Source organism: Opisthocomus hoazin, chromosome 4 (assembly GCF_030867145.1).
Source record: "Opisthocomus hoazin isolate bOpiHoa1 chromosome 4, bOpiHoa1.hap1, whole genome shotgun sequence".
NCBI lineage: Eukaryota > Metazoa > Chordata > Aves > Opisthocomiformes > Opisthocomidae > Opisthocomus > Opisthocomus hoazin.
The window spans coordinates 74,109,433-74,181,521 of record NC_134417.1 but is presented as its reverse complement, the minus strand read 5'-3'; the positions used below and the strand labels follow the sequence as shown (position 1 = coordinate 74,181,521).

Below are 72,089 nucleotides of genomic sequence, written 5' to 3'. Positions count from 1 at the left end.
ATGCTGAGACTGCAGCTCGGTTGAAGGGAGGGACGTAGGTGAGGAGCCTCAAAGGAGCTTTCTGAGAGAACAAGTCCTGCCCCCCCCCCCCCGCAGATTTCCAGCCGACGAAGCACCCCGGTCCGCAGGACGAACAAGAGACCTCCGCAGCTTCTAAGTCTAATGCTGAGGATCTGTGGGATTAAAATAATTCACTGACTTTGTACCTGTCCCTCTACAGAGTATTTAGGATTAATTTTATCCATGGCTGATCCCATTGACTTCAAAGGGAACGCTTTGCATGAGTGAAGTGGTTGATGTTTATTTAAGTGAGATCTTAAATACGTTTTTAAAAATGAAACAGCTTTCCCATTTAGTTTCCAAGGTTAATGCTGCTTTGATTCTGTTTCTCAGAAAGTTCAATTTTTAACTCCTCTCTAATCTGAACAATTATCTCTCAACAGGTCCTAAATTTCTGGACAACAGACAAGCAGAAAGACTTCATATTGTTCACAATCCGCTAAAGTGAAATCTGGTGCGATCTAGTCCGGACTCAATCAGAGAGACCCGTGGACAAAACATATGTTGTTTGTTTGGGGTTTTTAAACGCACAACTTAAACACAGAGAAAACTGCATGGTGAGATTTTAATCAATGCCAGAGGGTTTGAAACTGTGGAAAGGGAAGATGTATAAACCTGTTCTCTGGTTTTCCTTGTCACTGTTAATTTCAATTAGCATCTCTAATTGTAACTTCATCCTCTACTTCTCAAAATGTTTCTGAAGACAGTTTCTTTTACAGTGATGGAGAGTCCCACTCCCAGTAGTTGGGTTAAGTCAAGCCTTTTATGTCTCTCCCTTTCTGATAAGTTCAATGTTTCCTGTTTTTACGAGATCCTCACATGTTAGCTGATGTGTTTATTATCGCTGTTTGATCGCAGCACCATTCTCATCATCCCCAGTCACAATCTTTTTCCAAAATAACTATGAACTCCAAAAAATCAGACCTGTCACCTTCTTCAAACCAAACAGCAACCAACTCTGTGGCCAAGAGGGCTGTTTGCTGGGTAAAACAGTCTCCAGGCTTGCCCACAGGTAAACAGGCTACGTCGAGATGTAACATCCTTTAGAATGTCCTGGAAACTCCGACCATTCCTAAGTGGTAGAGACACAAAGCTGTGCCACTACTTTACAATGCAGGTAAAGCGCAAAAAACTGCAGGTATAAAAAACCCCTTCCCCTCCAGAGAGGCACATCTTTCACCATCTATGGATTACCATTTTTTTAAGACAAGTGGGCAAGAAGATAAATCAAGCTGCAGAGTTTATCTGATGAATGCTGCCTTCATATGAGGTCCTGTTTGGTCTTTATCTCTTAAGCAGAGAGTGACTTCAATTGCAGTTAATATAAAGATTTATTAACCTGAGAAGTAAATATTGACCTAGGTGAAGCCAAGGTCAATGTTTACCTAAAGGACTAATAAATCTTTGCATTAACCTAAATATGGAAGCTGGTGGGCCATATTTTGCTCTCAAATCAGCATCTACCCTAAATTAGTCCCAGTAAGATCAAGGTATTTGCACCAAATGTGTTCAGTACACAAACTGTTGTAAAATCCATTCTGAGTGGGTTTATCAGAAATACAACAATTAGGTTTTGTTTTTTTAAAATGGATAACTGATTATTTCTTCACATATGAAAATGTAAAGAATAAATAACAGCAGATGGCTAGAACTGTTTTTTGCTTGAAGGTGAGCAGTGATTTAAGTGAATATAGGTGCAGATGAGGATTTTGGTTTCTTTTACAACCCGATTGATAAATACTGTAAACTAGTGTGAAGAATAAAGTCTAATGAATCCACATGACTGATTTCAAGAAATCAAAGCTTTTTACTTTCTTGTTTGTAGCAATACTAGTGCTGGCCCCTTCGTTAGGACATGAGACCCGCCTGTTCTAGGTAAAACAGCTAAAATATTCATCAAGTCTGCTGGCCTGCCTCTCTCCAGTCCCTTCTGAAACAATTTCACTGTTATAGAGGTTGAGTGCTTTTGTCTTTATAACATTTAGTTTCAAATCCAGACAGCTGTGCTGTTTTATTGGTCCTCATAGATTCAGCTGTTTAGCTTATTTCACAGGCATTACTGGGCCTTTAACTTATAAAAATGCCAAGAAATCACCAGTCCTTCGGACCTACCTCAAATGTTCTACTGCAGCCTAGTCTCTATGTGACTTAGAAGAATATCACCTTTATAAACCTCTTAGGATGCTTCGTGAGTTTTGACAGAATTAGTCTAAGTGCTTTTCTCTTTTGTTATCTCTTTAATAGATTTTCTTTTTTTTCCCTGGGTTCTCTGTCTCAGTTGTCTTGTTGAAATGCTGCTTTCTCTATTCTCGGGAACAAAGAAACGGCTCCTGTTTAACTAAATCAAATACTCTGGTCTCTTTCTGATAGAAGGAATAGTGGCCAATTTACCTCTAGCACTATTAAGTCCCCAACAGTTTTCCCGTGTTTGATTTCTGTATGTGCTTTCAGTACAGCCTTTCTTCCCCCACCCATTTTCCTTTGTCTCCCTCTCTTGAAGAAAACTGACACAAAAGAATATCTTACCCGTAACATATTTTTGTTGCAAAATTTAGTGGTGTTTCATTAATTTATTTCTTGACATTTATTTGCAATTAAATTAGTTGTAACTTCTGCGCGCATGAGGTCTCAGTAAATGAAAGTACTGCTGCTCCGAGTACCAGATCTTTCCATCTTTGCTTTTGTTAGCCTTTGTGCAGCAGAAATCCTGTTGGCTGTAATGGAAAAGCAAAGTATTACTGACTTTAACAGTCGTGTCTGTGTGAGAAATGAGTCTCGAGTTTTGTCTGTTAGCAAATGCGTTCTGGATCATATTTCACAATCAGACTTTCATACGCTCTCTGCTAACATTAGGTTTCTAGGCTCAATTTTTTAGTTGCACTTCCCATTCATCACACAGAATAACTGATCCTAGAAAACGAATCTGTGTTGGATGAAACAATAAAACGAGCATCCAGTCTCTGCTGCTCACTTTTCTCATGCAAGTGGACCCCCTGAAATCAATAGAATCATTCAGGGGAGTCAGACAAGCAAGAGCTAACTCAAAACAGGTACTCCGTGCTGCCCAGAAACAAAATGCTTCTGTCCTCTCTGGCTCTATGAAATATAGGTGCCTGCGCTTCTATCAAAATTGTGAAAGGAAACTAATTTTTAAAATAATTCTGTGGAAAAGTCTGTTTAAATACTGATGACTGGCTTTCGCATAGAAAGAGCACGGTTTGGCAGACAGGGAAAACTGCTATGGTCAGGCAATGTTAGGGGGCATGTTTTTAAGGAACTGCACGACTGTAAGTAACGCACAGTTCAAGCTTTTCTGACTTGTTTGGAATAGCAAACGCAACCTCTCAACTGCTCTTTTTTTGAATGGTGTTACGACATGAAGACTGGGAATGCCTTAGCAAGGTACTACAAAACGGTCTGCTGTTTAATTAATTCATTTTCACTCCTCATTCCTTTCGAATACAGTGTTTTCAAGTGTGTTTCAGAGGGATGAAATATTGTCCAGTTTTTGTGACACCACCACCGATGCAGTCATTTTTAAACAAAAATGGAAAAATGTGCAGAGAAAGGGAATCTGGAATTTACTGCAGTGCATGATGGAAACTCAGGTTTCCAGAGATGTGTTTCAGGGAAAGAAACATTCCTTGGGGTCCAGTCAAAATACCTCAGCTGTCTACATGTTCATCAGAAACTTCTTGTGAAAAAACTGTACACTAAGATTTACCTGTTTATATCATTTTAAATTACAAATATAATCAGATCTCAATGAGTATTCGCAGCTTACATTCAAATAGGAAAAGAGATTAATTTTTTTTGTCTAACTGATGGAATACAAATCATACTTACAGGATTGACGGCATACAAGTTGTACTACATACCACATTTCTGTGGCAATGAAAACCTGGCCAGACTGGTGGTGTTTTATCTCTCCAGACCCGGACCTGCAGTTATTTTTAGATAGTTCTCTTAAGTGTGGACTTCGCCCATCAGTAAAGCTACATACATGTTCAGGCTGCTCTAGTTTTAGTGTATTAATCATGCTGATCTAAACATTTACAAATTGCCTTCTAATTTCTACTATGTCATGATAATTAGAATCTTTACAAATACCACTGTGAAGTCAAAAGCCTGGCTAAAGCATCAATTAAAACCTTAAGTTATGTTACTGCCAATAAGTGGTCATTAAGGGCATGCGAGGGCAACCAGCGTTTTTGTAGAATCAAATTCTTAGGGATTGGTCTCTAAAGCAGATGGTTTTCATTTCTATTTCATTTTTAAATGACTTATGAAATACTGAGACCGCTGTAAGGATAGAGAAGATTTTTATTTTATATTAGCAATGCATTATGAATGCACAGCTAAGCTTTTCAACATTAAACTTTATTATTGACAATGGAGGAATAATCCCTGATATGCAGAGAAAGAAACACTGCAACAATATTGATGGTTTAGGAGAATGCTCCCTACATTTTAATGGGGAAAACAGGAATTAGTAACTTTCTCTAGTGTGACAATTTTCGTGCAGCATGAGAAAGGGATTTCATCATATGTAATAGAGGAGGATAATACAATTTCTTCATACTTATTGTGAGGATACTACTAATTTTCAATACATGCTATGAAAAGATAGAGTTTTTAAAGTCTGTTCAGTGTGGGAGTTTTTTTCCTTTTAGTATGTCATGCATACTCAAAATGGAAGTAACTCTTTCTGATGAGCTTTGTATTTTTGTTCGTGACCTGCAAAGTGTAATATTTGCTCAAAAAGAAGTATTACTGCTAAAATACAGTCCCAGAAGAACACTTCCAAATGGAAATAGTTAATTAAACAAACCTCAGAGTAGGTGAAAACTGTTAATTTCACTCGACTCCTTATTCCCATATCACATTGCCACCCTAATTAATTTAGTCCTCACTGAAAATGAAGTATAAACTCTTGTTTGGGAAGTAATAATCACAGCATGCAACAGGCTGAAATACTGTTCTTAGTCAACACCAGCTGTTTGGCTTGAGGTAGTTTGTGGTGTTGAAAAAGTATTTAAATTATACAGCAGCAGTGGACTTTTAATGGAATATCTGTTTCCACTCAGTAGAAACTTCTCTGTTGAATCTCAGTGTAAAGGAGAAAAAAAGACAGACTCTCACCTCTTTTTTTGTCAAATTTCAGCATGAAGTAGACAAAAGTATAGGGGTTTAGTTATAAAGCCCAATGATGTAAAGAAAAAATAGTATCCTTCCTGCACATGCCATAAACTAGGTTCTGAACACAATTAGTTTTTTAAGGCAAACCACAGAATAAACGGAAGTTAGTGGAAGTAGGTTTCTGTCCTGCAAAGTGACTGGACAATTTAGCGTGTTTTGTGATACCCTCGGTGTGCAGCACAGATTAGCGCTTTCTGTTTCCTTTCTCCACAACTATTTTCATCTAAACTCGAGAACTACGGAGTTAATGGAATGGAAAATTCAGGCAACCTCATGCTCCTGGTTTATGCATGACAAGAGAAACCGTTCCCACAGACGTCTATGATAAAACACGTTCCTTTTACTACGCTCAAGTTCTTTCGGTTTGTTTGCTTTTTGCGGGGGTGGATGTTACCTGTCACAAGTCAGACAGGACACAAGTGCTTATGAGCTACTACAGGGTTCTGCTGGCATAGGTATGTAGGTCACGATGGTTAATCCCGGAATACAGATGCAGTTTTACTTGCCTAATTTTGATTTTTTTTCTTACCAGTGCAGTCTGTGGAGAGCAATCCCACAGCTGTGTGCTGCACGTTCACAGCTACAGTGCTTTACCAGTACGTTATACCACTCTCCCTATTTTGGTAGTGTGTTCCTAGTATAGGCATGACAAAAATATCCACCAATAGCACTGCCAATGTAAGTGCAAACAGCTCAAGCAGGTAGAAGTCAGGCGTCGTAGAGAGCTATTTGTACATGCAAACCCTGACCTGCAGTGTGTTATTTGCAGCCCTCCGCCAGATATCTACATTTGACCCTTCAATGTCAACAGAAATGTCTGACTACAAGAACCTAGTTGTCATCTCCTTTCATTATCACAGGATTTTCTTGGGCCTTTTTCTATTCTTCATATTCACAATGCTAAGCTTCCATATTAATTAAATGTCAACATTCACTAGTCTGAGACTATGTTATCCAATAAATACCTGCCCGAAGCCAACTACATGAAGGGTGGAACTTGCATGATTTTTAATACAAACTATTTGTTCACAAGGTTTGATCAAATTAATCAGTGACAGAATAAATGGGAGCAGTAACCACGGCTGAAAAGGATTTGAAAAAAATATTAATGCTGCTGTTGTATCTCGTCTCTCCACTTTGCCTCTGACCGCTGTCACTTCGGGGGTCTTCACCTTCGTCGGGACCAGAGCTGGGTTGCTTGCCTGCACGCACAACAAGACAGTTACAGATGGTAGGAAGCTTCACACAAACAGAGTTTTATTAGACTGGGTGGTTTGCTTTTTCTCTCTTCCAGATGTCTTATTTTCAGCTGACTTTTAGTTTTTTATTGATAGAAGGTAGAAAAAGCAGAATCCTGATGGGAAATGTAACAATGTACGGCCCTTTTCTCTCCCTTGATTTGGCGATTTTAGCCACTGGCCGTCACTGACGACACTCCCACGGGCAGATATTATTATCCCAGTTCCCGAGATGAGGAAGCCGAGTCACGGGAGGGGAGAGGGGCTGCCTGGCCGCCCGACCCCGCGCAGAGAGGCCTACTCGCAGGGTAGCCCCGCGCTCAGCCTGGCGTTAATCTGCAGAGATAAAAAGCACCTTTCGGCACGTCAGAAGCAGCGCTCGCTCGACGCGGACCCGCTGGGAGCCCCGGGCCCGTCTCTCCCGCCGCCCGGGAGCCGGCACCACTTTCTCGGATTCTGCATCGCGCCCGATTGCTCTCCCGCAGCCGGGAATTAATGGCTCGGGGCTGGCTCCGGCGCAGCAGAAGTGATATTTCCCCCAGCAGTGCTGCAGATGGAGCTCCAAGCAACCGTCAAAAGCGCGGGGACTTCCACCGCCTTGTAACTGGAGGCTGCTCGAAGCGGGTGACCTACAAGCGGAGGGCTCGGCAGCGTTTGCCCCAGCCTCTGTGCAGGCCAGCATGGCTGAACCTCAGCAGCCATCTAGGTTGTCACCGGGATGGTGAGCCAAGGGTGTGCTGCAGCGCTGGAGGTCTCGTCTCCTCGTCAGGCCCCTCGGGATTTCTCACCTTCCACATGCTAGGTGCCTTCATTTCAGTGGGATTTGCTGGGTTTGCTGGGAGAAGCAGCCCCAGGAGCGCCCCAAAGCTCGAGGGAAGCGGCTTCTGCCATGTGTGGGACCCTGTGGTGTTCACCTACTCTGCATCCAGAGCAGGAGAAACTCGTTCAATTGCTTGTTGTCGCCTTTTCTTCAGGGGTGTTAGGGAAGGACGAGATAGCCCCAAGGAAGAACCGTGTGTATGAGCTCAGCGCTGACCGTGAGTCTGGCTGGCATCTTCTTGCTCCTGTCCACCACCACCATCCTGGCTTACCGCAGGCTGCTGCCTGCTGTCGCTCTCTCAGCTGCGGCAGGGGTGAAGGCGGGAGGGCAGTAGGATCTCATAAACGGTGGTTCAATAGCCCTCGGAAAGGACTCAGGATTTCAAAACAAAATACTGCCACTGCCAGCATCGCAGCGTTTTAATTACAATTCCACGCTATCTATATCACAAAACCTGGCAATTTTAATGACAAAGTACTGCGATGCCACAAAGTATTATTAGAACTAATAAAACCTCTGCAGAATATTTCCCTGGAACGTATTAAGATCCAATTTCTGCTTTCATTAGTAATGTCAAATAGCATGTGGTGGATGGTTATTTGGAAAAAATGCATTCAATGTAAATTGATTTTGTATTATCAGGAATAATGTGGAGAGAGGCTTTTCCAGCATCTTCAAGCTTCAGCCATTCCGCCGCCTGCTGCAGTTTATGCCCTAATCTTGTGAGATTTACATAGCATTTTAATTTTCAGTCTTGCCTCCATTTGCCAGCTGAGGGATTCTTATTATATTTTACATTAATTCCAAATTCACACCATAACAATAGCAAAAAATCGAGTCCTGACAACAGCGAGAGGCCAAACATGACTCAATTAAAATAATATGTACCACTATTAATCACCTCTGCCTGTCCATCTACATTCCCATGTCTGTGCCTCTCTCCGCAGCGGCAGCATCCGTGAATAAAGCCAGCTCTCATCCCTCCGCTCCTCCCTCCTCCCGCTGCCTTCCTGAGGGATGACGAGGAGCCGGGGAGAGCGGGAAGGAGCCCCGAAGCGCAGTGCTGGGAGAAGCCTGGGGATGAAGAGGAGCCGCTGCCAGGGCCGACCCCTGCACCAGCATGTGCTGGGCTGCCCTTCCCGCCTGCCCACCCACCACGTTGTCCTTGGATCTGCACGGAGCTCAGCTGGCAGCTGAAGCCAACGCTTCACATTATTGTTATTAAAAGTTAATCCACATGAATTTAAGGCAGGGCCAATGACAAAGAAGAAAAGCAGACCAGGAATAACCACTCTCTGCAGAGGAAACCCCCCTGGGTAAGCGAAACAAGGAGGACAGGGCTCCCACGCAACGTGCCACCACCGAGGCCAAGGCAGGAGGGGTGGCCCTGGCTGCCACCTCGCCGGTCCCTGCCATGGCCAAGGTGAGCTGGGGGCCCTTCCCCTGGAAAGCAGCCGGCAGACTGACAAGCCCCAGATCTGCTCGCTGTGAAGGCTCGCTGTCGCGGAGGCCAGGTTTAACGCAGACCGTTGGGGCAGGTCTCTCCCCTCTTCTGTGCTTTATGCAAATACTGGCGTCTGCTCAAGGTGGGAACAAGCCACTGCTGGATCCAGCCGACAGCAGCCCTGTGCCCACGTGGGTGGCGGGAGCACTGCTGCAAGAGAAAGTCCCCGCTCAGCGATGGAGAGCAGGGCTGGTGCACCTCTGCGCGACGGAGCAAGAACACAGCCCCACACACTGCAGACTTGCCCAAACGTGGTTCTGAAGGCCATAATATGAGGCTGGAATTGCAATGCCTGTCTATGAAATTATGAAGATTTTAAAGAACGAACTGACAGATTTCATGCATCTGTCTAGCCAAAGGCAGGTTCCCTTGCCCGCCAAATCATGTGAATACAATCCAGGGAGCTTCTCTTGAAAAGAGCTTTGATGAGGTCTCACCTTTAATAGAAAAGAACAGGACTGTGTGTGCAGGAAGCGATGTCTTCTGCTCCCCTCTCTTTTTCCAGCCAAGTCCTGTACGTGTCAGCGTTGCCTGGAGCCTACAGCACAGAGGCAGCAATCACCAGAAACCACAAGACAGCTTGGTTCAAAGGAGAGCGAGGCAAACCACGCGACGTTTACAGTAAGCACGCGTACTTGACCTGGCCGTGCTAGCTGCTTGCGAAGCGCTCCAGCCCAGTGCGGATGGGCTCCATTTCATTTGAATAAAAACACTTTGGGTAGCCAGGGAGGAAAAGAAACAACTTGCAAGAAGCACTTCTTAGTTTCACAGGAGTAATCACTCATCTGAAACTGGTAACAAAAAAATGGCCCTGTAGCCAAGCACATCAAACTTCGGCTTGACTAATATGTGACTGGTTATCTCTCTGTGAACAGTATGTTGAATCAAATCTGGGGACAAGTGAGTAATTAATGAATCAGTCAATGACATCAGCTCAGTTAGAGACAAAGCTCAGCATCTTTTTCAGCTTGGGACTGTCATTCATTGCAAATTATCAAACACCTAAAGAAAGAACATTTTTGCTGAGAAATGCACTGCACCGGGCAGACGCAGAAGCGTTTGCAGCAGAGCTGGGCTTTGGGTGCTTCCCTGGCTTCCTGCTGTACCACAGCTTTCCTTCACTAAGACAGCAACACAAAATGACACATCAGGCAGGTTAATAGCAAAAGAAGTTATTTTTCTCTCCGTTCCCATTGCTGAAACTGCTGGGAGAGGCATTTCCGATTTCTTTCTTCAGTAGCAACTCTGGCCATCATGTAGTTTATCTGACCTTTGGCTATGCCGCACCATGAAATCAGACACCGCTAGGAGGGGGGCCAGAACAAAGCCTGGAGAGATTAATAAGAGCATTATTTGCGATGTGGCACAGGGCCATGAGTCACCACGCAGCCAGGCTGCTTCACCTTCTGGCAACAGGCAGAGCCCAAGTTCTACATCAGGCTTTCTGCTTTTTTTTGTTGTGTTTTATTTTTTTAAAAAGTTATATTCTTCACTTCTGTTTTTCTTTTATACAAAATCCTGGTCAAATGAATGAGTGGGAGAAGGTAGAAAAAAACACATTCAACTGGAGTGGAAGCAAAATATAAGTGTAAAGTTAATGTGTGACTTTCATTCAAAAGAGTCTATTCTTTGCATGATTGTTTGGGGCTTTGGGGGATTAACCAATGAAGAAAAAAATTCTGCTTGTTCAGCCTAAAGTTAATGTTGGTGTGGTACTTTCATTAGTGAAAAAGTTTGCTCACATCCCCCTCTGATACCTTCCGTCTTCACAGCTGCAGCATGCTAGGGTGCAAATGCAGCTCTCTATGGCCAATATAACTTCATCTTCTGATATCATCATCTGTGAATGTCTTGACTTGGAGAACACTAAGTTCTGTACAGGTCAGGTTCAAAGAACTTGAGGATAAAGAAATATATGTAATTATTATTATTACAGGTCTATACCAAGCCTGGATAATAAGAAGAGGAGTTAGATTTCTTAGCTTCAACTGCATTTGACTGTAAGGTTAGAGATCAGCGACATCTTGATGAGGGAATAAGAATGATACAAATCAAGAGATTCAGAATGAATCAAGGTGATGCGAATCAAACATGAACTTTATGAATTGTGCTATGTGTCAAGGAGCTCCGTGACTGTGCCAGGTTCCCACAGGAAAGCCAAGACCGGGGGGTCTCTGGGTGAGGAGCAGAGGGGACGGTCCTGCTGGGGACTCTCACAGCATGCCCCACCAGGAGGAACCCGTGAGCAGGGCTTTCTACAGACAACTGGCAGAAGTGTCCTTCTTACCAGCCCTGATCCTTACGGAGGATTTCAACCATCCAGACATCTGCTGGAAGAGCAACACAGCATTGAGCAGGCATTCCAGGAACTTCTTGCTCTGTGCTAGTGATAACTTCATCATGTGAATGCTGGAGGGGCCAGCTGGGGTTTACACTCTCCCTGACTTGCCAGTGGTGAATGTGGTCACAGTATCAGCTTGGGCTTATCTTGTGTGACCATAATTGAATTCTGGATCTAGAAGAAGGCTGGGAAGGTAAGCTGCAGAGTTTTGACCCTGGATTTCAGAAGAAACTTTGGTTTACTCAGGGAGTTGCTAAATAAAATCTCCTGGGATGCAACCACGCAGTGGAAATGTGCCCAGAAGATCTGAGTGACTTCTGAAGAGATCTTACTGAGAGCTCATCGAAAAACAACCCTGTCATGCAGGAAGATGGAATTTTGGCGGAAGACCTGATTGGCTATGGGACCATCTTCTTCATAAAACCAAGTGCAAAAAGGGAACATACAAGAGGTGGATGCGAGAGATGGCACCCATTTCCTGAAAGAACTGGCCAATGTGATTCTGAGACTGCTGTGTACTGTCTGTGACAACTGCGGTGGCTGGGGAAGTCCCTGATGGCTGGAAAAAGTCTAACGCTTCATCTATCTTTAAAAAGGCGAGAAAGGAAACTGGGGAACTATCTGCTGATCAGCAGCATCTCGGTCACTAGAAAATCAGGGAGCGTTTCCCTCTTGGGATCCAATTCCAAGGCCATAAAAGACCAGAAGGTACTTGGGAACAGTTAGTATGGATTTACTGAGGGCAAACTGAACTTGACTGACCAGCCTGCTTTCTAAGACGAAAGCACTGAATGTGTGAAGAAGATGAAAGTGCTGAGTTTAATCTACCCTGACATTAGTGAGGCTTTGACATCATTTCACACAACATCACCACTGGAAGCTCAGAGGTTGCGGCCTAGAAAGACAGGCTATAAGAGGGGCTGAAAACTGGCAGGTCATGTCTGGCAGGTCACCAGCAACCAGAGGAGCACCCCAGGAGTCAGTACCAAGATCCACACTGTCCACTGTCTTCATCAGCAACACCGATGGTGACACAGTCAGATTTGTTGATGACTTAAACTGTCTGGACTGACAAACGGCAAAGCTTCAATGCAGAAGCCCCTTGATAAACTTGAGATCTGGGCCAACAGGCACCTCATGAGGTTCAATGAGGAAACATGGTCCATTACAGGCTGAGAAGCACTTCACTGAAGAGTCATCCTGGTGAAAAGGAACTAGGGAACACAGAGGGCACGAGGCTGAGTGTGAGTCACCGGCGTGCTCTCATCGGAACAGGGCATGTCACGTCCTGGGCCACATGAGAGGTACAGTGGCCAGAAAACTGTGGGAGGTTACGATCTCCCTCTGTTCAGCTTTGCACCCAGTTTTTGGCTCCCGCAGTCCAAGAGGAGTGAGGTGAAACTGGAAAGGGTCCAGTGGAAGGTTACTGACATGCTCAGAGGCCTGCAGCAACGTGAGAGGGGCTGAGGAACGTTAGTCTGATCAAGGGGAGGCTAAGGGCTGCTGGAACAGCTGCCCATGGCTCTTTCAAGGGTGGTTATGCAGAAAAGAGACAACCTTGTCTTCTTAGTGCTAGATGCTGTAAGATGAGCCAGTGGCCACAAGCTGAGGTCTGGACATGAGAAGACATGTTCCCCAGGAGGGCAGTGTAACCCTGAAACAGGTTGCCCAGAGAGGCTGTGGGAGATGCTTCAATATTTAGCTAGACCATGGCTGACCTTGTCCACTGTTGGTGACAGCCCCACTTCAGCAGCGTGTTGGTCTAGATGAACTCCAGAGGTCCCTTGATTCTATGATTAACTAAACTGAAATAATAACTTTATGAAATTATAACAAAATATGATTATAAATAAGTGGATTCATTTCCAATTTGTAAGAAGAAGGTAGCTCAATATTCACTATTTCATATCTTTGCACTGCACTAGAAGAAACTATACAGTGATTCCTGAGTTAAAAACTGCAGGATCAGGGGAACAGTAATCAACAAGGAGGAAAGACTGTAACCCAAAGAGTCAACTTCATCATTTGCACAGGCACAGTGAAATCAGAAGCTTTCTAAAGCAGCCAAAAGCAAGCTCAGACATTTACAAGGATGAAAGATTTACACCAGAAGAGATGCCATGCTGATCAGCAGAGGCTGGGAAGAAAGACTTGGAGAGCATAGTAAATGAATTTGAATTTGCAGAGCATTTGCTGTCACCAAAGGAGCTAATACATGAAGATCGGTGCACACCAACACGGATAAAAGGAAACGCCAAGTATGATGCAGTAGGTTACATCACCTCCGACATTGTCCCTCGTGGGCTGTTCTGCTGGCCGCCTCCTGAGCAGAATGCGAATGAACAGGAGAGACTCCCAGAGGGTACAAAACATCCTACGGTGAGAGACTGAAACATTGCATTACATATCTTTTCAAAGATGAATATAATGGCGATTTCCCCACTGGTTTGAAGAGACACGATTCCACGTTTCTCAGCGGCATGAGGGCAAAATTGAGTTTTGCTGCTTCCTAGCTGGAAAGAAAAGAGCTTTCATGGGCACTCTGGTGTGTCTTGCTCCAGCTCCCATGCAGAGGCACAGCCAGGGAGACCTGCAAGCCAACACTGAGCCCTGCGAGTGAGCCTCTGCTCCTGCCTCTGCCCCAGCGCTGAGGGAGCAAGGTCCATGTGGGACTGTGGGCATGGGCTGCAGGTCCATGGGTTTCCCTCCACAGATCTGTTTTGCTGCTTCCAGCCATTTGCCGCCTGGGGCATCTGCCTGTTATACCCACACGCAACGCAGGCTTTGGTCTCTGCATATTTAGATGAGGAACAGCATCTCTGAAAGCTTTCCCAAAGGCTGGAAGTTGAAGCTAGATCAGTTTAAACAGGAGACAAGCCACAGTTATTTGCACAACATATATACGAACTGAATAACGATCCTTCACTATTGAAATAAATTACTAGTAACTGGCGAGTGAACACTATTAAATTGAGTGTATGTTTGTCCCAAAAGCTGGTGTTTTCTGCAGCTATTAGGCTCGAAACATGACATCCCCAGGCTGGCGAGGTGGGAGGTCAGCTGGATGATCACGCTGGGTCTTTCCGGCCTTAAATTTTGTGGCTGTGTGGAAATTTTGTGTCAGAGGGTGTTTCTCATCGTAGCCAGACTGAGAGCTTGAAATCCACATGGTTACTGACAACTCCCAACTGTCAGTAAAGCTGTTTCACAGAAAGTGTTACATGACTGATGTCTTTACAACTGCACTTTTCCAAACAGATGGGAGGAAAAAAATGGCATTGGTCTCAAATCAAATTAGTCTTGATGGATTACGCAAAAGAAATTTAACACATGCTCCACATTTTAAGAAACTTCTAAATATAACATCCCCATTGAAAACAAAGTATATGATGGTGCTAAAAATATGTAAATACACAGCTATAAAACTACGTTCACACTACAGAATGAGGACCACTATTAGAGGCTGGACAGACAACATTTTCTTGATGCAGGAGAGCCATGTCAGGGTTGCCACACCTTGTTTAACCTCAGAGATAAGCTCATTTTTGAAAGCTTACTGTTTGACTTCTAGGAGGTTGTCTCCATAGAACACAGCACAAAGATAAAAATGCTCCCATTGTAACTGATGTCATCACTGCATTTAGAAATAATAAATCCATTACATTATGGAAATAAAATGAAAATAACCCAAAAGGGAAAATGTGATATTTAATTTCTGTTGCAGCTGGAAACATTCTGTAATAAAGAATTAACCAGTGAGTCTTGGTCTACACCTTGGTTTTATTTCATTATAATTGGGCAGGGGTATAATTTTATTTTACTAAAGTAGTTCTACCGGTAAAACATTTACTGCGTATGAAATTTTATTCATATAAAGGTTTGATGCATTAGTATATGTGATGCCCTCACCATTTCAGGCAGGAGATACAGCAATGTAGGAATAGCCCGCTAGTATACCTGCATATCCACCAAGCAATTGTACTGGTTTAAATGGAGCCATGCAGTGAAGGGCACACACTGTATATGTGCAGATAGCTTTTTGGAAAGTTAGAGAGTGACATTCTGAAGATACAAGCCTTTTACAATTACTTGCAGGAATTAATAATAGCAGAAAAAGCAGAGTTAAAGGTAGAAGTGAGATTTGCACATACCAAAAAGGCAGATATTTTTTCTGAATTATTTCAAATTACACAGGTAAAACAGGGCCTGAGCAGTATAGCAATTAGGGTCTGTATAACAGAGGAACTATTTTCTCAAGAAAATTACATTTGAATTAATTTATAGCCATTTTGGTGCTCTAAATGATAAAAAGCAAATCACATCTGTAGCTTCTTTATTCCATGTAGAACCTGCTTTGAAAAAAAGACTAATGACAGCTTCCTAATTATTATTTTTAAGGTAACTGTGAAAATAAGAAAAAGAATCTCTCATGTTTGTCAAAAGGGATTAATATCCTTTCAGGAACAGCAGCAAAAAATTGGACTGTAGCTTCCTACCTGGTACAGGGCCAGGGAGTTTTCTTTGGTAAGAGTGTGGCAGGCAGAAGGGGGAGAAAAACTATCGTAGCAGCAGACTGGCTGATGAACATTAGCACAGGGGACAGTTTTGTTCCACCTGCCAGTGAACACGTACAAGATCATCTTACTTGGCTCAGTAAAGACTGGTGTGGCTCTGCGTGAGTGGCAGGAGAACAACGTCCATTTCTCCACGAGAAACACCCAGAGCACCACCACAGGGAAAAGCACTTGCAGTTCTTGCAACAGCAGTTAGAATTATAGCTGGGGGTACCAAAAAAAATGTTAACTGGTGCCTAAGCATTGCTTTTTTATCTTCAGTATATTTTACAAATGTTAATTTTGATCCAGCCTTGGTTTACGCCAGCTTACGGCAGCAGCCAGATGGGGCTCGCTGCCCCACCAGGCACCGACACGACTTTGTGGGGACATTTACACGGCGGGAGGTGCTGCCTGGGAGAGGATCTTGCTCGGGTATGAGCTGAGTCCGTGTATTTCTCTGGCAGCTTGTACTGGCACAATAATTACAGTGGCCAAAGAGTTATTTATAACTGTCCTCCCACAACAAGATTCTTGAGGGAGGATGTTGGTACGAACACTGCTGTTCCACGCACACACATCTACGCACACGGCAGCCGCATCTCTAGTTCATGAATGCAGAATACTGTTCTGACAGAAGTCTTGGGGTTTTTTTCCTAAGGAGGTCACTTTTCGGGGGGGGGAAAAGAACGCAGCTCCAGCCGCAGTCTGTCCACACCTCATCCGAAAGCCTGGAGGCCTCCCCACAAATTGCCATAACTTCTTCATGAACTCCTCAGAACTGACAGCGTGGGTAAGCCTCCGACCGTACAAACAAACCCAAGTGCTAATGTGGCTGCACTTGCTTCGGTTTGCCTTATACTCACCTCCTCTCAGAAAGGAGCCACCACACAGCTTAGGAAGGCCATGTGAGAGTGGGGAAAAGAAAACTTCCCTCTCAGAAACTCAGGGCTCCCAGTTCACCCCCCCCGCAGGAAAGCCACCCCCGCCAGACACAGTCAAGCCTCATGCCCTGCTGGCTGCAGCCCCTTTGCTTGCTCCTGTGGAACCCATTACAAAATCAGATCACTGCCTACCCAGTCTAACCAGCAACCTACCGCAGGTGAAGAATGACCTTCACAGGCTTCTTTCGTTCTTGTGCTCTAGGAAATGGATGAACCAGGTAGAAAAATGGAATCATCTGAAAATGCAGTGGCAAGTGCCTAATCTGCACAACGCAGCAGTACTATGCGGCCTCCACACAGCAGTGTGCCTTCATCACTGTACTGGCTGCGAGCAGGCTGGGAAGGAACAGAAACAGTCCTTGGGCACTCAGGAACATGTGCCTGCTAGTTTATTTTCTTTGTTTTGCAGTTTCAAACACGAGCGTTCAGCCTGCCTGTCTGCTGCGAGAAGGCTCGGCAGCGGAGGAGACGCTGCTTCCCGCACTGAGGCTTTGTACATTTTCCTGTGCAGAGGGAAAAATATGCATTTTGCTCTTTGTGTACAGAAAATATAAAGAAACTGGGAAACAGGATGGGTTTGTTTACTAACCCTCTCCACAAGCCAATGTAACGGTGAAGGAAGACCGAGTGCAAAATCTCCATGGGAGAGAAAACAAAGCCTGCCTCTCTTCCATCTTGAATCTCAGGGTCCTGCCAGGCAGAGATGATGCTTCGCACATTTAAAGGTGCAAAGCACAGAACAGGAGCTATATCAGAGGGGAAAGAAATATGTCTGCATGCATTTCAGAGAAGGTAGGACTGGAAGCAAAAAAAAAAAAAAATCGCAAGCACAACCCCTCCTCCACCTTTTTTCTTCAACACACGGCTCTGTACGTTACAAACTACCACAACAGCAGAAGGAGGTGCTGCAAAAGCGAAACAGACGACTGACTCCAAAATTGGGGTTCAAAAACTCTTGCATGCGGCACAGAAATTAGACTAGAGAAGTAATCTTTTGTACTGAGGGGGCTGAATTTTCATTCGTGGTCATTCTGTATTTATTTCATCTACAAAAAAACTGGTTTGCTGGGGGAGTTCAGGGGAACTGGAAAGATTTCACAACGCCACTGTGCCAGAGTTTGAGGCTGGTTTTCACTCCAGACAACAGAAGAGATGTACAGCAGCTATCAAAGTGTCGGTATCAAACATACAGCAGCGATGTTGCCCTTTACAATTATTTTTATTCTAAGACTCATGTGCTTTGTTACATTTTCCTAAAAAAAACAAAAGGAAAAAATCCCTCTCCTTAGTGGCACTAAAATTGGCAATGCCAAGAATAGATATCAAAACCTTCTTCTTCCCCATTTATTTTGCTCAGATGTGAATGACGCTGCGTCAAGCATAGAAAAGGAGTATATTAGTCTCATGCTGCTGGAAGAAGAAGTATATTACACTGCTGAAATGTCAGGTTTCCACCACGCATCCGACTGTAGTTTGTGTGCTCAGTTTCTTGCACCCGCTGCAGCAGCTAACTGAAGATACGCTCTGCGTTCGCCCAGAAACCAGCCTGCCCTTTGGACTGAGCCGTTCCCACCAACTGTGGCTTTATCATTAGCTCTTTTAGGCGTGGCCTGGCCTGTCAGATGGTTGTGTATTTAAAAAAATAGTTAATACTTTCTTAACAACAGAATCCTTCACATGATTGATTTTTTTAATTATTATTATCCCATAATCTTCCATCATTCACTCTTCCCTCAAAGATTTTTGGCTACCGTAGCAGGTGAAAGGTCATACCTGGACATCATCCATCACAGTGGCATTCTCTCCGCACCGCGATTGCATGGGTGGCTGTTTGTTTTGCAGGCTGCAGTAAGCAGGTAGGAACAACTCTGGCAAGAAGGGTTGCACACTCTCAGTGCAGGTCCCCAGATGACTTCTATCACAATTTTAAGGCTCTGCATGTCATGAAATGCCGTGACACTAAGCATCAGTCTGTTTCAAACTATATCAAATGCCTGCATATAAATCTCATTCAGAGCAGTCCTCCTGAGACACCGGCTGCGCCAAGCTCAGGGTGCAGAGAGCTACATAACTAGGTACGATCGCTGTATCCTAGTTATCATTTTGAAAAGAAAAGGACTTTGAGTATCTTTCTTCAACTCACCAAAAATCAAGACTGGAAAGCATTGGTGACCATACACATCTTCTCTGAAAACTCCAGAGAGAAAATGGCTTCTGAAAATCCTTTCTCTTCAGCTGCAGCTGAAGGGCACCTGCTTGTCTCCCAAATCTTACAGCAGTAGCTGAACGAGCTGTGCTGTCCACTGCCTGGTTTTAGACACAGTGCTGATGCAGGCTAGAAGATCAACGTGGGGTCAGTACCCGAGGTTTGGGTGCAGAGAGGGAGCCATAAGAGGAGAGGAAGGAGCCTGTGTCTATGAGAAGTGACCCACTTAAACACCCCTCAGCCACCGTCTGCTTTTCTCCCCCTGCCTCGCCCCGGCGTCGTGCTGTGGGGGATGCCGGGTGGTGTGGGAAAGACGAGCTGAAAAGCAATGCAGGAGGAAGACAGTAACACAGCACCAGGCACTGGAAAGTAGTCAGCATCTCCACAAACAGGGAAGGCTGAAAGTAGCAGTGGGCGCAAGAAGATGCTACCAGCTCAATGAAGGTAAGAAGCGCTATAAGAAAACGAAAGGAAAGTGGAAAAATTAGCTGAATAAATTTTGTGGTGAAAACAGCTGGATGAGCATCTCCGGAGACTGAGAAAAACCAGAAACAGAATGGAGAGATCATCATCACCTGTCCATGCTTATAATGATGACAGATATGACAGCCCGCCCAAGCCAAGCGTTCCTGTCCTGCTGCGGCACTTCCTCTTCCCAGAACAAAGCTCCTCAGCAGTCACTTCGAGCCCAATAAAAAACTGACAACTTCTACTGCTGCCTTCTGTGTTTTTATTTACCATTCACTGTTTCTTTTTTTCCTTTTATATTTTCCTTTCTCCCCATCTTGGTGATGATCAGGAAAGAGCATTACCTGCAAAACTCCATTGCCTGTGAGCTGGCACAAGAAAAGGCTTCGCAGCCTTCAGGCCTCTTTCCCAAGCTGGATCCTCTCAGAGTCTCCTTCGCAGCATTTGTCCCTCGTCAGATGTCACGTAAGAAATATCTGTGTTTAACAGTTGGGCCAAAAACTTTTCATTGTGGCATTTCTCTAGCCCAAAGGGTCTGTATTCAGCTATGTCCCCTAGTTTTGTTCTCAATTCTGCTGTTAAATCCTAATCCATAAGATTTCAGTGTAGAGTTATGGTCTCTCTCTCTCTCTCTCCGCCTTTACTCCAATAAACCGCTAATGCAGGTATTCCTGTCACACCATAGGGAATATTCCACCAATTACCAATCACACACCAGTAGCAGGTATGAGTCCTACGCCAGAAATCGTATTATCACTTAATCTGTATACATCTTCTCTGTATTTTGCAGACCATTGTATGAGAAGCCATGTAAAATGCCTTGTCCCTATGGAGGGAAGAGCAGGAAAAAATAACTGGCACCTAAGTACTCACTTCAGAAGTTGAGCAAATGTGCTTTGAAGCTAAAAAAACAAAGAGTTACTGACGTTTCCCTGGGCGGTGGTTTCCACTTCTGAGTAAAGCTCCACTCTGTCCCTGACCACCGTTCGTCCTCACCCCTCAGCCTTGGACTGCACAGGATAGGGAGGGTAACCCAGCACGGCAAGCACCAAGCTGCCATCATAATTCCCAGCCACAAAAAGGGCTTTAGAAGGGATCCTGGGAACTGCAGACTAGGAAGTTTGCCACCATCCTTGCTAATAGCAGCAGGGTCTAAAAAAATAAAGTCATTGTAGACAGGGATAAACATGGTCTGTTGAGAATAAGGCAGCGTGGCTTCCACAGAGAGAAACCCTGCCTCACCAACCCACCACAGTCCTCGGAGTGCATCAGTAAAGACAGAGAGCGGGTCCAGCAGACACAGAACGGTCCAATTTTGAAAAAGCTTTTGATGAGGTTCCACATCAAAGGTTCTCAGAGAAACTAGCTTGCCACAGGATGGGAGGAAAGACTCTCAGAGATAAAAAATTGGAGGCAGGACATGAAGCAAACGAGAAGGCTTAGTAGTCACTTTGCAGGGTGGAGAACAAGCATCAGCAAGGTCTCCCCGCTGTGGGATTCATGGTGGGACTGGCTTTACTCAACATTTGCAGTGAGTACCTGAAGAGGGGAGCGTACAGTGAAGTCCTCAAGTTTGTATGTGACACTAAGCTCTTTCAGGCAAGTAACTCTAGAAGGACCTGACAAAATTGAGTGAGTGAGCAATGCGTCCATAAGCCGACACTAGAAGGGTTAGGCAGTGATGAGCCTCTAACATCCAGGTCCAACAGTTGGAGACGCCAGGGGAGTACAGAGAGGATGGGCCATGGGACGTGACCAGGCTCACCAGGTCTCTGTAGGTAGCACTGCCTCCTGCCACTGCTGGAGACAGACTCCGGGCCGGATGGGCCATTGGTCTGACGCAGCAGCGAATGTCACCATCTCACAGGCACTTCGCAGTTTCAGCGCACACTCCAGCGGGGTGAATTCCCAAGCTGGCAATATGCTTGGGATGTGAAAACCCGCGGAGTCCAATTGCTTCAGCCCCCAAAGCCCGTACTGCCTGCCTCCTTCCACTTCTTCCTGGTAGCTGACCCGCTGGCAGGCTGACCCGCTAGGCATGCTAAATATAAAACCCTTGAAGGACCACAGGACAGTTAGAGAGAAGGAAGCAGACTTTGCAGATGCGCTTTCGCACACGTGCACTCTCTCACTTCCTCCTTCTCCCTTAGCAGGCCTTGAAGAGAAAAGGTCTGTGCAAAAACGACAAACACGTGACTGGAAATCGCTGTTTTCACCTCCTCACCTTTCCTTGGATTTCTCTGGGGTTTGGAGAGCATGCTTTCAAGGTGCAGGATCACTCGGCTTTCCAGTCTTCCTTCTCTGTCTGCTGGTGCAGGCACGTCCATCCCCGAGCTGCAGGAAGGCCTGTCCCTTTTAAAGGCAGGGTCTGCTGATGCTCGTCCCTGCCTCTCCTCTGCCCGCGTCCTCCACAGACCCTGCCTCGGCGCAGGCGGCTGCTTGGAGTCAGTGGCTCGGTCTGCCAGCTCCACGGCCAAAATGGTAGCCAAAACTGTCCTGGCTCAGTTCCAAAGCACAGGCTGCCCTCGACCGCGACAGGGATATCTTAATCCAGGCAGAAGGTCACTGTCAGAAATACCGTCAATGAAACGAAGCTGAGCGCTGGCAGCCGGCAGGACCAGGACGGACGCCCTCCGACCGCTGCAGCCTCGCCACGGTACGGCTCTGCCTCGCAGCGCTGGCACCGCCGGCACAGAATCAAGGGCTGGAGGGGAACTGAAATCAAGAAAGCATGATTTAGCAGCTCGCGTAGCCCGTCAGCCCTCTGTGCTGTCTGGTTTCTGCAGTGACACGTAAAGGGTAAATTCTTTGTCTCTCCCAGCTCCTCCTGCTTCCCCGTTTGTTTGGGTTGCATCCCACAGCCTTTCCTGTGTTACGTCCCCTTTTCCAATGCCCAGATGCACGATGTCGGAGGTTCCTGAGCTCACTTTACCGAGGGAGGACTGATGAGCCCAGCCTGAAGTGAGACCTCTGTTACCGCTCCGAGGAGCTGCATCCCCGCTGCCCCTCCCCCAGCCCCTTCACCACCACCCACACAGCAATCCATCAGCATCACCCACGGAGCATCTGGGGGCAACGTGTAATTAGGAACGATGCTGTCTGCCACTTACAGACATCCTACTGCAAAGAAAAGCTGGTGAAAGTAATAACCACCGACAGACGTACCTTACAGCGCATCGAACATTAATCGGGAAGAGTAATGTGAAGGTGGAGGAAGGACAGAGAGAAGGATGAAGGCAGCAGTGTACTCCACACCACTTTAAAACAAAGCAGTCATTAAAATACATGCTCAGAGTGATCGTGATGTAGTTGTCTGATAAAACAGTTTATTTGAAGCAATAATTGAATTCTGTAACATAAGAACATCCTGTCTTGCTGGGTAAGTACAGCTGCATTCACTCCATGATCCCTTTACTGGGACACAGCCCAGCAGAAATTGTGCAGGCACCCACATGCTGCATTGCCTATGTGCATGGCACTATGGGGCCCATGGTCTTTTCTTCTCCTCTCGAAGCCTTTCGCTGCAAGAGATCTTCTTGGAGATTTTACTCACAGCTGATACTGTGTGGCTCATCTCAAGCATGCCTGCTCCTCAGTTAGGGAGTGTTTCTTTTCAAATATTTCCTATTTTTAATCTCCACCTTAATTTTTTTCCAAGGATTTAAAAAAATTGGTTGTGCTTGTCACGACAGTGTGGGTATTTAATATGCAGCCCTGTGTGTTCGCTTCCGAGGCATACATCAGCCTATTGTCACAGTGAAAACCAGCTGTTCGTGAGATGCTGTAACGATTCTGCCAAGGCTCGGTAACTAGCCTTGGAAAAGTCAAATAAAAGGAGCACGAACTACAACAAGCAACATGTGGAGTGGTAATTTAGAAGGGCTGAAGGAGATGTGAAAAGTAATTAGCCAAATAAACAAAAGCACAGGACAATTTCTTTAAGTGCATCACAATACGGAATCAAGGAACAGAGGGAGTACCTGAGCTCTGGAAAAGCATCGGAAGGAGCTAAAGGAGAGATTCTTGCACCTCTCCCACAGATCAAGTCACGTAGGAGATGATACACACATCAGTGAATTTAAGCAAATGAAAGAATTAAAAATCAAAAAGACAGAGAGACAAGATGAAGGAAATGCAGAGGAAAGCAACTCAACCACTATTTTGTTCAGTGGGAGAAAGCAAAGGAAGCAAATGAGCCAGCTGCCTGCTCAGGGCACAACGATATGGCAACATAAGACAGCGAAGACCTCAGTGCTGTCCTTTTGGGGCTATGCAAAACGCTCTTCTAATAGTTTTTCAATTGTATTATGAAGCCAGATCAAGTCTCTCCCTGGCTTTGTTCTTTCACTTGGTTTGCTAATCTGCAGCAGCAGAACTGATGGCAGTTAAACAGGATGGAATTTATATCAGGCTTAGAAATTGTACTTGCTGTCTATGGTTTCCCTGCAGAACGGCTTCAGATTAGAGTGCACTTGGTGAAGTTGCAGAGTTTTGCCATCCAACCGCTCCACCAGTTCGGGGCACATCACGGGAGCTGCGCCGCCGTCATCTGATTGCCATCTGCCCGGGCCTGGGAACCTTCCTGCGGTGCAGAGTCACCCTCAAAGCCACAAAAGCTTTTGCCTGGCCAAGGGTTTGCAGGACCAGCTCCGCAGACAGCCAGGACAGTCTGTCTGCAGGACTGGTTAACTAACATCCATCTCTAGCATATTCTTCATGTGTCTGTCACTTCAGGATTCCAACAAACTAGCACCACATTTCAGATTGGAACGAACATTCAGCTGAAGTTTTATCAGCTTACTAGTGGATTTTCCCAAATTACTTTTTAGTTTTGTAGATTTTTTCAGTTCCCTCAATAGCTATTGCTAGGGGTTTTCACACTACGATCCTGACAGGCGACTTAGCTGTGTATAAAAGGATCTCTAGCTCTGGTCCTTTGGACTACTCAGGTTGAGGGGAAGGGAGAGGTATACCCCTCCTTCAAGATTCAAGTAATTTCCATTCCAATTACAGAAAATTACTTGTGGTCTCAGAGGAGCAGGAAAAATCCAGATTTCAGATTGCTTTTGTAGTTCTGTGTCCTTCCTTTAGGTGTGCAATGATGTAGCTCTGCCTGTTTTCACGCAGAAGGAATCCAGCTGAGAGCACAGTTTATTATAACTCCAGATGATGTTCAAGAGGATGAAAACCTCATTTTTCTCAGGTGGTCAGAGAACAAGTCCCAGTAAAACGGCATTCTTTCCTCTCTCGTCTGAATTATGCAGACAAATTCAAAGTGTTGATAAAGCCATTTCAAAGACGTTTTAAGAAAGAAACACACAAAATGAAAAAAAAAAAAGAGAGGACAGTTCTGGACTTTTTCAGCTTTTCAATCTTTTAAGAACAGTCATTTAGGTCAGAGTACTCAGCTGCTATAAAACAGCTGCTAAAACAGTCTTCTATTGTAAGTCAAACAGCAATTTTACCAAACATTCCCACTGCACAAATGTATTAGCATAAACACAAAATCAGGATTTTGAAAAACACTTGGAGGGGGAAAGGCTAGGCCCAAAATAATGATTCATGATCTCTCTATAATTTCAGTCAATGGCAAAAATTTTAACAGATTTTGTTACTAGTGGGTCATGTCTGATACAAAAAGATACATAATGTGGGGAGATGGTCCAAACTGGAGCTGCACACCTCAGAGAGAAAGCCAGGTTTCCACCCTTGCTGTCAGACAGGGCGATGTATCACAGCCATAGCTACAGCTTCTGAAATGGCAGCTTCTTAAAATACTGCATCAAAACGGCCCATTTTCTCCACTTTAACCAAGGGAATTACCCCAAGAGCATGAGTTAAGGTCAGCTACACATTGATCACACCGGCAAACAGTAGTAACACTTGGCACTCACAGCAGTTTTCAACCTCAAAGCACTTACACAGGACACCCCTGGGACATCTGGAGGAGGTGGCAGCACTCCCTGGGCCAGACCCAGCCAGAGCACAGCCGGTGCCCTGCTGCCAAAGAGACATGGGACGGAGGAGGGGAGAGGAAGCTATAACTCCTCTCAGCCCTATGGGTATGGGCTGTACTCCACGTTTTCCAGAGCAGGATGGGGTCTTAACCCATGCAGTTGAGGTCAGACCGATTTCAGCTCCATCTCTGTGGCTGTGACGGCACACAAGCAGCACAGGCACAAGGCCTGCTCTCCTCGAACCCTGCCCAGTCTCCTACTCCCAAATTTCCCTGTCCCTGGTGTGCTCCAAGCCCTCATAGTCTTCACAGACAAGCCAGCATAGGATTTGCTTTGGAGTGATTGAAAGCAAGGAAGTGTCACATTGTTAAGCTGCTTATAGAATTGCTGGAGTTACCCTCCTTTCTGTTTCCATGAACAAAAATGTCTGTAGGAATCGCACTCCAACGCTAGGCTAGCATGGGCAGCGCTGCCACTGTCACCGACCGATGCAACCGCCTGGCCCCAAAGCAGGAGGCAGAGACGAGCCCCGTGACCAAATTTGGAGATGGCTACAGCAAGGAGTTATTACTCATGAAAGGGGATAGAAAACTCGAAGCTTCCTTACATATTAATTTCCCAAAGCAGGTAATAGCTGCAACACCAGTATGTTACTGATTCTTCTTCTAATCTCCCTTTCTTTCTCACGCCCTGCATGGCTGGGGATTCAGTCTCCAACACAGAGCATGAGCCATCCCCCAAAAGCTCCAGAAAGATTTTCCTACCATTCCCTCATCTGAAACACTATCGAGGAAGAAAAAAGAAAGTCCTTTTATCACTTCTGCTCTGTTTCCAGCAAGAAGCAGCGCTGTTCAGAGCACAGAGGAGTACAGGTGATGCAGATCCAGAGCCTGATTCTCACTGCAACGGAAATCAGATGGGCGCTGCTGACCTTAATGGAAATTAGTACCATAAAGCTGGCATTAGTGAGGAGAGGACCTGCTAATGACCTGCTGTCCTCCAGCCACTAAAGATGCTTTACAGAGGCAAGTCTTGTGAAAGCAAAGACAGAAATCATTACAATTACATTTTGGCTGACGACGCTTGCAAGTGTGCGTGTACGTGTATACAGGGAGGGGTTACATAAAGCTCAGAGCAGACTACAAATGGGAGCTGTTCTTTCCAAATTTCATACATTGCTTGAGTCATAAAAAAAATAACTTTGCCCAACTCAGTAAACTCCCTTCCCTCTTTGTTCGTATTCACTCTAGTATAACCATCAGTTTTGACCCTCTACTGATTTCCATTGTTGGAGCTTATTTTCTGTGACTTGAGAACCTGAAATTACGCTATATATCTTTGTAGCTCATTGAACTAACCAGCACTTATTTTAATTTAGTAAGGAAACATTTGGCTGGGCGTGACCACATAAATACTGTGTCTAAACCAACACAAACATACTTTGCACAAGGCTATAAACCTGCCTCACAGCTCTAACGATATTGCAAGTCAATGAAGCTTCAGTGTTCTCATTAACATGATTCCATCAGACCTTTATGTTGCATATTATTAATTTGTAACAATATTGGCATATGATTTATAGCACTGTGGGGCAACGAAGGCTGAATCTTGGTAGTAATCCAACCTTTTTAGTTGATAATGGCTTTAACACTGACCTAATATTGAAAGGTGAACATGTACAGAGGCCCTCAGACCTAATTATAAATAGGACAACAAGGATAAAACACATCACTAGTCTGTATCCGTGAAGACAAAACTTTCCTTGAGAGCAAAGGGTAAAGATCTTGTCACAAGATTACAAAGAGTTTTGTTGTAGATTTTGACACAAAAAATATAGACATTAACACACTTCGCCCCCTCTCAAAATTTAATTTTTGTTATAAAAGGAACAAAATATAGAATAGCTAAAGTTAATCTGGGTACCTATTTTTTAACTCAATTTGGAGGTAGGAATTAGTAGGAACAAGTGTATTTTTATCAACAAAAAGCAAGCCTTCAAGATCTCTGTGGAAAGCTGTTAAATGACGACATTGGTACACTTGCACTGTTCCTCTCTGCAGCTTGCGGATGCACGATAGTAAACACAACCAGTTTCTGCTACAGACAGTAGACCATGGTCCTCAGTACTTCATCGAGCATCCAGTGATCAGACCTCTGGGTAGGAGGGAACACAAACACCTAAGAAATGTGTTTAACCCAAGGAAGAGTAACTTCTTGTGAAAGGCAGAACAATACCATTTCCTGGTTTAAAGGCATTCTCATCATCAAAATATGCTTTCGTATTGCTTACATGTATTTTCTAATTCAATCTTTGGTGCAGTATCTAGAAATATAGTACAGCGGTAATAATATAATTAGTATTTTCACTAGCTGAATTATAGAGCTGACTGCAGAGTACAGCACAGTAGCATCAACATTAACTGGTATTATACAAAAATGACATCAATAGTTTTAGTATAGTCATGCGAGACGTTGTAATTTCCTCTTTCTCCAAGATCCCTTCAAATTGTGTCAGATGAGGAAACTCACAAAATCCACTGGCTTTTAGTTCAATTCAAATTCTAAAAGTCAGCATCTCAAAGATTTCTTAGGCAAATTTTTGTAGGTTCTTGAACAATGTTCCTTTCAGAACATGGTATTAGTTATAAAGAACTTAAGTTCTGCTGCATCGACCTCTCATATGAATTTAATTTTCCCAGCACTTCTGAAAGTTAACAAAGGAGTGTAAAAGATACTTCACAGCTGAAGATAATGATACATAGGGATTTGTAATAATTATCCAAGACCATAAAAGCAACCCTCTGTCAGTGCAAAAAAAGTGGAACCACTGGCTTTGCAATCTAGTGCTAGTCCGTATTTCCTTCCTACCCTGGTCACACAGTGAGATCTAAAACTCTTAACAACCAAAATACTGGACACCAAGCAGCCATTAAGGAAGATACTGAGGCAAGCATGCTGTCACAGCTTCCTCCCCTGAAGGGACAACAGTCAGCCAGTAGATCACACCCAGAAATCAGAGGACTCCAATTTACATCAGAAGCCGAAAGCCATCCCACAGCATCCTCCATACCCAAAACTCCCTTCTGGACAATCTAATTCACAACCCCAATACACCAAATCAAGAACATTGAGGATCTACCCACACTTCATCCACTTCCTAATTACAGTAACTTTATCCTTTACTTCACAAAATGAGATTCATTTCTTCTCTCACCAGTTCCATTCAGCTCCTTCAACATTTTGTTCGTTTGTTTGCTAAGATGCAGATCTCCAGCAGATTGATCACCTCAGATGAGACAAAGCAACCCCTTGGTAAATCCCTCTGGAAATGTCGAACATATTACATGCACAAGAGTTGAACTCCTTGAATTTCCCCTTTTCAGATGCTCTTGGTTTCCAGTCATTCAGATAAAGAATGGAGCTTTTGTAGGCCAGTTACAATTCACCCACTGAATGAAATATGGTAAAGTTTTACACATCCACATGTTCTTTCAAGGCCCCGGTTTACATCTGTAGATGTAATAATAGCTGTAGTAATGTAGACAAAAATCATGGCTCAGGCCCCCAGAGAAGATCTTTAAAGACTTGGGTTGGCAAGTCCCAATGGTGCAGTCAAAGGAACTGGCAAAATGATTTAAGGGCTGCCTCCGCTTACATTTATTTCTGCCAAAGCACTGGCTTAATTTTCTTTGTGTGTCTTAACAAGCCACCTCTGTGAGAAGGACTCTTACTTAAAACACTTGTATGTCCTAAGCTCAGAAGTAGGCACTGTTGAGTGGTAAGCCAAGACAAACATCCATAGGCGGTGTTGGGCTCAAGCTGCAAAATGAACCTGCTCTTCATCTTCTCTAGCATCACAGTCACAAACTATCACGAAAACAGCATTTACACAATTAATTAAAATGCAAATCTACATTTTATTCTATGAAATTGAGACAAATGATGCACACTTGAAGCCTGCCAAAGCAGTAATTACAAACATTAATATAGTTTGAGATGATTACTTAAGCCAAAAGAGAGGATGGAATAGAAACGCTGTACACTGGAGCTTGTGCAACACCACATGAAAAAAGCAACTCTTGCCCTAGTAATTTAAGCCTGAAATACAAATGAGCGATAATTCTGCCGTAAAGGGCTAGATCTGCCTTGCACAGACGCGTACCTTCAGGGAAGCCTCCAGCCACAAGCTGTACGTACACTGCAGGGAAGCAGCCTGCCGGCGACGGAGAGCTGACGGGGTCTCAAAGTACGTGGGACAGGACTTTGCACTGCCACAGCCTAATGGGACGTGGCATCGTCCAGGGGAGTGCTGCCACAAGAGGCCAGACAGCCACTGGCCTAGGACAGAACTGCCTAGCTGGTCTGAAGATGTATTTATGCTAGGTCTGATTTAGATTGTGCTCTGCACAATCAGATCGCTTTGAAGGTTTGCCTTGTGCAATCATTTCCTTTGTCAGGAATCAGAAAAAGACTGTGAAAAGACTGTGAACAAATTGTTTAGGCATTGAAATTTAACCCTGTGGAATCCTTACAGTGTAGCACAGTGTGACACAGCAGGAGCACATTTGTCAGGGAACTGAAGCCTCTTTGCTCTCTCCGCACAAAACATATACATTAGCATTGTGGGGCGTGGGTGTGCTCCCAAGCACGTGACGCAGCCATGGGTACGCAGCTCTGTGCCTGCCCTGCCTCCCGTCGGCACTGCAACTGCGTTCAGCCCTCTGCACCATTTCTGTCCCGTCAGCGAAAATAAAGGCTTCAGATCTTTCAAGACTGTCTGGAAGCCCTTCCATTACATTTTCTTTTAGAGACTGTACAAGATTTGACTTCCAAATGCATGTGGGAAAATTACTGAGTATTACAACAATCTTTTTAATAGACCTAATGTTTTTCCACTAGTGGCCTAGCATTAATAATGTCAGAATATAAACACCAAAAATGAAAAGGCATTTGGTAGAAGCTAGTCAGTTCCAAGACTTTTCACTCTGATGTGGGCTAAGGGAAGAACCCAGCTGGTGTAGTTTCTGTCCCAGCATTCATGACACCAACATTTCCACCTCAGTCAGGCTCCGTTCAGCAAGGTACTGTGCACCCCCTGCTCCTCCTGAAGAGCAGAGTCTGAGAGCACCAACTACCTCACAGCAGAAGCACAGCCCTCTGTAGAATTAAACCTTAACACAAGATAGCCCACCGACGTTCTTGTGAACTGCTGAAAAATACGCTGACAAGAATAAAAGAAAATAGTTCTTTGGAATTTGGCAGAGAAGCGCCACTCTAAATCATTTCCAACTGCAATAAGTCTTTGCTCCTGTTTTATGAGTAATAGAAGAGACTATTCCTTGTTTTATAAACTCATTCCATTAATATGTTCAAGAAAGTAGACAAGTTTCTCTCCTGCAGGGGTTTTCAAATATTGTCTTTCCTTGTGGCTGCCAGTGTTTCAACATCCTGTTCCAGAAACACTGTTTATTACGCTGGGGCGGGGGGGGGGGAGGTGTTAGGAATACTAAAGGGTTGTATGCTGCTCCCTGCTGCTACAGGAGTACACCAGAGGAACAAGCAGAATGTAGAAGTCTTTTCACTCTACGTAAGAAGGCAAAAAATATTTCCAGGGTGTTCTACAGACAGGCAAGAGCTCATACCTCCAATAACCTCCACATCAATGTGATCTGCAACTTCAGGACTAAGTTCCATGTGTGTTTCAACTCAATTCTGCAGCAATTTCAGCTCTTGAAGAGTAAGTACTGAGCAGCCTTAGTCCCATCACTAAAATCAGTGGGACTCAAGCATCCTCAGGCTTCCTCTGAATGTGCTCAGACCTTTACTAACGCTGTTCCTGCAGCCAAGAAATTTTCCTCTCTTCTGAGCTGCACAAATTTGCTGCTGACCCAAATGGAGCCGAACTTCCCAGGGTCCTTCCATTTGTGCCAGAGGAAGTTCTAAGTCTCCTCTCTCCTTTCCAAGAGGAACAACGATGCATACACCAAACAGTGTATCACTCCTTCCCTCCACAGTGAATCCTGCCTTAATTAGGAGGACTTTCTCAGAAGATGTACTATCTACCATGCTGGGACCACCACACTATCATATCACGCAGAATTCAGCCCTTTTATCATCATCAGATCTGATTACTTTTTTATTTAGCAGCTACTAACATGTTTGGAGACGCAAAAAACATCACTTTACTTTCTGAAAGGTAGCAGCAGGAGATATCTCAGTGCAGAACAGATTCCATAATTAGAAAAAGCACAGGGGCCAGCTTTCCCCACCTCATCAAGCTTGGGAAGCTCTAAACAATATGCAAAGGCAAAAGGGGAAAATGGTTACACTACTGAGAAGGCTAAAATTTGAACAAGATAATAGCAAACCTTTCTTGTGGAAGGAAAAGGAAATGACTGATTCTAAAAAAGCTTCTGTGATAAATCATCACTCCTGCATGAAACTCCATTCATATATGCTGCAATATCTGGTAGTAATGTTAAACAAAAACAAAAAGGAATAAAAACTTCACAACAAACAAGTTTATAAAAAAAATACAGCTTGCTGGAATTGCTGAGCTCTTTCCGTAGTTCAAACAGTAGAAGGACACTTCAGAATCAAATGAGAGTTTCAACAGCTGTATTTGTATTACAGTCATATAGGCATAAATGTGAAATACAGCTCTAATAAAAAACTGAAGTTTATAAAACTGGATGGTAATTTTCCACCCTTTCCAGAAGCATCTCAGAATATCCAGGGGAGTAATACCTGAAAAAGAAACATTTTGTTTGTGTATTAGACTACAAGGCACGTTCTGTGCTAGGTAATGAAACGCTATTCATATTTCTATTGATCGGGAAAAAATCCTAGCATTAAACACTAGTCAAGGAATTCTACAGTTATTCCCCTACAATGTTTTAAGAGCCCACTTTTCAACTTATGTTACCATTTATATTTGGAAGTCAGGTTTTCAAAAGCATATTTAGCTTCTTTTAGGTCACGTAAGTAAGTGGCTAGTTTTTAGATAGGTTCAGCAGCCATAAGCATTGTCTTTGCTGAGAAATGTAGATGTTAACTTCTTTTGAAATTACGGCCTTTTATAAAAAAAGTATGAGTTTACACAGAACCACAGGCTGCCAGACGACAATAGTCTACTGCTGTTCATCAAACACAGGCACACACCCCAAAGCTAATGTGAAGTCTACATCGATGCGAGAGACATTGATTCTGGAACAAAAAAAATTATCACAATGACCTTCTGTCTCTAATGCCAACTCAAGGACAGAGATTATCCAATAGGTTTTCATTAGAGTAGGACTCTATGGTGCCATTATTGTCCTGCTGTCATTCAGTTGGTTTTCCAAAATGGACCAACTACATGCTTCCAATATGCAAGTATCACCAAAGCTGCATTTGGTTCTTGTTTTCCAGGTTAAGAGTATCGGAAATTTATTACTGTGTTATTCTAAAAACATACATCTCAGTACATTTCTGGTTTTGCAGGCATGTAAATTGTCATCTCTGAACCCTGGAAGCTTTAACTATAAAAAGAGAGGAACACACTTCCATGTAATGCATGCCTAAAATGTATTCAAGTAGAAATCCCCAATGTTTTCACACTGAAGGAAGATCCATTTACCTTGCTGATTTTCATTTTCTGGACGATTTCTGCATAATGTAACGCTTTTTAAAACTCATTTTAGTTCTCTGATTGTAAAGCTAACTTTTCAATGCATTATTATATTCAGTCTGCAAACAGCCTAAAATAACAGGTCTCCAGGACAAACCCAGAGCTGGAGTCTATTATAGCAGCTGTGCCTCAGGCAGCACAACCAGCATCAGGGAGTAGCACAAAGAGGCAAGCAGGAGATGCTCAAAGGGGCCCTTTTCTTTATTACATCCCAGCCTACATGAGTAACCTTGTTTCATTTACAGGCAAAAAAACCAGCCGTAATAAATATAATTATATCCAGAAAAACGTAAGCAACTGTCCTCTTTCCCTCTGAAGTGTTAGCTGCAGAATAAAGTTTCTTTATGATTCTGCTTTTGCCCATTTGACAGCGACTGGCTTTCCCTTGTGGAGATAAACAGGGCTTCATTTTGCGTGACTTCGTTTGTAGCTACTATTAGCTGAAGAACTCTGTTGCTATAATTAAAATTGATGATGAAGATTTTCAGAGCCTGTAGAGGGAGTGCAGGAGTACAACATCCTTTTGATGTGTTGATGGAGTGAAGGACTGGTAAATGGATATCTAGAATCTAGGAGGGCATTTCTCTCATTATTACAATTTAGGACGGTGACATTTTGACTGTAAGCTATTTAATAGTGTTTCTGTATTCATTAAGGGCAAAGTTCAACTTGGTGCAGACAGCTGGTGTATGGTCCTTTTATATAACACTTAAGCCTCATGATGAGGCTGGGGGAGGAAGGGCAGCTGTGGGCAGAGCAACTGTGCAGGAGAGCCTCTGGACCCTCTGTACATCAGAGGAAGTTTCAAAGGAGCCTCTGAATATGCTAGTTCAGTCAGGCTCTTAGGGAAGTCAAGAATGCAACCGAAGATTCACCAATACCTGTATCTTGCAGCCTGAGCAATCCATACATAAGTTACCGAGATAAACTAAACTTCCCATAGACATTCATTAATATGAGGGCAGTTGTGCTGAAGCCTCAGAGTCTGTCTGGGTAGGGCAGGACTGACTTTTCTTCCCAGCTTCCTGCAAGACCCCGATTATTTGGGCTTTGTTTACAGACAAAGAAATTTGATTCCAAAAACAATCAGAAAAGTGAAAGTGTTCAAAATATGTGTCTAGCGGTTGTGTTGCCACTGGGGCAGTTAACCAAATGTTACGCGGTTTTATTAAAAACAAAAATCACATAGAAGTTAAATTAATATTTTAAATCCTTGCTTTGTGTTGTTCCTGTGAAAAACATCTAATAAAAAGTATGAAATTCTTAAATTTCGTATTCCCTACCTTACTATTTCCTCTGGATAGCAATTGTTAATAGTGTTGATATATTCTTGAAGAAGTGACCCAGGTTCTGCTTTTATTTCTTGAACCTTTTTAAGCCCACCAGTTGTTACAAAGAGACGACGTGCTTTACTGTCATGTGGTAACACCTACACACAGAAAAATACATTAAAAAAAAATAATATTTTCTTTTAAAGGAATCTCTATGCTACTATAATATTGCTTATCTGTTTTTAATTCAGAGGACAGATAAATGGGAACATCAGAGGTACAGCATCTGTGACTACTGTATTTTAACACCCAGTTTTACAGGAAAAAATTATAAACCAGCCCTTTATGGTTATAATATAATTTAACATGTAGTTTAATACATAACATATATAAAAAATGAATTGAATATTTATCTTTACATAAATAATATTTCTTGAATTATTCCTACGGAGTCAAAAAGATTGCGGAGATTAAATAGATAATAAAAACAGCACACTAACATGGAATAACAACAGCATCTGTTCCACTTAAACCAAGTTATTCAGGTCTTTTATGTCAATTCCCACAGTTTAATTGTAGAGCAGAATTTTATATCATTATAATGATCTAGTATAGATTAGCGCATGAAAACAATACTGAGAATTGTTGCAAGTGAACAATGCAGCCTTGAAGCATTACATGCTGCTATTAAATTCCTAGATATTAAAATCCTACAACACACTGTGTAGTCATGGAAGCCTTTTACAAACACACACGCACACAAAGCAAAAATGTGAAGTTTCTGCAGCCAAAGGGGATGAGAAGCAGAAATGATCAGACAATACATTCTGCGCTCCCTGAGTGATGCCAATATGCGGCTCTGTCCAGGGGATGGGAGGGAGGGAGGGAGGGAAGGAGGGAGGGAGGGAGGGAGGTGGGGGCTGGGCCAGGCGAGGGAGAATGACAGCATGTAGTCCATAGGCCCACAGGGCTGCAATAATATTAAAAAAAAAAAAAGGGGGGGGGGGGGGGCGCAGATAATGCAAGATGTCAGCTGCATCTACAGCAAGACCAGACAGGTTTAAAACCAACTCTGAGAGTTACATACTATGGGGGCAAAAGCATTTCGTAAGCCTTCACACTGGTCAGACAAACCAAGCCATAAATTTGACTGTATCTCAGTGTAAAACAAAAGCCCCAAAGGAGGAAGGGATTGTCTAAAAGGATGAAGGAAAAGAAGGATGAGATTTCTGCCATGCATATGGGCAAATACCCTTCATTTATCTGGTCCCTCTAGACTGTACATTATCAACAAACAGATAAAGAAGAAACAGGGGAGCATAGAGACTGCTCCCTATTCTGGGTTCCACAGAAGTGTCAGGGACGACTGTGACGGTTTCATTGTGGGAACTGAGAAGACGACTGTTTCCACATATCTCCCACAAGAACTGCCAAGGAGGAACTAGCAGGGAGACAGGATACAGCCCTTTCCCTGCCTCCTTCCTCCACACCGTGACTCCCAGGCTGGGTAACTCCCTTGGAAAACTATCTTGGAAAAGGCCTTAAGGCAGACAGCACCTCTGAGACACAGTCCCTTCCCCCAGCCCCAACTGAGACAGCACAGAACTGCACAGACCCTGAAGAGGATAATGCTAAAACGACACAGTCCAGCAGCAAGAACGGATAGCACCCCACTCTGAAGCACAGCCGGGAAATAAGGCTTTTACTGTGCTATAAATAGGCCCACAGAAGTAATACACCACAGCTCTAAGAATAGGAAATTCCCAAGTAATGGTACAGGAGAGATAAATGCTTTTACTGCAGAGAACTGAGTTTTAAATGTATAATTCAGAAAACCAAATGCCAGACAAGTATAGTTTGTTTAATGCGAACACTGTTTAATACAGTGTAGGAGAAGAAGAAAAACGAAACAAAACAGAACATCAGCTGATATAAGGCCACAAAACCACTTCAACAGCAAACAACATTCAAATCCATACACTGAATAACCAATTACTATGCACTCAGCTCATTAATAGCCCCAGTCAGCACACAGCAGAAAAGGCACTGGCTTCTGCAAAAATCTCCACTCTTTCCACAGATTTATCAAGCAGACAGGACAAACCAAAGTGTGGCAGTGTAATCAGGAATATGCACTACAAACAGCAGTGCTTCCAGATCTGTGATAACCAGAACTGAGTATCAGGAGTGTTTTATTTGGCCATTTCCAGAAAGAACATCTCATCAAGAGAGCCTGGTATCCCCTGCTAACAGACTACACTGCACTATGTATTGCACAAAAGATAGTCTGTAGTTGAGCAGGACTCCCAACAGCTGGTGAACATTGCAGACACTGGAAATCTTCTGATTAGTTAGCAATTACTTCAATAATTCAAAATATTTTTATTAAATCGTATCACTTTTTACACGCTGTGCTCATACCAACAATGTAATTAACAACAGTCAGTTTCAAATTTTGAGAGGGATGAGAAAAGATTTGGGATTTTTATACTTACTTAATTGAGGCTGAAAATAAATGAGGATAAAAGTGGTGAAACTTCTATACTCTAGCTTATTGTGAAATACCTGCCTTAAGTCACTCCTGTACAGACAGCTTGTACTTTATCTAAAACAGATGTGACTGGAATTTATGTGATACATTGGCTCAGTAAAAATATTTGCACGTGAGTTAATATTCCACTTAATCTCAAGAGGCAAGGAAGAAAAAACCACCTTGCTTATAAGCAACTGTTTTCCCAGTCTTAGGATGAATTATGGCAGGTTGAAACAGTATCCAGCTTTATCAGATAAAAGAAGGGGTTGCTCCAAACTGCTTCTGCAGGGGGTGCTTGAGGATCCTAAGAAAACCACTGAGATCTTTAGAGAGACTTTATCTTTGGAAAGATAGCTTCCTTGCTAAACGGAAAACAATTAACATATCACTCCTGAAGCAGAGCCTTGTCTTACCTTACTAAACTGCCCAATGATATGTTTCATAATATTGGGAGGGGCATCGTGCAGCAATGGTTCAAGTGCTGGAAGATACGTACATTTCTGAAGGATGTTCTTTAAGGCTTTTTTAGTCTATTGAAACGCAAAATAAAATTTCTCTAGTAAGACAACAATGAAAACAACATGAATTCATGTTATATACCATTGAAGCCTGATCAAAAAAAGCAAATTGATCAGAATTCTCAAAGAGCATTTTCTGAATAAATACTATGACATCTATCAGGTCACTTAAGGAAGAATCAATCTTTTACTTAGATTTATTAAACCTCAAAACCTACAGTGCATCATATTCTTATTATGTTATCTACAGTCAAAGTAATGGCAATTTTCCTTTGACTACAGTGGAAGCAGGAGTAGACCCTTTAAGTAAATTGAAGTACCGTAATATAATAAGAAAGCTAAATCAAAACACATTTTAAAAGATTGTGTTTTAGAAGTAGCATACTAGGAGAGTCTACTGGTCTGGGATAGCCAAGTGCACTACCGCCCAAGCAGGAAGGGAAAGAGAGAGCGAAACAGCTGTACATCAGCGCTTAGCTTCTGAAAACAAACTCCATGCTGGCTGCCACCAGCAGTAATGACCTTCTTGAGCAGGATTACAGGTACAGCTAATTTGGCCTTGATATTTTGGTGACCACTGAAAATGACTATACAAAAGTTATTTTACAGATCTGGAACATTATACTTCAGCGTACAGAACCATGGTACAACAGGAGAGATGTATCCAGTCATGTTATACTCTGCAGTTGGTTCACTTACTGTCACTCAAAAATACACTTTACCAAACTGCAACTCTACCAGCTCCCACACAAGGAGAGCCCTAAGCACGAACAGCTGCATGTTTTCAAGAGCAGAGCTTTGAGTATTTGTTATAGTTTTATTATAATACAAATGTTAGCAAATCTACTACAAGGACTATAATATTTTGTACAAGAGCTTATACTTGCAAAAAAAAAGTAGCTAATTAGAAATTAGTCACAAGAAATTACAGAATTTACAGGTGTATGCAACTCTGATCTAAACTGGGAAGAAAATGAGGACCTAGACTGCTGTGCCTGTGCCATATGATTTGTTGTGCACCATATGCCCACCCGTTAGGACCAGCCAGTCCTAATAAATGACACACAGCCTTCAGACACCCTACACCCAGGAAACCTGTGACTCGATGAACATCAATAAAAGCACATACCATTTAGTAGTTTCTAAGCAGCACCTATACCTGTTGATTACAATAAATATGTCATACTGCAGATACTACAAATATACTTGCTTTCATTTGAAGATCTCCCGAACTGTGTGTGTCCATATACATAGCAAGCAGTGTGGGTAGCACGTTTGCTACTGCAACAGCACGTGCATGCTCAGGAGTATGTCTTCCGATCTGCCCCAAAGCCCAAGCAGCTGCTGCCTTAATATGATCCTCATGTTCTTCTATCAAGCAGGCACACAGTGGTGGTATTCCCTGTAGCATTAATCAAAAGCACAACCTTTACAAATCTACACCAGGTAAGGACAATCTGAAATTGATACAGATTGCTAGAAAATGTTTCTCTATTTACACTCTTCTTCTAAAATGAGCTATAAGAAAATACATGCTAGAGGTGTCATATTTTTACAGCATCATGACTCACAAGAATTCTGAATAAATCTTAATAAATCTAGTTAAAGAAAGAGAGAAACAGGTTCAATGTTCGAAGATAGAAGGCAGTTTGAGCTAACACACAAATTAAAGGGATAAAAGGAATACGTAACACAATTCAGGTTGTACTAAGGCTTCAGTTTTGTCAGACTGAAAATAAAAGAATTTGAGTGTTTACGAATCTATGAAAACAGTTTAAGGCCAGAAAGGCTCAATCATTGAGTCTTCTTTTTTATTTTATCCACAGCACTAAATTTCAACTTCTCAACCTCTTCCTGAGTCCAGTAGTTCATGTCACTCATGCACTCACTTCCAGAAAGGTTTCAGCTCTTGATTTGAAGACATCAAGAAATGGAGAATGCCTCACTCGCATCCAGCTGTTACTGAAGTTCTTCTGGTTCAGGGTCACAGCCTTTATCCTTTCTCCACAGGATTATGCAGCTACTTAGTAGCTGGTATTTTATGCTAGGATACTTCAATAGGAATCATTTCATGCTACTTTAGGTAAGGCAAGGCTAATAAACCTCTAACTAGAAAACCTTTTTCTCCATCCCATGAATCATTTTTCAGTCTTTTCTGCACACTCTTTGTGTGGGATTTTGAGGGGTTTTTCAAGATCCTTTTCAAATACAAACAGAACTGTATGCACTAGTACTACAAATAGATTAACTTCTCTTTTCCAGCAATGCTTCATCTTCCACTCTTCAATACCAAAAACGACTGAACTTTTTTTTTTTCCCCTGCACTGCAGCAGAAGACCACAATGAAGTTTTTGTCCAGTATGACCCCAGAAATCATTTTTCAAAATTCATTCTTTCCAGGATACAGTACCACAGAACGGATCTATCCCTTTACATCATAGCATCGTAGATGTGTAACTGCACGCAGTTATGCCACAGTGCACTTCTTTCAAACGGCTCCAGTTCACCAAGCCCTGTCCTCAGCACTGTGTACCATTCCAGAAGCTCAGTTTCCCCTGAAGCAATTTTTTTAATGGGTTTTGAGTTTATTTGGGTTTCTTTTGTGGATCATTCATTAAAATATTTAATTTCATGAGAGTTTGCACAGATCCCTGCAAAATCTCTCACTGCGCTCTCATTCAGCTATCATAAGAACCATTATTACTCTTCAAAAATTTATCACTTAGGTGCTTCCTTGTGAAGTTAACCCTGGATTCATCCCACTTAACATCAAGCGCCCAACAGCAGGAGCATATTTGCTCTAAGCATCCCTGAAAGCAGAGAGATAGAGACACATCCAGACAAGAAGGGCCTCCAGAGAGGGCAAGGAAAAAGCGTCTCTTTCTTTAGTTTTCAAATGCAGAAGAGCATTTTTTGATCACTCCTACCTTCCCTGCATACTTCTTGATGTTACATTGTCGCAATTTCCATTTTTTAACTTGCATTCCTACTAGGAGACATTTCTGTTCCTCTGGTTTTATTGTTTTCACTGTTTCCACTCATACAGTATATTTCAAATGACTGATGTAGTGCGAAAATGGGCCAACAATGCTCAGTGAAATTACTTCCTTCTTCTTGTCATTAGTTAGCTTTATTCACATCTGAATATTATGTCACACGCTAATTTCACCTATTGCAAATATTGCAAATTAGCTCCCTTCTGTATTATTTCCCAGCAGAATTTACTTAAACCTGAAAATGTAAAGCTTATCTCCTTTGAAATGTCACTTGCATAACTGAATCAAACCATACTGCATCAGAAACTAATGTCTTTTCAAGTCTGAAGACTACTCTAGAGGTACTGGCAGAGTCATGCTAGTGCAATAAAGAAAGTGCCATTAAACATTCTTGTTTCAAAAAGAGTTTTGATGTAGCCACAAATATTCATTTTAAGAGGAAACAGACCATAGAAATTCACTGACTTATTTTCTGTACCCATGCCATTGCAACACAGAAAAATCATGTACTGTAATACAAATGGATGTTCATAAACTAATCCAGGACATTTGATAAAAGGTTCAGCTTCATAAGGACATACTTTTATCAGGTTACCACATAATTTCAGACACATTTCTATTAGGAGAAAGTGCATTCATCAACAGCAAATATATAATTCTGTCACAAAATATGTTCTCTGCCCGTGTTAATTTGTTAATTCTCTTTCTCAGAATACCACTGAAGAATCATAGGAAGACGACAAAGTGATAGCTAACCTTGGAGACAATGACTGCCATTGAAAGGTTCTCCGAATGAACTGCTACGTAACCAAGCATCATGATGCCAGGCAGTCTGACAGTCCCTCTGCAGCTGCCAATACAATCAATCACAGCAGCAACTCCACCTGCATTTACTATAAGCTGTGAAAGCTGAAAAGATAAGCGGAAGAGATTAGATACTGTGAAGTATCAACAGGCATAAAGCACTACATTAGAAAAGTCTTTAACTGTATTGCTCCCAATTTACAAAATAAAGCTGGAATAAGAGTGATGTGTCATATAGACAGTTGGGCACTAAGTGCAGCATGAAGTTCTCAGGAATGAAGCTATTTTGCTGTTCTGTTTTTGATTGACTTTACTGCAAGGAAGTCAGGAATCTGAATTCTTGATGCTGTATAGCATGGAATGACATATGCTGAGCTCCATTAGTACACACCAAAGAAGCATGCAAATGACAGCCTAACATATGAATGCCCTTAAAGATGCACCTACTGAGACACTAGTGCCCACTCATTCCCAAGCCAACATCATATGTTCTGTGCAGGGACAGAGGGAAAGGCCCACTCCTCCTCTCACCTGCATTCTAGATAACCTCTGCGGCATAAAAGCCTTTGTGGATCCCCCTGCTGAGGCACGAAGCCAAAGACAACTGTCACAGATACCCAAAACCGACTTGGACTACACCATTCTGCCAAGTTAGAGTATCCTGAGGGAGGTGTCCGGGGAACACACTGGATGGGCAATGGAGTTTGCCCCAGAACGCCAAATTATATAGCCCTGCTTATAAATGATAATCATGTCCACAGTCTATGATGCTTGCTGTGCATACCAAGCTATGCAACATGTTTCTTTCCAAAAGGTATCACTTCTCACATCACTGAGGGGCAGCACTAGTGTACGTATGATATCAACACTGCACAGAAGCTAAAATAATTTCATATTATGATTATTTTCTTCTATCTTGTTAGGTATATCACATTTTCCCCAAAGATTCCAAAGCACAAGAAACACATTCTTAAAAGTCAAAATCAAATTAACAAAACTGAGGCATGTGGATTTCCAATCCAGTTGATTTATATAAATGTAAAATCCACCGTTGCCTTAGAGCCTTTTAAAGGGAATTCTTTTTTTCATGAAACGGATAGATGAAACTTAAAGTATTTGCCTAGGAAAAACTGTTCACATGATTGTAATCTGCAGCCAGTGATGACCAAGTCCTACGTCTGGGCACAGCCATGTATGCAGAGCTCCTGCACAGACACCCTCAGCTGTGCTGTGATCCTCAGGCCCCACTCCAAGTCCCCCAGATCCTGACCTTCACATGAATTTTAGTGTATATACAGATAGAGCTGAGATCCAAAAGCCACAACACTCACATGACTGACACAGCCAGTTCCTCTAGAAATATCGTTTGCCAATCTGTCTCTGCTGCAACATGTGTTGCCTGAATAGAGTTGCTCAGAGACGGACAGAGATCACGGCCACTCTAAAGCCAAATGCGGACTGTGACTTCCCACTGGGAGTCACCAAGATACTTCCTACCACTCCTTCGGAGGGCTGCTAGAATGGCCAATTCTCCTTCCACGGAGGATCTTGTGCCAGCAGCTCTTCTGACTTTACCTGCAGTCTTGTGAGTTTGGCCTCTGTCTTCCAACTCTAGTGCCTCCCTTTAATAACGATAATTTCTTCACTTGTCTGAGAAAGTGAAGTTGCATTGCTGATGAGGTGCAGAGAGAAAGCAGGAAATGTGACAAGTCTGCAACCTTTAGCACCAGCAGCTTAAAGACTAGCAGGCTGAAGAAACAGCACAATATTCATGTTTAAACGCTTCTCAATTGTTAAGCTAGTATCACGATTTTGAAATGGCCACACTCAGCATTAGTGTATTCCACAAATAGACTGCTTGTATGTCATTCCAGAGTCACATTTAGAGCCTTTTAATTATCTCTATGGTCTGACAGATTAACACAGTCATAATTATTTAGTTTTCCTATTTATTTTGTATTGACTTTCCCAAACATCCCCACCTTCCTGTATCAATTATTGACAAAAGCACTGCAAATGCTGAGACTCAGATTACAAACTCAAACTAATAAAAGAAACTACCAGCAGTTTAATAATAAGAGAATTTTTTACCTTCATTGTCATTGGAAAAATAATTAAAATGTGATCCCAGCACCCCAGAAGATTTTTTTAAAAAGACGCACACCATCTACTACCGTTATAGGATGATCTTGTCATTTATTAGCTGGTATCATGACTTCTGTGAGGCTTTTCTCACGGTATTTTTAATATCTAGGACTGACAATACCATCAGCCTAAAACTCCCTCTCTGTGCAGATATTTTCTGGCATGAAGTAGCTAGGTATACATTATATGATTCCCAGTTTCCTAACCCAATTCATATTCAATACACATCTCATAATATCAGCAAGCATTTCCATATTTTTCCAATGAACATGCCAAACAGCTATTTGCCCTCCCTTTCAAAAAGCAAATGACAGAATAATCCTGTATTTTATTTAAAGTGTAAAATCTAATGATATGACCTTGTATTTGCATTTTCAAGGTTTTACCTCAGGCGTGTGCTTTGCTATCTCTGTAATTAAAGTTGCACCATTTTTCTTGACACAATCATCTGAGTCCTTCAGGCATGTGAGCACAACTGGGAAAATTTCTGCTTCAACCACCAACTCTGCGAGATCCACTGAATGCTTGGCTATTTGGCTTAGAGCTGACAGCACCTGACACTAGTAAATAAAAATTGTTATAATATCAATAGTATACAAACATCCCACAACACACACTCCTCCTGAACACAAAAATCTATTGCATCAAGGAAAACAAAGCAGGATAGGGAAAACAATTACAGCTATTTTACAATTCACTGAGTCAATTCATGCACAAATATAATGGCACAGAACATTCACTGGCTCCTGAATAAAAGTTTCTCCTTTGTTTTATCCCACTCAAGCTTGCTATGTGTTAAAAACCCAAAAAATAAATATACACCATTTAAAACTACAATTTCAAATTTAGTGAAATCTATAGAAAGTATCTTTATTTGCGTAAGTTTGGTCTGTCAGCTAAAAATTCTTTAATATCAGGTCTATTTGTTTGAAGTGACATTTTTGTGTTGTCCTCTATTTCTGCTGGAGTAAGACAGAAAAATTATATTAAGAAACAATTTTTTTGTCAATTAAACTGGAGTCATTAAACCTTTGACAACAGCTGTTCACAGCAGATAGTACATTCTAAAATACAACAAAGCATTAACTGTTTTATAGTATAACCTTAAGTATGCAAAACCTTTTTTGTCACCGAATTGTGCAAATTTTATCTATAAAAAATACCTGCTGCGTTCTTCATACACTATATAATTCTAAAAAAATTTCATACCATTCACTTTAAAGATTAGTTTAGCTGTTCCTCATAGAACAGCAGCTTTTATCCAGTAGCTAAATCTGTGAGTATGTTCAGAACTCTTTGTCACTAACTATGTAGTTACATTTTTGTTAACGCCCAAAGCAAGAGCTTCCTAAATAAATATCCACATCAGTGTCTTTGATTCAGTATCCAGTAATGACTGGTATCATGGAGATTTAAAAAAATAATTTTTAAATGTACCTTCAGTTTAGCATCAGGGTTCAGGATCATCTGAGCTAAGTGAGCGATAGCTCCTGCATCCACTACTGTCTGTGCTAACTCTGGAGAATGCTTTGAAATATCACTGAGAGTTGAAGCAGCAATCCTTTTCAAAGCAATTTCTGGCTCCTGGATACAGAGCACTAAAAGAGGAACAGCTCCTGCATCCACCACAGCTTGTGACAGTTCTGTAGGTCCAAGGAAAGTAATTAAGTGAGTATGGGTGACTGACCCTTGTGCAAGCCATTTTTCACCCTGACAGATACAGCAAAGGAAAAAGGGGAGGGTGTAGTTCACTGTCTCGACATCTGCATTTCAAATCAGCCCTCCTGGTTTCATAAACCGTGTGGACCAATCCACAACTGAAAAGAATGCAGGTCAATAGATGGACCTCCATTTACATGCACACATTTGAGGTAGATTAGGCTGAAATGGTTTGTTATTCTGTTTTCTTTTTCTTTTTTTAAAGTAAGCAGATGTCAGCTGTTTAAACCCTGGCTATTCTACACTGATCAATAGGAAAGCATTTTATGCATGGCTAACAACAACACAGAAAGCCAAAGTACCAAAATTTTACCAACCACCTAATTAGAGAGCATTTTACCCTCTTTAAATGATAAGCAGATATTAGCATAGATCAAATGCCAAAAACAGAAATACAAAAAACATACGTAAAAGATTTCTCTTACATAAAAGATTGGAAAAACGGAACTTGCTGATCAAAACCAGGTTTTCCTACTATACATGGGACGAGACAGAATTTACACTTAAATAACATGAAAATGTTGTCTTACACAATTACACAACTGAGAAATATCATCAGTAGGATATTGTGTGCCTGAGATTAGTACAATATCCTTAACTAACTGCATCTTAACTTAAAAAAACAAACAAACAAAAAAAAAAACCAACAAAAACAAACTGAGCATATTATTAGCTGACACGGACAAAAATTATGCTATCAGAAATTCATTAGCTCTCTGTGTATGCAGCATTAATCACAGTCCTAAAATAAGAGTTACTGAATATCAGAAGCAAAATTTATACTATAACCAAGCTGTGCTATTTCAAAATAGTGTTGAAAAAGTGGTAAAAATTATGGGGGATTCAATAATCTATTAGGTTCTTAGTTCAGTTTTGCTACATCTTATTATGCATATCCATTATTATCTTTAACATTTATCTTGACTTACAGTACCATGGCAACATACGGCTGTTGTATTTCAAGACTCTAACTTAGCTTTTGATTTATATTCCATCTATAAAGAGATTTTCATACTAAGAAAAATATAGCATACTTCATTAAATATACATAGACTAATACAGTTTTTCATGAAATCTGTAAGTCATGTCATCATTACGTTGTTAATTTCCAAATAATGTTCCTGACCAGATTTGTTTTCAATTAGTGAGTTACAGCTACACACTCCAATACATGTGATAAGTCAAATATTTACACTGTATGTTATTTTATGATACAATATTTTAAAGAAAGTATAAATATTACCTCACAAAATTATAATAATGCAGTCCTTTCTAAACTAATACAAAATTAACCCTTCAAGGTTCATTTTTCAAATAACTATTTGACTGAACATGTAGAGTGTGCATCCCCCAAATACACACAAATCATAAGATTTCAACAAAACCCAGATGCTACATCTTCAGTTGTACAAATTTGAAATGAAACGTACCTGAAACGTATCTGAAAACAAACCCGAAAACTAGCTAATCAATATAAGTGGTATAAGGTACATTCAGCTTTTCATGGAAAAAGCCATTCTTGACTTCTTCAAATTGTATTTTATGCTGTACATTGACCGAGTGAAATACATCATGAACTACTGACCAACCGTCCAGATTAATCCATCTCACTGTGCCTCAGAAGCAACTTCAGAGCAACCAACTCAATTGCCTACAGTCTGCTAGGAGATACTAGTATCAGGAAAATCACATCAAGAGGGACAAGATACTACTAGAAGAACACATTTCCTTCATGCCTTATGAGCTGAAATCATGAAGTTCAAGTAGGGAGAGAAAGAGCAACACTTTAGGGTCACAGCTATGCCCAGGAATGCAAAAATAATCATAAAAGCTATTTTAAAAGAGAAAACTAAATCTGATTCAATTTAGATCAGCTCTTGCTGTTAGAAGTCTGATATCATTTAAATACTGATGGTTACTGTTGGTCATGGTTAATTAAATGGTTATTCTTCCAGTGGTGTTTATAAGGTTCACAGCTAATAACTTACCACATGGAGGGCTGGACCATGTGTCAAAAGACAGACAAGCAGTAAACAGACTGTCAGAAAAACAGAAAAGCTGGGGCAGCGACAAAAGAAAACATAGATCTTCCCATCATATTCTCCTGTAAACTCAGCTCAAAACTACACTTCTAAGTATTGATGATTCTATGACAATTGTAATTCTTTTTTCTCAAAAACAGGCTCAACCAACCTTCCCATTCAGTAGAACATCTTTAATTCAGACTGTACACCAAAGGATTCATGAAACTTTGCTATCTAATTACAAAACACAGACAGAGGTAAAAAAAATGAAGGCTGAGAAAGAGTTGAAGGAGAAAATACAGTTGTCAAGAAGAATTTTTTAAAAACAAATATTCAGTCAAAGAAGTTAAAAGAGCTAGAACAAATTACAAAAAGACTTTTCTGAACAGTATGCCAAGACTGCATTATAAGGGCAAACACAAGACCGATAGCTGAAGAGAAGTAAGATAGCAGAGAAACTAATTTATGAACCTCACTTAATTCCACAGAAAGTTATAAAAACTCGGGGCTTGGAACTTCAGTTTGGGGTGCAGCTCAAGGAACCTGTCCAACTACATGATGATGAAGTAGGACTTCTCCCTATGTGAGTGAAAGTACGAAATGCTGTTCTACATATGCTCAGGGACAAGAGAACTAAGACTCCAAACCCACCATAAATTAGTTGCTTTTGTACAGAACAGTATGAGGAAGACTTTAACAAACGGAGATACTGCAGACATGAAGACAGACTGACATGGAGGTAGAAGAAAGGCTGATAAAGAAAGACTCTGGAGTTTAAACTGTCACCAGTTCAACTAGAAGTTGTACTAGAGTTGTACTGATTTGTCTCAATACAAAAGTACTCATCAGGGACTAATAAATTAATTCAAAGTAAGTTGAGGCCTAGTCATGAGTTTATGTGATCAGGAAGAGTGGAAAGTGAATGAAGAGGAGTCAATACATACCCACTGAAGTCAATGGGAAGTCTTACAGGATCGATCTAAACTGGTCTAAGGTGTTACCAGAAAAAAAAAAAAAAAAAAATCCATGCTAACATTAACATGTTGGCAATAAGACTATGGATAAAAAAAGATTAAGGAGAAAAGATGGAGGTGAGAAAGCGAATGTGCAGATAGTCGCCAGAAAGAGAAAATCAGATCTGAACAAATGCCATCTTCACATAGTGGAGCACCAGCAAAGCCCTCTTTGCATGGAAGCAAATGCAAGTTTCAGTCCAGACCAGGGTTCTCAAACAGACCCTGCTGTGGTGGCAGGTGTATCCACAGGAAATCACAGGTTTTGACCAAAACAACCACCAATACTGTATTTTTCTGAGGACTGTGTGATCGTGTAATGGCCACATAGGAAGACTCTAATCCCCACAAGTAGTCCAAAGGCTGCACTTTAAAATCACAGGTTTATGCAGACCACTACAACCACAGTGCTACAGATTCCACTGGAACCAGTGGGAAAACCTTTCATGAGGAGAAGGATGGATGTCATTAATTGCGGGGCAAGGTTAGACCCTGGAATCAGGCACAGTTACTGCTAGACTCAGACCACTGAAGAGCTGAGCAATCTGGTCTAATCTGGTAGCTGACCCTGCTTTGAGCAAGAAGCTCTATTACGGACCTCACGAGGTCCCTTCCAAGCTGAGCTATCCTATGGTCCTAAGAGTACCACTGCATGACAGAAGATGAGCGTAACTCTGCTCTCAGCAATACGTTTCAGAATAAATAGTGGTGTTTATTTTTGTTTTCCTACCAATATACAATATGCTGAAGCAGGTAAGAGTCAATTAATAAATTACACCTTTTACGTAGGCAAAGCAAAAGGAAAGCTGAGTTTTTTGCACATCTCAAACACAAGAATTTTGCAGTTTAAAAGTAACTAAATATGGTATGAGTAAAAATTTTCATGGACCTGATGGTATTTCGATGGTATTCGAAACACTTGCACTTCTTTGCAAACACAAATAGTAGAAATAATGAATGGCAAAATTATAGCACACCGATCTGTGTACTTTGGAGTAAGATCAGCTCAAAGAGATCCTTAAGAAAGAGCAGAACTGCCAGAGCTGTTCCTAAATTTTTGAATCTGACCTGGCAAGATTTCAGTGTCTTGAAATCTCATGAGACCTCTGTCTTAACCTAAAATCTCACAGGTCTTCTGGAGACAGCTGTTCACAGAAGAACCCCTTTTTAAGAGATTGTTGCATGAAGACAGTAGGGAACTTGCTAACTAGAGAATGTTTTCATCAGGAAAAAACAAAAAAAAAAAGAAGTCGTGATTTCTCAAAATGGAAGCCTTTTCATGGGAACATACACCGCCATTCCTAGAGAGCAGCTTCACCAGGTCATGGACAGAATTTCTGATTAAAAGCAGAGAGATCCTGCCATTGCAAACTGTTATCACCAAATGCTGGAATCCTTTGCTTGCATTCGAGGAGACAGGGGGCTCATAACCTGCCTAAAACAGATCAGGATTTTAATCTGTCTCCCACATACATCCCAGACATATGGGCCAATTATTGAACTTTTCTTGCTGGGGCAAACAAGCCTCCCTACCCCCCCAGCATTTTCAGGAGAGGGGAAAAAAAAAATCTTGTCTTAATGTTGTCCCATTTTGGAACTGAAACAATTTTTGAAACCGAAAAACCTTTTGTGGGTGGGGAAAATCATTTCACACTCTATTTTTAGAGTTTAAGCTGCAATATGTGTCCACAGACAGTCAATGACAGAAAATCATAAATGCCAAATTTTGTCAACACAACCATGTGAGCGTAATCCAGAGTTTCTTGAACAGTAAACACCAGATGTTGGTAAGAACAGGTCCATCTATCTTTGTATCCCATTTCCAAGAATATCCTGTTGCAAGGGCATGCTTGTGGGAGTGTAAGAAACACACCATGCACAGAGTGGTCTTTCTTCAGTATAACTCCTCTAGTTTCAGTAATCGTTTTCCAGACTTCCTGTCACTGTGTTACAGAAGAAGGTAAATCCCCCAAACTGGCCATAGCTGGGCAGAGGAAGAACAATTTTTTTCAGAGTTTTTTTTTTGTTTGTTTATTTGGTTGTGTTGTTTGTTTTTTTTTTTAACTGATTACATCTAGTGATCTATCTACGTCCTGATGCATGCAGCTTGGTAGCACTCACAATTTCAACCTAATTTCTGAAAATGCTGTTCTTATTGCTGGTGTAAATTGACATAAGACATGCACCCATTCACTGTCAGTGAATAAATAATTCATAAACACAGAATAAAAATTTGTACAAGGATTTTGTTGTCTTCGATACTCCCACCCCACCTCCATCTTTGCAGACAATGCCATCACAGTGAACTGGATCACCCTAAAGATCAGCCAGCATTCATGCAGTGAATAGCAATTGAAGTGAGTCAATATTGATTTACTGACATAACAAAACTACATAAACGTTTATATTAAGAGTAACACAGACACACACTTACACTACACACATTTATACAAAGGAATGCCTTCCAATGACACTTAAACAAGTAACTTTCAGATAGAAGCAACAATTATTTTCCACCAAGGGCGGGATTCAGACCCAGAGACCAAAAGATAAAAGATCTTTAGCACACAGAGGTGCCTGAAGAATGAATTTGTTCCCCAGAAAAAGCAGTTTGTTAGGAAGGTGCTGACAACTTTGGACTCTGTCCCAGTAAGTTAACCCTCTCCGTAAGTGGGAAGGGGAAATACCCCATGCCTTCTACAGTCCAACACTCCATATCGATTAAAAAAAAAAAACTTCCAAATTCAGTCTGTGTACATTTTAGAGCCAAAACTAAACATAAACGCATGAGTTAATGTTATGATCCTAGAATAAGTTTCTTCAAACAATATGAACACAAGCCATTTCGCCCACCCTTTCCAGCCAGCAGTTTCTTCCCTCAATTCTTTGATTCATAGCTCTAAACTTTTTTTTACTTGAACTATATAAATAGCTGGTAAAAGAATTATCAACCACGTGGATCAGCTTTTAAATAGGAACACGACACTGCCAGCAAGTTATACAACTGCTTGTGAGACAGCGACGAACTGCTCGATACCGGATTCCTAGGATCTATTCCTGACTCTCAGAGAAGACTGGCCTACTGGCTAACAATACTACAGTCAGTGCGATGACTTTGGCATGCTCACCCGGCAGGCACTGCTGTAAGCTGAATGAAACTTGGTTCTGCCTAGGCTTCTCCATTTTAGCACGTATATAAAATAAGAACTAACGTTGAGAAACTTTGTTCCACAGTAACAGTTACACGATACATAAAGATTTGGAATTTTCTTCACGAAGGACAATAAAGCAGAGTGTCCTTTCCTGGCCACAGGCCCAAAGCATCTCCTCTTAGAGCACCTCTCATAACCGGCCACTGCTGGTGTCACACATGCCAGTTTCCCACAAAAGGCACAGCATTGTCAGACTGGTATAGTTAGAGTAGGTTTTAATTCCAAATTTAAAATTTTATAAGAGTAGAGAAGAAAAAGCATCTTGTTATATTTATGAATATTACAATTATGCAATTTATTGTAACTCTTACATAGCATTAAGCTGAAAGATAACACATGTGAAACCTGTTACCTTCATTGTGTCGGGCAATATACCCAAGCGCCCAAGATGCAGCTTCTTTGACTCCAGGGTCAAAATCTTCCAAGCAAATCACAAGCATTTCCAGTGCTCCACACTGAACTATTGCCTGAGCAAGCTGTGGAGAATGTTTACCAACTGCTCTTAGCACAAATGCAGCTGCTTTCTTGTAGAAACGCTATACAAATCAGAAAAGGGGAGAAAAAAAAAAAAAGCTTTTACAAACATTAAGTAGCTCAAAGCATAATACAGTACAGACATGCATAAACTAGGCTTTTTTAGTAGCAGCAATATCTCATACAGATCCAAGGCAGGACCACCAGACATCACACAATGAACCTTACTGTCCTTCTCTGAGACAGCTCATGATCTAAAATTTGCAGTAAGTGCATAAACAAACAAAAAAAATGAGAGGCCTAAAAGGATATAGGGAAAAGATAATAATCTAGATAAGTCTGTTTGTTTAAGTGAGTAGTGAATGATAAGAGCTGCAAAAACAATAACTCTTAACATATTTAACCAAATTACACAGGTTATGCGGGGCAAGCTCCTAAAATAATTCTACCTATCTGTGACACTGGCAAGGTTTCACAATTTCTAAGGTATATAACTTCACAACATCTCTATGAGAAAACATTGTTTATACTATCAAACAGGAAACAGAGGCACAGAGAACTAGATCCAACAAAAGAGTTTAGGATCTGAATCCTGAAATGCCTAAACATGGCCTAAGCCCCCAGCTAAGATCCTGAAAACCCATCCCCCCAAACACCCTACACTGGATGACCCTCAGTTTTGACTGGGCAGCATGTAATTCTGCGTGTGTCCAGAAACAGCTCACTTTTTCCAGGGCTAAGTAGCTTGAGATCTCTCTCACAAATTCAAGCAAAATGCAAGCACTTGGCTCTGTTCTAGCCATCTCCCTCAGTGCTGGACCAAATACATGTTTTGAGCATTATATATAATGTACGATGCTGCACACATCATAGGGTTCCACGTGAACTGCAGCGGTGCTTGTGGTTTCTTCTAAAAGCACAGTTAAAGTCGTCCCCCCAAAGTCACATTTCGGTCTCCTGCAGTTTCACAGCTATCGTTGGGATGTGGAAGCTGAAGATTAAATTTCTTCCTCTGCCTCAAAATCCAGAGCCCAGTTAAAGAACTCTGGCCACAGACAACTGTGTTGGGAGAAAGGCAGTTCAACTCCCTTTTGAAGGCACTGTGCAGCAATGGGTGCAAGATTCACTAGGACACAGATAACTTACTGCTCCGTCCTTGTGCCCAGAGCACGCTCTCCAGCCTGGCAGCTGACAGATCAGCCCTCCAGACCAGCTCTGGAGGGCTCGCTCTCTGTGCCTGCTGGCTTTAATCTCATTCCAAGATGCTGGATTATCCCTTACTCTGCATTGGTAGCCTGGGCACTTCACAGTGCTCAATTCCTGCTGTCAAGGGACTCAAAACTTAAACAATACAAAGCCCACATCCCTTTTGGACCAAGCCCAGAAAAACAACGAACCACGTGAGTGCTTTTGTGCATCCTGTGAGGTGCCCAAACACCTTCAAAAGTCTGATCAAAAGCACCGAGGTATGGCAGCAGAGGAGTGTCTACAACAGCTCCATGGGAAGCAAAACGGACCCCAGCCCTCTCCCCAGCCCTGGCAGGGATTGACACAGCATACCACATCCATCCCCCTGAACTCCTCTTCCCTCCAAGCACAACGGCCTTATCTATACCACTTGAAACTGTCCCTGCCTTGTGCTATCCCCTACACCATGCCCAGGCGTTGCTGAGTACTTTCACGGTTGGCATTGGCTAAAACCACATCAGCGAACACATTAAAGATTAAAGAGCACAGTCATCTTCTGGTGCTCAAACGCATGCCCTAACCCTCCGCAGTTCATGAGTGCTGATACAATTGCTTAATGCCAAACATCCAGTCTTCTAAGTCAAAGCCTACAAGCAGATACATTAAACATAATTTACAAGCAAAGCATTAAACATCATTTAGGGGGAACAGAAGTTAAGGGAAACAGTACAGGCAACTGGTCAAATCCCTAGCTAATGCAAGTCATAGTAAGTTTTGCTGAACTCAGTGAAGCTATAGTTGTTTACACCAGTCTATGTCTGTGCAAATACAAGTATGTTATTTCTATTAAGTGTAATTATGCTCCTGGCAAAGAAACACACTTCTTTGTTTTTATTATTCAAAATACATTTATTTACAAACAAACCATATTCACAGGCACAGTCAGAAAACACTGTAAAACTGTATTTTGCTCAGTTTAACTGACAAAACATTGATCTGGGATGCGACCCTGTAACTGTTCTCCATAAATCTGTAGAGTCAGTATTTACTCTGTGCTCAAAGAATCGGCTCCTTAAATACAGATGTTGGTACACAAAGAGTAAGTGGAATGGAAACGTATCTGGGTTGGGGGTTTTTTTTGCCTATGGGAAGTCACAAACTGCATGCATTGCTAAACTCTGCATGAACTGGATAATGAGTTTCCTTCACTTGCCCTCAGTCACCAAGGCATAGTAGGCTTTCCATGACCTCACACTAATCTTGCTGCTGCCCCAAGTGATTCTGAATTACAGCCATCTCGATGTAAGCACAGCACGGGCAGTAACATGGAAGAGATAAATCAGGGTACTCAAGCTAATTTAGTGAGGGTTTTGAGTAGTAGCAGGGGGGTAGTTTCCAAACCAAAACAGAGGATAAAGAGTTTTGTTCCCCTTCTTCCCTTAAAAATAAAAATAAAATAACCAAAATAGTTACAAACTTGTTTAACTAAAACCTTAACTTTCCTTCCATACTATACCAGTATCTTGACACCAATTTCTTTAGCTTTTTTTTTGTTTAAGATTAATTCTATAGGCAGTGACCTATATGCACAAAAAAATATGCAATGAGCACTTACATTCACGTTTTCCTTAAAAGACTGAAAATGAAAATACATATAGTTTTCCAAATTATATTTCCACTCAAATCCTACTTCTCCTAAATCTAATAAATCAAAACTGCAACCTAAGTATGGCTGTGATGCATGGCCAATGCACTTAACCCTCAGCTCTCTCTTTCCAGTTATTAGAAATACTTTCAAATAAGGTTCCTGTTAATCTAGGTTAGGATCACTGGAAAAATCAAAGCTGCAATACAAGCAAAACCTGAAGAAAAATGGCAAGAAGGAAGAAAAGGAGACCACTACATTTATTTACATTGCCACTGTGACTTCACTTTTTTTGTTTGTTTGTTTCTGACAAACACAAAGATGAAAACCTTTCAGCGTATTTTCCTGTGTCAGTAGTTTGATATTTCTCATGCTACAGATTTCAAAAAGGCTATGTTTGGAAATATTAAATATTTCATTACAAAACTTCAGTGTTTTATATGTATTCTACAAGTGTTTGGCATTATCAACAAATCCTAGTCAATTATCACTACAGCTTTCAAATTGTCTCATTTTTAAACAGGGATCTTTCATAAAGCATCACTCAATATTTTAGAAACATAACAGTGCCATGAATATATTTCCTATAGTGCACTAAAAGGTAAGATGATATTTTAAAGTCAAGCTTATTTGAAGTCACACTTAGGCACACAGTACACATTGGTCTCTCAGGGGTTCAAACACACATGCTGTCTCCGACTTCCGCGCAATTACTGCTATATTGGACTAACAGCAGACAGCTGATACAGAAAGAGTTCCCTTTTCCTGTGCAATAGTTAAAAAAATGATTACTTAAGAAAACAATGATGCCTTACATTCTGCTCAGACAATGAACACACGAGCTGTGGAAGAATGTCTCCCTTCACGACTGCCTCTGCCAGGTCATCATTATAATTGGCAAGTCTCCCAAGAGCCAAAGCAGCAGTGTGTTGAATATTTGGGGCGACATCCAGCAGAAGAGGCCTCAGCAAAGATATTACACCTGAGTTACACCAGGAAGAGAAAAGCCCATTTGGTAAGTAGAAATTATTTTCTAGACATTTGCCTTTATTCATAAAAATCCATTAAATTACTCTTCCAGGTACTAAGAACTTGTAGGAAATCCAGACGTTCCACTGAAATGAAGTTGGCACTTGGATAGCATTGCTGATCCACAGCAATGTTTCTGCCCATTTTTCATAGGTACAAAACACTTCTGAAACATAAAAAAAGTCACATGTAGTAACAAGCTACATTCAAAGATCTATAAAATACATGTCTTAAAGTATACACAAGAAAATAAGGTATATTCAAACATATATATAACACGTGTTAAAGTACACACAGGAAACTCCATCTTGTGGTCCTGGCGAGCCGACGTTGGCACGTCACTCACTCAGCATAACAGCAGAACCTCTACATTGAACTACACCAAACTGCATTTCATCTGTCATAAGCCATGACTGATCTGGGGATCAATATCCATAATACACTAGACTCCAGACAGAAGAGTTGAAGATTTTCTTATCATGTTATTATTTGTGATGTGTTTTCACTGGTGAGTCCACAGTGTACCAGATAAACATGAAAGAATAAGCAAGTCCACTCTCTTTCATTGTCAGTGAGGTAAGCAGCTGTGACATAAACCATTAGCGGTTACAGCCTAAGAAAGTCCTTCCATGGGTAAACATCTGGCTAAAAATAGGAAGTGGGAGGAGCAGGCTTTCCATTCTTGCAATAGGAGGGAGGAGGTCACAGCGCAGTTCTGCAGGCCTCCGTGCTGGGACACGTGCCAGTATTCATCAGTATTCATTCAGTATTCATCTATGATCTGGAACAGCATGAACAGCGAGGTGAGACTTTGCCAGTGACTCACAGTTATTCAAGGTAGTGCCAATGCGGGAAACCATGAGGAATTAACAGACTAAATGACTGCATAATAAAACGGCAAGCGAAATGGAACACATCTGGGGAAGCCAATCCCAGCATCGCACATGCAGGACTGGACCCCAAGCAGCTCACTGCCACCCAGGAGAAAGATCTTGATGTTAGAACAAACAGTTCTGTGGAGACACCAGCTCACTCATCAGTAGCAGAAAAGAAACTATACCCACAGAAGTATACAGAGCGCTCAGGATTATTTGGAAAGGAAAAGAGGCCAAAACTGAGACTATCACTATGCTATTGTATAAACCTACCCTGCATTTAATACTCTCTGCTAGAGCAGAACAGGAAAAAGTTCAGTGAAAGGCAACAAGGATGACCAAAGATGAAACTCTGTATGTGGAAGCACTCCCTCCACTTAAACGAAGACTACTCAATAGGGATTTAAGTGACATCCACATGGCTACATAAAGAGCATGATTTGTAAAGTCTGGGAAGGGAAAAATACTTGTACTGTGATTCCTCCGAAGCACTGTCCTTGTACCAAGCAGTTGCATAAATTAATACTTCCGAGTTACATACCTCTGCCAGAAAGCAATGCTCTCTGAAGGTGCAAGAGTGCTACAGTCAGAAATCTCTGTATCAGCTGTCTCAGTCCTTTCCACTACTTTCTTTTTTTGCTAACAAATAAAGATTTAGCTGTGTGACTGTGGAAGAAAGTAACATTTCCCTTCTCCAGGGCTCATGCGGTTCTCAGCAGCACCAAACAAAGGTCTTTTGGTGTGACAGTCACACAACAGTGGGATCACTGCCTAATGGCAGATGACACCCAGATGTGTAACAGGCACACCATGAAGAAAAAGCTGAGGGCCTTAAGACAAGAGGTAGTCCAAAGGGATGGAGGCTATAACAAGTTACACTCATAGCATACTTTGGTGTGGAAGAGTACCTTGGAAAGAAAAAAGTTGAGCAGCACTGTAATTCTCAGAGAATATTTTAAATCAAATCCAAATTGCTCCCAGCAAGAAGAAAATAGCCTGATAATCTACAGATGGCTCTGAAAGAGTGGTGGGGTGGTAAAACTAACCATGGAGGCCATGCTGACCACTAATGAACGTGGTTCTGGGAAGGTCAATACTCCAGACAGAAGCTGCACTGCCATGAGAGGTACAGCCTCCCAGGATGTTCACAAGTCATAATAACACACGTCTCAGGGGGGCACGCAGTCAAGGGTAAAAAGCAAAATGAAATTGTGATGTCTAACAGCACTACAGAAGCACCAAAAACAGCTCTGTAACATGCATTAATTGAACACGTACATGCAGAACCTATGGAAATAGGTCTGTAGCACAGCTGGGGCCTGCTAACACTTCTATCAAAGCCACTGAGCGCTGAAAGAGGCCTCCTGTGTACCAAAAGACAAAAGCCAGACCCTCCAGTATCGTAAGATCAATGTGAATTCATTTAGCACTTTGCAGAAACCACTATTTCAGAACATGGTGATCACATTGACATGTTCTCACAAACTCTCCCAAATAGCAAGTATGGTCTCATTAGCAAGTTATGCTTCATATCAAAATGCATTAAGTACTTTATAAGACAAATTAAAAGCAAAACCAAAAAAAAAACCCCGCGAGCTGGGGCCAAATCTGTCTGTAGTGAGCTACCTTCTAGCAAGTCACCTGCACCCTCTACGGGAGAGCATTTTCTTGTCCTTCCCTCTAACACCAGTTGCATGGTCAAACAACTGCTGAAATTCCTAAGGGGACCTCATGCTGTACTGACTCCTTACACTCAAGGTGTTTCAGTCAAGCAGGAACAGTTAGAAGCAGTACACTTGCATTTAGTGTACAGATACTACATCTGAGCCTTTAACTTGAGATAATACAAAAACAAGATTATTTAATAAATAAAAAAGAGAAAGAAAAAAAAATTAGTTTTACTGATGTGAAAGAGACTGTTAGAAGTGGTTGGGGGAGAGGGAAATGAACACTTCAGTGTACAGTGGCCCGGCCCTAGAAAAGCCAAGAGCCTGATGGGTGGGACATTCAACCAGGATGTGGCAGACAGTTCAGTACTGGTGATGGTCTCAAAATCCAGTGACATTTAAACAGAGTAGAATCACTCTACCAAGGAGAAACCCATGAGCTAGATCCAGATCACGTGACATGTTTCTGGCCTGCATGACACACCTAGACACCGCAAAACGTAAAATGACATTTAAGGGAGTTTACATACACATACGTTTTGAGTTGTCCCAAGTATGAGATTCATATCACTTGCATTTTCAAGATTAGCTTGCACGGATTTCACTTTTAGACTATGCTAAAAAGCTTTGAGCCTGAAAATGCTTCCAAGCAGCATGCCTCCCCATGACCAATACCATTCTTTTCACTTGACTGTAATATAAACCATGTGAAGCCTGGTGATGGCATTTAAGTGTCAGCACAAAACATTCTACTGCAAATTATTTTAGATGATGAGACTGAAGGTAAGGAAAGAGATGAAAAGTGAAATGGAAGTTACTGTTTAAAGACACAAGATGCTAAAACAGGGTTGAAAAAACAGTGAAAGGATGCGAAAGGTTTAGAAATAATAGAAACTGTGCTGATCCTCAAGGAGAATATATTTTCCCAAAGAGATGTCTGAATGTGAGAAAAGATAGTGAACAAATAATTATCATGACAAGAGCTCTGGTGGAACAAGAAAAAGAAAAATCAATTCCTGTTGCTGTACAAGCCTTATATTGACATCAAATTAACTGAGAACGGAGAGAAGTGTATAGGCCTAGATTATGCCTGTACATTGAACATAATTAAAAGCTTCTACATCTACTTCCTACATTCTCTAAAACGAGTTTCTTTCTCTGCATCAAGCCACTATCCATCATCTCTAACTCCTCTGCAAGACCAAATGCTTGAGGAGATTTCACCATTGTCATGCTTTTTACATCTTCAGCAAACTGAGTATTTATCTCTTTACAGCACTTTGAAAGCAGCTACATAGAGGTTACATGGTCTTCACTAAAACATCTACAGGAAAACCAAGATGTCTACCTTTCCTTCTACAACTTTTGAAGACAGTGCTGGAAAGGACAGATGCGCTTAACACAGGAAAAGGCTTTCCTGTCCAACCCAGCTCTTTCTCCCAGAGACAGCTGCATTTGGTGAGCTCCTCAGTTTGACCTCTTCACTTCTTTTGACTGTCCTGTCTACAGCAAAGTCTACCCATCTTCTCCAAAGAGGTCCAAGCCAGGATCCCTATCAGCATTTTGAATTACATTCAAATTTCTTTAACATTATCCTAAGGCAGGAAAATAGGTAAGAACCTTCCAACAACTACCTTTTACCTCTGCCATTCACTGAAGCGAACGGGGTCACATAGAGCAGGGAGTAGCAGCGTCTTGCTGCCAAAAACATTTGGAAGACCACCAATGAGTTCTCCTAAAAAGCCACTTGTGACAGAAGTAGGAAATTCATTAACTAATTCAAAAGCAGCAACACAGAAAGTAAACTACAAAATACAGCATTTAGACCATTGGACTAGATTTGTTTTGGAAGAGTTCCCACTAGCAACTCAGAAACAGACTAACAAAGAATAACTGCCAAATATTCTCTCTTGCATCACACAACCCTGACCGACCTTGGGCAAGGAACGATCCCCCTTTCTATCCTCAGTTTCCCACTCAGATCCGTCTCAAAGAATGCCACGCTTTAGAAGCTGAATCACCCTTACACACACTTCTCAAGTGGAGCTGTTGAGCACAAGCCTGATGCGCTTTCTTTTAGGAAGCAAGTGCTGCCTGCTGCCTATCTGGAGAGGGGAAAAAAAAAAACCAAACCACACTCAGGGCAGCAGCAGGTTACAAGTTTTTTCATTCCAAGTTTCTGCAGCCAAGCAGACAGTCTCTATTCTGGAGACAGCAATCTTCATTTGGTCATTTTGGTTTCCTGGGGAAAACCACCTGGAAGCCACGCAGAATATCTCTACCCTCCTTCTGCCCTCGCCAAATCCTTGTCAAACTTGAATAGTCACAAGTCAGAGAAACATCGCTCTACATTTCAAATTCTCTCCATTTCTGCACCTGAAGATGACCACTTCTACCCTACTGTCCTTCCTTAAAAACAAAATTTATTTCCATTTTAAAATGTAAATGTGGAAAAAAGTCATTCTACACTAGTGTTGTCTCTGGACACACTCTTATCTTCAGGATGCTGTCCTTCTAATTCATGCTTTGGATCAAATACAACATTCTCTTCTCATTTTTGTGTGCTACCTGTTACACTAAGAACATTCATCAAGCTAAGGCTAGCACTCAGACATTCATCATATCACCTTGATTTTTCAGGGCTCCTGATGTCAAATTCAGCTTTTAATTCATTTTTTAACAAGAAAATAAAATGGAAATTTATTTCTGCCTCACCCTCGCTCCCTATCTTCAACTACCCTTTCCTAGAAGCAGCACAGCAGTGAGTTTTAAGTAGAAGACTTAAAACAAATTCCCCAGAATAGTGAAAGAGAATTTTCACACTCACTCGTCTTGACACAACCTCTTCTAGAGACAACGCAGTACACACGTCTCAAGTACGTACTCCTCTAGTGTGACTCGCCCCAAGAAAGGGCTCCTCACTGCGATGGTTCCATGCACAACACAACTACAATCTTTCAAATATCAAAGGGAACATAAATACAGTTTCCTAACAGAGACTCTGGGTAATCAAGTAATTCATACAGCAGTCATCAGACGGTGTGGGACGTAACGCAGATTCCGTTTGACAGCGGGGCTGGAGATCTCTGAAGGATCAAGGAGCAGTAAGTTTCTCCTCCTTAAAAGCTGATCTGGCTGATCATTTTCCAGACCCTGTTTCTGCATTAACGGAGCAGAACTACTCCTGTTCCAAGATGACCGAGTTTCCGAAAATGGCCCTCACGGGGCTAGTTAGTGGCCACCACTCAATCCTTCACAGACACACAAAAACCAAGGTGGTCACAAGGAGTTGCTTCTTGTTAATGGCCCCTCGCTAAGACGAGGCAGGAGTTCCCAATAAATTCTGGCTTTGAAATTTCTACTTGCAAATCTCTTCCAAACACGCCAGGAGACTGAGAAGAGGAAGAATACTGGAGCAGCTGAGCTGTCAGCTGACTGAGTTACAGAAAATGCCAGTACTCCAGCTTCAGCTACATTTACTTTCACCTTCTCTTGTCATCTCTCTGGTACTTTCCTTAACACATTGCCACCTTCTTCCCTTCACCAAGGACGACGACATCGTCAAGCCTCAGAGAAAGCCACTCTCCTCACTTGATCTACTACAACTGAAAAGATAACCTTTTGCCTTTCACGCCACATTGCATACTTCTCTCCCGCTTCTCCTCCCACTAAAGCTCAGTAAAGCTTTTAACTTGAAATAAAAATAATTTTTAAAAAAAAAGAGGGTGCATAAACTCAAATGTTGAAACTGGCTACATGGGGGCACTGGAGTCTGTCCATGCATATCCACGTGCAAGATCCAGACAGGGCAAGAACAGATGCTTTAAGGGAACAGCTCATTTTCTGCACAGCTGACTCAAAAGCCATCCTCCCTACTCACCCTACGCTCCCACCAGGCTTTTTACAAAGCACTGTGACATCTGAGCACATTCTTTCATATTATTTAAAACGTGAACTGCATCCTGAAATCCCTTCCCAGAGTCTGAGCCTCCTTACACTGGGCCAAGTGTCCAACCACCGCATTTAAAATAGGTACACGTAAAATACATACACTAGGAAGCGAAGTTGAGGAAAGCACAGGCAAAAAGACTCAATGTAACTGGATGAGAGAAATAAATTTGAAAAGCCTTTTCTCAAAAATAAAGACTCCTAAAACTACTGCAAAGATCTGGGAATACAGCTTTTAAAACCCATGGCCAGTGGAATAGCTCTGGAGCCAGGAGAGAACTAACGCTCATGACATCACCCTCTACCTGCATAAAACCAGACCATGAAGTAGGGGGAAATCTGCCATGCCACAAGGGTTTGTGACGGAGCCCTAGCCTGACACAGACAAGCCCTGCCCCTAAGCTACAGCCTCTTGCCAACATGGATTGTGAGGAACAGCTACAGGAAAAGATGCCCAGAAGTAAAAGAGGAGGAGAGGACCTCAAAAGTAGCTTGACACCAGACAGAATGGAAAGGAGACCTAGGCTCAGCATTGTGGGCTGATGGAGCGGGAGGACAGTTGGAAGAGGTTCAACTGGGAAAGGGTCTTCTTCCACACTGACGTTTTGGAACTTTCCTGGAACCCTGCAGACTGGCCGGCAAGTAGATAAAGCAGAGGAACAGAAGTTACCTGTCCGAGATGATAAAAATCCCCCCAGCAGCAATGACAAGGGACCCCAGGTGCGTGGGGTCCCGGTACACAGAGTCCCAGGGCAACACACAGGCTGCCAGACCACACAGTTTCACATTTCTTTTTCGATGTTCTAGACTCAGCTTTCCCTATGAGTTCCACAGCCATTATGCTTAAGAATGTGATCAGCCCCAAGAAATGGGTTAAAGAGCTGAGCTTGTAACATCTTTAAAGTCAAAGGCTAAAGTTGCAAGACTAAACTGTTTCTTAATCCCAATGATATCCTTAAATAACTTGCAAATTAAAAGCAACGATCCCATCACCACAAGGTCTAATGCAAAATAAATACATAAAAATTTAGTTCATACTATGAGAGGATAAAAAAAATGAATACCCAGAAGTAATTCAAGTCTTATTCTGATACATTTATGAATACTGAATTGTAAATGCCTCTAAAAAAAATCAAAACAAAACGTTATTTCAGAGGGACTATTTATTTACAGAGCGCTGCACTTCACAAGGCAGACGAAGAAAGAACTACACTCTCAGTGACCACCACTCTTCGAAACATACTGGAACCAGTTCAGATTTTCTCCTTAATTTTCTAGAAGTCAGAAAGCTGCCTAAATCTCACTGCAAGAAAGAGAGCTCAAGTACATCTGCTGTTATAATTGAAAATAGTCTGTTTCTAGGACTTTAAATTTTGGAAGGATGAGGGAGTGTGGAGCTCAATAATGCATTCCAGCACCAAACCTCAAGAGCTTTAGCTGCCAAATGAATAGATCCATTTTTAAAGAATATGTTTAAAACCGTTACTATCAAAGTAGCTTCTCCCATTAGTCAGCAGCCCTCCAGAAACAAGATTTCATAAATTAATTGTCTGTCATTGTTCAAAGCATATATTTACTAAATGGAAAAAGTTGAAGAGTTTTGGAGAGGATTTTTTTCCCAAGTATCCATTAACAAAACATTCAAACGACAAATCCCATGATTATTATTGATGGTAGTATTTAATCATAAGGAAGAACCTTATCAAAGCCAACCACAGAGTTGGAAAACACACAGGCAGGAATGAGTCCTGACAAAAGGATTTCTCCGATCATTCCTTGCAGGTCCCCGCCACCAGAAAGCTGCTGAGCTCCCAGGCACCAACGCCCCAGGACACCCCTGACCAGGAGAGAGTCAGTGCCGTGTAAACGTGTCAAAGTCCGGAGCCAGATTCCAGTTTCCTGGTCACAACCACCTCTGTGATCTCTGCTCAGTGGGAAAGGCAGCTCTAGAGCCTAATGAGATACCGAGGCCTCAGAAGAGAGATACCCTAGGAAAAGCTGGGTTCCCTGTTGGCCCTCTCTGCCCTTCTTTCCAGCTTGCCACTTCCCATCAGTTTTCCTTAGGTCATACACAGGAGTCTCCACAATAATGGTATCTAAAGGTTTCTCAACAGCCAAGCCAGCGTAAGAAACTCCCACCTCTGGTCCTGGCCGCTTGCTCCCCTCGGTGCTGCAGTCTGCCATCTCCTCACCTGCAACAGTACCACTGGTTGTACCTGGTTTAACACCACAGAAGCAGGGCTTACAGTGTAGTAAAGAAACATTTTTTTAAACACACTTCCATCTTTCACAATGTTAGCACGGCTTCCAGAGATACCTCCACAAAAAACAAGGTCTCAAACTAGTATTTCTTTTCCTTATAGGATGTTAAGTATTCACTCAAAAGGACTTCTAAAAATGGGACCAAACAATCTATTCCTTGAGTACTGAGCTCTCACTGCTGCCACTCTGAATTTTGGATACTCCAGGAATATAAATCAAGGCAAATAATACAAGAGTACGCTACGGTACATCTTAAAGGCTTAATTTTGTTCAAATTCAAGTCACCATTACCTTACCTTCTGCTTCAGCCAGGAAAAGACTAAACCCTGACAACCTTTGAGATCTAACCCAAGAACTCCGCAAGGTGTCCCTGACTCCTAAAATTAACAGAAAATAACATCAGGCAAAGACTTCCCACATCTTCTTAAAACAGCGATCTCCCCAAGGGATAGCTAACTTTCTTTACTAGAATAGAAATGGGGACCCAATCTTTCATATAAGAATTTTATATACAGTTTTTATATATGGATTTATACCGAGACACACGTATAGACAGACATCTTTCTTTCCCAAATCATTGCTCCAGAGCTTACTAGATCAAGACCATAAAAGCTACACCGGTTATCTGCTAGACAGCTATGTCTCCAAATATTTGTATAAGCGCTTTAGAAAAGGATCGAATCACATTTCATTTGGTGAGAGGTTTTAAAAACCACTCGATCACATTTCACTTAGGAGGAGGTTATAAAACCTGTATCTAGCACATCCAGAAAAGGGCAAAAAACAACAGCTACCATTTAACTGTAATGGTACTTCATTAATTAATGGTAATTAATTAATAACTATGAATCAGTTTTAAAGGCATAGGCTGGGGAAGATGGTAAAATATTTGTGGGCCTCAGCCATTCAAACAAACTGTACGAGGAAACACTGTATTTGCAGACATCTTCTCTAGCATCTGAAAAACTAAAGCCCACGGAAAAACAGCTCAGTACCAGAATGAGCCAAGAAGGATGACAACCTGCGCAAATACATGTTGCCACATTACTGCCCCAGAGCCTGATCCTTGTAAAATTAACCTTCAGACCAACGCCGGCGGTACGCGGAAGGAAGTTTCAGGCCTCCGAACTGCTTGTTTCTTCTGCACAAGTAACAAATCAATTCTGAGGTAAAGGTACCAACCAGATTACATCAAATAATTATTTTAAGAAGAAATACAATGTAATTAAATTTAGCTTGGCACTTTGTTCGTTTTCTTAAAATAGAAAAATTCTGCATTTTTAAAAACATTGCACTGTGAAAAGCCTGTCTAGATAGGATCTCTCTGTGTGAGCAGCTAAAAACCAGAACTGTAAAGGGTCACAGAGGGACCTCTTCTTACAAATAAGACATAAATTATTCCTACGGCCAAGACGTCCCTTTGGTAAACACAGATCATTTGTATAAACTAAAGCAGTGGCATTAACTCACTGAAAGATCAAAAAAAAAACCTCAAGAGGCACAGCAAGGTAATACAACAGGCCTGGTGTCAACGCGTCACTCCCATAATCCAAGCAACCGTTTCTTAACACGAATTTAAGTGACAGATTTCCAATAATATCATCTTAGTAAAGAGTTGTAAATACAACAACAGAAAGCTGAAAGTATTTACATGACTGGTTTTCTTTGTCTTTGTTTGTTTGTTTCATCCCATCCTATCTGAGAAAAGGCTTGACAGCTTCACTAGACTTGGGAAACCGGGTTTAAAAACAAAATCAAGGCAGACCAAAACATAATCAATTCACGAACACCATCTGGTAAACCAGCTACCGACTCACAGCACTTTCTCGAACTGCCTTCCAGGTAAGCAGTTACCCAGCACCTCTTTTTCCCCTTCCAGGCTCAGGAGCTCGGGACAAGCGGAGCGGGGCTGCTGCAAGCGCTCCCGCAGCTCCCGTCTCCCACAGCGCTCCACTTGGATCGCGACAGCAACACGACAACAGCGAATCCCTCCGAAACGGAGCACATCTGCTGGCGGAAAGCATCGGGGAGCTTAGGAGCAACTTGTAAAAAACCAGCATAAAACCAGTTGCACTTAAAGTCGGTTTTCCTCGGCAAGGCAGCGCCGGCTTCAGCGGGAATCCCACTTTCTGTACTTTACATAAAGCTACAGCGGGAGCCGGAGGAAGGAAAGGCAGCAGCGGGTTTACATGGAGAAATCCTCCCTGAAACAAACACAAGTTACGAGAGCGCAGCCAGTGCCATCCACCTCGGCACAGGCGCGGGACCAACCCCGCGGCGGAGCGGGGCAGCCGGCGGGCAACCGGCCTTCCCACCGCCCCGCGGGGGCTCGGCGAGCCCGGCCTCCCGCCGCGGGGCCCGCGACCAGGCCCGTCCCGACGCGGGGGGGGGGGGGTGTCCCCGGCCCGGCCCGGCCGGCTCCGGGGCGGCGGGCCCGTACCTGCGTTTCGGAGGGTCTCGACGTTCTGCGGCCGGGCGGCGAGCTCGGCCACCTGCTGCACGAACTGCGTCCGGGCGCGCTGGTACTGCTCGAAAACTGCGGGCGGCAGCGCCGGGGCAACCGGGTTAGCGGCGGGGACACCCCGTCAGCGCCCAGCCCCGGCCCCGGCCCCGGCCCCGGCCCCGGCCCCGGCCCCGGCCCCGGCCGCCCCGGCCTACCTTGCAGCACCTGCCGCTGGCTCATGGCGGCGGCGCGGCGCACTGCGCGCCCGCGCAGGGCCGCGCTGTGTACCCGTCGCTCTGGCAACCGGGCGGAAACCGGGCGCCGCGGGGGGGGGGGCGGGGCCACGCCCGCGCCGCCTGTGACGCCAGCGCGCCCGCCCGCCGCGCGCCGCCCCGCAGCCGTGCCCGGGCGCGTGTTAAACGCGCATCGGTGCAGGCCGGGGTGCGGGGTCGGTTCTGTACTGCGGCCGTGCCACGGGCCCCGCGCAGGCAGCCGGTGTTCCCGGGACCCGCCCGTCCCGCAGCGGTGGCTGCTCGGGCGCCGGGGCTGGCGGCCGGAGCGGGGCCTGCGCGTCCCCGCAGATGTGCGGGAGCGCCCCGCGGCCGGAGCGCCTGGGCGGGACGCGCTGCTCCGCGGGCTGCCCCGTCCCGCTCCGGGGCCCGCTGCGTCCCGCTCCGGCGCCCGCTGCGTCCCACTCTTTGCCCGGCAGCTCCGGCGGGGTTCCGTCCCGCCCCCCCCCTCCCGCTCCCTGAATGCGGGAGAAACAGAAAGGAAGAAAAAAGAAAAATAAGGGCGGCCGGGGGGGGCTTTCATTTTAATTTTTTTTTTTTTTCCCCTTTCTTCCTTGCCGCCGCCGCGCCTCCCCTCCCCGGGGATCTCCGCTGCCGCCGTGCCCCGCCGCGCCAGCCCACGCCGGGGTTTTTCCGCGCCGCGCTGCGGGCCCCGGGCGGTGCGGGCAGGGGCGAGCTCGCGGGCGACAGCTCCGGGGCGGCCGAGGGAGCCCCATCCCGTGCGGTGCCGGCGGGAGGGGCAGGGTCTGCTCCTGCCGCGCACCCGCACAGCGCCGGTAACGCGCCCGCCCGCCCCACGCAGATGCCTTCTCTCCCCCCGAGCGCGGGGGTGGGCACCGGGGGGGGGGCGGCCCGGCAGCACCCCTGCCGCCTTGCCAGGCGCAGGTACAGCTATTCCTCTGCCCCATACCGCTATTTTTAAATTATTATTCCCCCCCCGCAGCAGACTGCCCGCGCCCCGCGCACCTTGCTGTACGGACGGTTTGCGAATAATTCTCTCCACAACCGGGCGGCCCGAGCGCGGTCCCAGCTATGGGCGGACGCAGCCTCGGGGAGGGGGTGCTCCCAGCAAGTAACGCCGCGGTGGGACAGCCAGATGAACCCAGGGCGATCAGGGTTTGGATGGGAACAGACTCTACATCCCCTCCAGCATCTTTGGAGGGCGATTCCCAAGGCGCTGGGCGTTTGCGAACGAAGTTACTGGTTAGCTCTGGTATCGATCAGGCTGTTCCCAGGGAAATCGTGATCAGTAGCAGCAAGCCGGAGTCAAACCACTCCATAAAAAAATGCCCCTTGCTGTAGCCGCCCTCTAACGCACTGGGGCTTCAGGATTGCACGGGCTGGTGCTTTCTTCTGCAAAGCTCCAAATGTATGAAATCAGATAACTGATACTGTGCGAACATATTATTTGATGGGTGGTGTGAAGTTGTGCCTCATGCCTTAAAGTTGAAAGGCTGAAGTTACTTCGCATTTTAAAAGTTTGAAGAAGTGTAAGCAAGGCGTTGAATTTTAACAAATCGTCTCTGGGTTTGCTCGGCTGAGAAGAGGTGGGCTAACGCGAACAATATCGCGGTCTCAAATAAGCCACGTGTTTCCAGGAGTATTTAATGCAAAAAAAAAAATCTTTCTTCAAGTAAACCAACAAAACAGGCGCTGTGCTGTTCTTTACAAATAAATGAGACAAATTAAATCAGATTGGTGAGAAGGTCGTTTGCCACAGAAAATATTTTGGGAAATTATCACCATGTGTACTGGAGAAGGGAACAGCTGTTAAACACATTTCTTTATACTTATTTCTGTTCTTAAGTTAAATTAAAAAAATAAACAAACGGTGATTAATTGCCTCCAGAGTTTTTTGGGTTTTTTTAAAAAAGCAGATGTGTCGATTACAGATAAATTGATTTATCTGTCTAATGAAGTCCAATGTTTGGATGACCGAAACAACAAAACGCACCTTGAGCACCTCCAAAACTTGCTGTTACATTTCGTTGCTTGGCACTGAGAGTCTGTTCGCATGACTGATAATAATAATGATGAGGAATGAACACCATGCAAGCGCGGTCTACGGAAATGTCACCGGTTCTCGCAAAAGGACTGAAGACGGAAAATCATTTATGGAAATGACGTAGTTGTGAGACTTCATTGCCTGCTGCAGGGGTGCTCATTAGTAGGAAACCTGTATCCTTAGGCGGATGGTGTTAGTAACGACCGCGTTACCGTACACGTCAGCTGAAAAAATAAACCGGGGACCAGGGGAACAGGCAACAGTTATCCTAATTAATAACCCACGTTCCCTTTCTGGTGGGTGTTCTTTAATCCTCAGCCCTTGATTCACTCGAAAATGAGCCCGTGACGGGGCGGGGAAGCATCATTTCCCCCCAGCCGATGGAGGGCAAAGCTGCTCCCGGATTTTTTTTTTGCGGGGTGAGGGGTGCCGGGGGGGAGTGCTTCCCACGGGATTTCCCAGCTCGGTCCAGTCCCTGCAGGTGGCTCAGCCCCGGCACGGGAGCAGCCGGTTCCCCCGTGGGTCCCTCCAGGCACGAAGGGCGCTGGGCGGCGGGGCTGGGGCCGGGCTCGCTGCCCCTCGACGGCTCCCGCCCCGCGGTGCCGCGGCTGGAAAACGCGCGACGCTGGCTACGAGGTGAGGTCTTCCCGCGTCTCGGTGCGGCGGCTTCCTCCCCGGTTGCGGGATGCCCCCCCCGGCTGACCCCTCGGGACGGGCTGCGGGACGGACGGGCTGGACCCGGGGCCGCCCCCCCCCCCCCCCCCGGCACCGCGCTGGGTCTGCCGCTCTGCCTTCGGAGGGTCTCCCCCGCCCGCCACACGCCTGGCAAGTTGTCCAAGGCTTTGAGCAGGTATTGGCAGGTTTACGGAGAGGAGGTGGTTTAAATCCCCTGCTTGCGCGGCCGAGGGCGTTTGGTGGAAGAGCCAAGCGCAAACACCGCCGCTCGCTCCCGCGGGTCGGAGCTGAAAGAAAGCGCCGGGCGGTTGGCTGCGGGGAGGTCTGCGGGAGCGGGTGGGATGCGGGGAACTGGAGTGCTCCCTCGAAGAGAGCGCGCCAAGCGAGGGATTTCCACCGCCGGGTGTAGCCTCTACTAAAATACGGTATTTAAATCCTCGAATAATTTAATTTTCAAATTTGAGCCGGGCTTTGCCATTACCTGATTGTAGCAAAAACTCTGTCGGAGGGACCATAGCAGTGGAGAGTCCCCTCTCCTTTTCCCTGAGCTTTGGCTCGGGGTTCCAGCAGCTCACAACAGTCTAAGGTCTCCTCTCTGGATTTTTGGTAGTGAGTCTAATTTGTCAGGATTTCCTATAGGGTAAATTAGGTCTGTGAGGCGAAGACAGAAACGCCGAGGCACTTCAAACCCACTGTGAAGAGGACTTCTCCTTTTTCCTCACCTAAGAGGACGACGCTGACGTTTGGGCAGATATATGTAACCGTAAAGATGTGAACGATACAGATTTGGCTAGTGGAGACAGGTGCGTGGCCAGCGTGCCCGGTAAAGACAGAACCAAAATTATGAAGGATAAATAAACTGGGAAAGGGCAAAACATTTCAGGCTGACTTACAGGACGGGACCAGGAAATATTAGCCGGCAGGGCTGAGCCCTCCTCACCACGTGAACACGGTTGCACCTCTGGTTTCCTGCGGAACCGTCAGCGCTTGTGCAGTGCCATTAAAAAAAAAATAAATTTAAAAAAAAAAAGAATCAGACAAATATTTTTGGGACGTTCCAAAACTGAAAGCCAGAGCTTAATTTATTCTGGGGACTTGAAAGGAACGAGGTCTTCCTTTGTGTCTGTTGCTCCGGGGGAGGGTGCGTGTCGGCTTGGCGCTGAACGCTGCCGGCATCTCCATATGCAAACCCAGCCGCGCTTCCCCCCCCGGTGCCGGCAGGACCGCGGGCGCTGGCAGCTCGCAACAATGCTGCCAGACAACGCGGAATGCGGAGGGGCCGGACACCGCATCGACCCGGGAGGACCCGATTCGCGCGGTGCCCGGCGGCCGCCCCGTCCTCCCGCCCCGTCGCTGTCCCCGGCCGCGGCGGCGGGAGGGCTGGGGGCCGGCAGCAGGCAGCCGGCGGCACCCCGGTCTGCGGGAGAAGGTGTAACGAGAGGCACCGGCGGCAGAAGAGGCTGCAAATCGCTGTCGTGTGTGGTTGCTATTAGCAACAAATCAGCTGAACAGCCTGCAAAACCCCGAGCACCTAGGGCGGAGGTGGCGGGGAAAACGCCGGGGCCGGCCGGGCGCTTTCCCGAGGGGATCCCCCGGGCAGCCCCCCGCGGGGCGGCGAGGAGGGGCAGGGCGAGGCCCGGCACCGCGCTCCGGGAGAGGGGAAAGGCAGCCCGCTGAACAGAGACAAAATGGCAGCTCGTGGCTCGCAGGCATCCCTCCTGGCCCCCAGCGCTCTGCCTCGCCCCGGCCGGTCCCTGCCGCTGCCACCCCCTCGGTGACCGGGGGTCCCCCCCCTGCGCGCCCGCCCGGCCCCGGCAAGCGGCAGCGCGGGGTCCCCCGGGGGCTCCGGCCGCAGCCCTTCGTCCAGCCTGGAAACCCAGCTCCCGCTCCTCCGGGTGGGGCGCGTCCCGAGCACCCGGGGGCCGGCAACGCGGGCTGCCGGCGCCGGGAACCCGCGGAGGGGGCGCGGAGGCTCCGCACCGGCGAGGCGGCAGCACCCCGGCACCTCGACCTCCCCTTCCAGCGCTGTTTTCACGTTGCTTTTATGGGGGTTTTTTGGCTTTGGTTGTTGGCTGGGGATTTTTCCCCCCCGCTTTTCCCATTTAAAGTTTTTGGGGTTGTGCGTGCGGCGCTGTTTGGGGGGCGGAGGGGGGTTCTGCTGGCTCCTCTTTTTATTTCGGACCAGCCCATTTCGGAGGCCTCCACCAGCCGCCGGCTCCTCGGCGCGGTGTCGTCCCGCAGGTCGTCCAGCGCCTCGTCGAAGGGGCACGTCCCGAGCACCCCGGCACCCGCGGAGGGAGCGCAGTGGGACGCGGTTGCGGCGGGGGGAGGCCCCGGGGTGCGGCCTCGGCCTCCTCCAGCGCGGAGCCCGGCGGCGGGGGAAGGGCCGCTGCC

The 72,089-nt window shown here is 43.7% G+C and overlaps 1 protein-coding gene across 1 annotated transcript; it reads right to left on the bottom strand.

Annotated features, from left to right (window-relative positions):
* Positions 1-29,239: 29,239 nt before the first annotated feature.
* SPAG6 (sperm associated antigen 6) lies at positions 29,240-67,037 on the bottom strand. The gene is made up of 11 exons (XM_075419511.1): positions 66,941-67,037; positions 66,723-66,818; positions 55,317-55,483; positions 51,547-51,730; positions 44,664-44,869; positions 43,613-43,786; positions 41,034-41,186; positions 38,492-38,683; positions 37,177-37,293; positions 34,243-34,388; positions 29,240-32,037 (listed from the first exon to the last, which is right to left on the bottom strand). Exons 1-11 carry the CDS (start codon positions 66,963-66,965, stop codon positions 31,971-31,973), a joined length of 1,527 nt encoding a protein of 508 aa, XP_075275626.1. The 5' UTR covers positions 66,966-67,037; the 3' UTR covers positions 29,240-31,970.
* Positions 67,038-72,089: the final 5,052 nt, after the last annotated feature.

Coding starts and splice junctions, on each gene's coding strand:
- SPAG6 (XM_075419511.1), bottom strand. CDS start 66,965: ATGAGCCAGCGGCAGGTGCTGCAAG. Junction 43,787..44,663: donor ACCCTGATGCTAAACTGAAG/GTACATTTAAAA, acceptor TTTATTTACTAG/TGTCAGGTGCTGTCAGCTCT. Junction 34,389..37,176: donor TCATTGGGCAGTTTAGTAAG/GTAAGACAAGGC, acceptor TTCTGTGTGTAG/GTGTTACCACATGACAGTAA.